Here is a 70,943-nt window from a genome sequence, read left to right as displayed (position 1 = left end):
GTGGAGACATAGGAATTCAGACACCTGGGGCAAATTTATTTGGGGGTAGGAGGTTCTAAAGTATGAGAAATCTTGATCATTGTTGAGGTAGGCTGGAGACAGATCATGAGAGTTAAAGACATTGATGAAGTAGGAGGGCAGGGTATTCCAGTGTGGTAGGGATGAAGAAGACTGTGAGCCAGTTACTGAATGTACTGGAGAGAGGGAAGAGTGACCTGGAAGTGTATAGGTGCCAGCAACAAAGATGTCGCCCAGATGGAGTGAACGCTAAAGGAGGAGGGATGTGTACTGGATGATGGTGACCAAGGTCTGAAAGTGGTCATGGGAAGCAAGGAGTCACCTGACTCTTCCCCTGCACTATGCATCTGGAGCTGTGAGAGGAGCGGCCACCTTTGGAGAGGGTGCTGAAGAGATATGACGTCTTTAGGAGAGAGCTGGGTTCAGTGATCAGAAGAAGTGGGAAAGAATAGAAGAGGAAGAGACCAGATTGAGTGTTGGAAAGGACCTCAGAGATCATCTAGACCAAACCCCTCATTTTAAAGGTGAGGAAACTGAGTCCCAGAGAGGTAATGCCACTTGCCTAGGGTTACACAATTATCACAAATGGAGTCGAGATTCCAACTCAGGTCCTCTGACTGTGAAACCAGTGATCTTTTCATTATATCGTAAGTAGAGGGAAGAGTCAGAAGAGAGAAGTGGAAAGAGATGGTGGGGACCAGGGTGGTACAGGGCTGAATTGAACATGAGAGAGAAAAGAAGAGCATTGGAAGCAGCCAGAGAGGCCAGTTTGACTCTCTTAGACACAGATGGTGCAGTCAGATGATGCAGTAGGTAGAACGTCCGACCTGGAGTCAGAAAGACTCAACTTCCTGAGTTTGAATCTGACCTCAGACACTTGCTAGCCATGTGACCCTGGGCAAGTCACTTAAACTCTGTTTGCCTCAGTTTCTTCATCTGTAAAATGGGGATAATAAAAACACCCACCTTCCAGGATAGTTGTAAAGACCAAACGAGAGAATATTTGTACAGTTTCCAGAATGTTGTTGTTGTTGTTAATTAACAGGATATTGAGCCTGGAAGAGAGAAAACTTAGATGAGAATAGGATAATTATTTTCAAGTATCTGGAGTCAAAGGACCAGAGTTTGACTGCAGACACTGCCACTAACTTTTTGTGTGATTATGAGCAAATCTTTTGATCTCCCTGGGCCTCAGTTTACTCATCTGTAAAACAAAGGGCTGAACAAGATGATTTCTGGATTGGACCAGGTAACTTCAGAAGTCCTCCCCTCTTAGATTCTGTGGCTGTGAGAAAAGAAAATGGCCCAAGAAAGATGGAAGTGTTTCAAAAACAAGATGCTGATGATACAATTGCAAAGGAGGCCGGTGAAGGAAAAGACTGAGAGAGGCAGGAAAGTTAAACAGTTATGGCTAGAGATGAGCTCAAGTTTTAAAAAGCACACATACAAATAGTGGAAAGAGGGACTGAAGATCATGAATAAAAAATACAAGAGTGTGGGTAGAGAGGGTTTTCAGAGATAAAAGGTGGAGCTACTTGAATGCACTTTGACATTATCCTTAAGTTGCAATTACTTATGGTGTTTCTGGATCCAGTTCCCACGGAGAGTCAAGGGTTGAGTGTGCACATCTGAAAAATGGGCTTTGTTTCCTATATGATCCACTTTCCATTTTCATTTCCTTCCGGAATGAATAAGCCCATTGCACTTTGATTTGCCAAAACTGATACAAGTCAGCCCTTCACTTTTCCTCAGTTGTGACAGCTTCCCTGCCCTGCACATCAGGAGCTGATTACTCCAGACATTATTTCACCATCATCTCTGAGCCAACATCTGGACGTGATGAATTCTCAGATGAATTTTCATCTTTGGAATCTTTAGTTTTTCTAATTTTCTTCCTTGGCTGTGTGTAGGTCCTAGCCTAGGCAAGTAGGTGGCACAGAGGATAGAATGCTGGATTAAGAATCAAGAAGACCTGAGCTTAAATCCCATCTCTGACAGTGGGCAAGTCACTTAACTGCTCTCAGCCTCAGTTCTCTCATCTATAAAATGGGGGGAAATATAGCACCCACTTCACAGCACAAATAAGATTATGTATTAAAGTGCTTTGCAAATCGTAAAGCGTTATATAAACACTCGTTAATATTATAAAATAGAATGGGGAAAATGAACATTGATGTTATTATCTACATGAGAAACATGACACATCTCACTTTACAGAGGAGAAAAGAGAGGAGAAATGACCTGTCCAGTGGCAAAGCCAGGAGGCAAGCAGAACTCTCCCAGCGGCCAGCTCTTTTTCACAGGTGAGTGTCAGGAATAAAGGTGTTTCCAGATTGATCACAGGATCGAGGGTCAAGAACTAGAAGTGACCTGAGAGACCACCTAATTCACCCCCATTTATGGATGAAAAAACTGAGGCCCAGGGAAATGAAGGGACTTGCCCCAGGTCACACTGTTAGGAAGTGATAGAGTCACTCGTTTGAAAAAAAAAGTAAAGAAAGAGAGTCACTGAGCTGTTTTTAAAAGTGCAGAGAAGAGAACAGAACAACTGACAAGCAGGACAGCTTTGGAGATGATGTGCTGGATTTGTTATGCTTCTGAAGAGTAAAGGGAAGCTGTCTGTGATACAGATTCACGATGTTATGGACAGTCTTTTTTTCCTACTCTGCTTTGTGAATGGAAACGCTCTTCTTATTCGGTGTTAGCTAAGTTCAAAATAGAAAGAAAGACAGAGAGGAAGGAAGGAAGGAAGGAAGGAAGGAAGGAAGGAAGGAAGGACGGAAGGGAAGGAGGGAGGGAGGAAAGAAGGGAGGGAGGGAGAAAAGAAGGGAGGGAGGGAGGGAAGGAAGGGAGGGAGGAAGAAAGAAAAGAAAGAAAGGAGAGAGGAAAGAAGGGAAGGAGGGAGAGAGGGAGGGGGAGAGACAGAGAGAAAGAGAGAGAGAGAGAGAGAGAGAGAGAGAGAGAGAGAGAGAGAGAGAGAGAGAGAGAGAAGCCAGCTCAGTTCTCTTTATGACTTCAAGTGTAATTTTCTTCTTTTTCCATTTTATTTCGTTCTGCTTATCTTGATTTTCCCTCCCCACCCCTTCTTGGGGCCAGCCATTGCTTCCTTCATGTTCTACAATCTGAACTAAACCTGGCCTCACAGGCTGTTTCTTTTTCTCTCCATGGTCGCTTAGCTTTTGACATATTCTTCTGAAGACAAGCCTCAAATACTTTGAAATATGACGTTTATATTTTGGTTATGTTTTCACTACTCAGATGAGAATGGTGCAGATGTTCTCCCTGGCTCAGCTGTTGTTTAGAGATTGTTTTTACATATCCACAGCTCTCATGGGTTCAATTACCATCTCCACACCCATGGCTCTCAACTCCGCATATCCACACATAATCTCTTTTCTGAACACAAGCCCTCTGCCAACTGTTAGACGCTGACTGTTGGACAGCTCCTCCGAGGTGCCCCATCAGCATCTCAACCCCCTGATCCTATATTTCTATTGAGGGCACCACTATCCTCCTTCTTACTCACAGGTTCATAACCTGAGTCATCTTTAACTCTGCCTTCTCACCCTTTAGTTCTCATCACGAGATGAAAGAATTCTAGACTCAGAGTATTAAAAGAAAAAAAAAATAACGCCTCAGAGGCTATCTAATCCAATTACCTTATTTTACAGATAGGGGAACTGAAGCCCGGCGAAGTGATTAGTCCAAGCTCACATAAACAGGATGAAGCAGAGCTGGGATTTTTAAACCCAGACTCTCTAGCTCTCTTTCCACTGAACCAGTCAATGCTGGGTATTGATTTTATCACCAAGACCCCTCTCTGGTCTGGTTTCTCTCTACTCACGGAGCCGTCACAAGTTCAGGCCCTCCTCACTCATCTCCCTGATTCTGCTTTCTCCCCTTTTCAAAGTTTTCCACAACTTAGTTACAAACATGATCTCCTTAAGACACAAATCTAACCTCCTCACTCCTGTGCTCAAAGACCTTCAGGGATTCCCTATTATCTCCCAGATAAACTATGAAATCCTTCTTCTGGCATGTCAGACCTTTGCAGCCTGGCTACAACCCACCTTTCTAGGCCTGCTTCTGCTTATTACTCCTCTTCATAAAAAGCAGGATAGTATAGTGCATAGAGAGATAGCCTTGGAGCCAGATCGATCCAGGTTCAAGTCTCCCCTCTGACACATCCTGGTTGTGTGACCCTTGACAAGTCACTGAACTGCTCAGTGCTCTGAGAAACTTTCCACACCTACGGTGCTCCAGAGAATGTGCCAACTTGTTTGGTGTAGTGACTATCCTCACCAGAAGTTCTGTGACATGAAATCACAGGTCTAATACCCATGCCTTTCTCCCCCTCCCCCACCTCCTACACTCTATACTCCTACCAAAATGGCTTGCTTCTGTTCCCTGGAATGCCTTTCCTCCTCATCTTCACCTCCTAGAACCCTTGGCTTTCTTTAAGGTTCAACTCAGATGCTGCCTTCTAAGGAAAGCCTCTCCTGATCTCCAGGGGAACAGCGCAGGCTCCTCCCACAAACTCTCACCTCATAGATATCTTTGGACACATGGCATCCACCAGAAGATGGAACCTCCTGAAAGGAAGGGGCTATGTCATTTTTATCTTTGTATCACCAGCACCAAGTACATAGTATCTGCAGAATGGAACTGAATTACGAAACACCCCAGCTTTGAATTGTGTCCATATCATTTGCTTCTGACTTTATTGTAGTCCAATGCTTTGGCATGTCAATTTCTGCCTTTTTATGTACATAAAACCATTTATATATCATTTTAATATATTATGTATATATTGTTTTTATATAATATCTTTACATAAAAAATATTTATATATCATTTTATATATGTATGTAAATAATTTATATACCTTATAGAATATAATTCCATATAAATATTTCATATAATATATTTGTTGTAGTTTTACATACATTGTATAATATTCTATACATGTTTGTATACAAAATATTAATAGGATTTTATGTAATATAGTTATATATTAAATTCTGCATTATATTTTATATAATATGCCATACATAAAATGTATTTACATATTTATATAAAATGTCATGTTATATAAATATTTAATATATTGTACACTTTATATTATATATTAATATAATAAGTATTTATAGATAAATTGTATTTTATAAACTACTTTATATAGTATTTTTATGTAACATTTATATCTAAAATATTTATAGCATTTATATAAAATATTTATATGTTATATTTAGATGAACTATATTTTATAAATAATTTTCTACAATGCACTTGTATATAAAATTTGTATATAATGTATTTATATCTAAACTATTTTCCACTTTATTTTATATAATATATTTGCACATAAATATATTTTTATTATTCTGACTTTTTATATTTGCTGAAATCTTTCTTTACGTCCAGGCTAGGGAGAGTGATGAGTAATGTTTTGTTAATGCAAAGTTGATTAAACACCAAAAAAGGTTTTGTAACAAGTTAATTCAATTTAGATCTGGTGATGTTCATTTGGAAAAGATATAATACACCAGGGGATAAATGTACTGAGAAGGGAACTGGGTGGGAGAAGAGTGTCCATATAAAAGCAGGGGAAAGATAATGAGAAGCCCAGGAGTGAGGTATTAATGATGAGAAGGAAAATTCCAGCTGCCTTGGAGAAACTGAGTCAGAAAACATGGGTAGGCTTGGGGGGGGGAGGAAGGTTTCAATATAAACACCAAAGCCCAGGAACAGGAGCAGCTAGTGGAGCTGGAGGGAGGCTGTGGGCTCAGGGGAAGGGGGCTACGTCTGGAGGGCAAGCTGGGGAAGGCTTTTCAAAGCCTGGTTCTTGTTTCTATTGACGAGATCTGAGGGACAGGAGAGCTGGTCTGGGTGAGGTCCACACCTGCCTCTGAACCTGCCTCAAGGTTCCACATGTGGTGTTAGTGGGTAGGGCTGCTCCTTCCTCTGTTGTTCATAGACTGAAATCCCTCCGTGCCTCAATGCGTGCCTGCAATAATGTTGTGGAAAAGAAAAAAATCTATCGTCCCCTGGCCACTGGTAGTCCCTGCTCAGCATGACCAGGTCTGGGAAGACAGGTGTGCCATGGGGAAAAAACGTGGGGATTTAGAGTCAGAGGACCTGGTTTCAAGTCCTGACTCTGCTACTTATTCAGTAAGCCCGGGCAAGTAGACTAACATTTCTGGGCCTCAGTTTCCTCATCCATAAAATGAGCGGGTCAGAGTAGCTGGCCCCGGAGGTCCTTTTCAGCTAGCAGTCCTGTGACCCTTTAAGCCAGCTGGTCTAGAAGGTCTTTCCAGCACTTTCTGGGATGTGGCAGAGTTTGTGCTTGGTGTTAGAGAACTGAGAGTCTCTTGCATGCCTCCATGCCACCTAAGAGGAGGCCTGAGTGGAGGACAGAAGAACGTAGTGCAGTGATGTGACTGGCTTACCAAACTAGGGGACCCGCAGGCGATGCCATGAAGGGATCATTGCTTAGAGCCAGAAGCGCCCTGCATGTCATCAATCCAACCCTGGAGTTCTACCGAGGAAGAAACTGAGGCCCAGAGAAGTTAGAAGCTCTTAGGAGAGTCAGCCTGCTATAGCAGACAAACAGCGGGCCTCAGAGACAAGGAAGACCTGGGTTCAAGTCCAGACTCTGACACAGACTGGCTGTGTGGCCTCTCAATGCCCTAGGCAGCTCTTAAAGATGATTCATCACATAATAGTTACTGATTTGCATTAGGAAAGGATTTTCCTCACTGGACTGCAATCTACATCAATGAGATCACAGGTCCAGACCAAAAATAAATATGAATATACAAATATACATATGTTTTTACATCACTGTCATTTCCAAATCTATCTCTCTTCCCTCCCCTACCCAGTGAGCCAGTTCTAGTAACAGAAAGGAAGGAAGGAAGGAAGGAAGGAAGGAAGGAAGGAAGGAAGGAAGGAAAGGAAGGAAGGAAGGGAGTAAAGGAAACCAGTCAGCATATCCGGTGTGTCTGATAGAGCATGCAATATTCCACCCCACTTCTGTAAAGAAGGCAGCAAGGTGCATTTTTGGTGACTTTTCTGGGGGCCAATTTGATCATTCTCAGTTTGAAGGCTCAGTGGATAAAGACACAGGTCTTCAGAGTACAGGAGGGAGGGAAGGAGGGAGCTGACTTCAGAATCAGGAGAGGACTCTAGTTCAAAAACTAACCTCCAAGACTTATAATATCAGACATCTAGAGTTGGAAAGGGCCTCAGAGCCCATGCAATCCAAACTCTTTATTTTATAGATGAGGAAACTGAAACCAAGAGTGATTTAGTGACTTACCCAAAGTCCCGGAGTGGCCCAGATGTCAAAGACGGGATTTGAATCCAGGATATGTGACTCCAAATCCAGCACCCTTTCCAATGTACCACTCTGTCACCATCTCTGGGCCTCAGTTTCCTCATCTGTAAAATGGAAAGATGTTGTGGCAATCAAATGAAATGTCTGTAAAGCCCAGGGCTTATTTAAATGTTAGTTAGTATTATTGCTGCCCATCACCTGCTTTCCTCTCCAGGTGCCCCCAGATAATGCTCTGGAGGATTTTCAAAGGGAAAAGGGGAGGTCTATGTGTTAGAAGAATGGGGAATGGAGACAAGTCAGGCAGTTTGATTCCACAGTGCAAGAAGGAAACATACCCCATCTAGGAGAATCAGAAGGTTCCCAGCGGCAGGCAGGGCAACCTTGTCAACTTCCTCCCTGTTCTGCCTATTAAATCCAAATGAAAAGACACCCAGAGGGCATTAGATCAACCCACAGTTTGCCTCCCTAAGCCTGGATGAGCTGGGCAGCCCCTGAGATCTCCCCACTGTCCAGCAGTGCCCCCTGCTGTCCAGCTGAGGATTTGTACCTTCTGGCCCTATCCACCTGTGCCATCCTGAGTGCCCAGTATCATTCCAAGTTCTAGTTGCAGTGGGGAGGGGAGAAGCCTCCTCCAACTACCCCCTCCCCCAGGAATTTGCCCAAGTGACCTCCCTGGGCTTGTCCCCATGGCAACCAGGGCCCCAGAGCCCCAGGGGCCAGTCTGTCTGCCGCAGAACAAGCAGCCCGATTGTCCCAGCTCAGTCGGGCAGGTGAAACCCAGGCCCACGTGACCGATACTGGGACAGGTGCAAGATACTTGACACCGGCCTACTCCCAGCTCCCTCCCCTTACCCCCTTCATCCTCCTTCCCTGATCCCTAGCCAGCCAGTCACAGCATAGAGCCTGGTCCTAAGGCCACTGAGCATGCCCTCCAAGACACCTGTAGGGACAGCAGCAATAGCACTCAGTGTGCGTGTGTGTGTGTGTGTGTGTGTGTGTGTGTGTGTGTGTGTGTGCGCGCGCACGCGCGCGGTGTGTGTGTCCTGTAGGATTCCCCCCCTGGAAACCCTCTAAACCATGCCCCCATCCCCAAATCTTCATAATGATGCCTTCCACTGGTACCAAATAACTAAAGCCTGGAGTCATTTCCAGATCCATTTTAATACAAATTGAACAGAATGGCACTATGTGACCCTGGGCCAGTCACTTCCGCAAATGTGTAAAATGAGGCTAATAGTCCCTGGGGTTGGGACCTACCTCCCTAGATTATTATGAGGCTTAAAAGAGACCTGCCTACAAAACGCTTTCCAAACCTTCAAATATGTAGCTACAGAAATGGGGAGGGGCCGTATCATTATCTCATTTCATGTTCACAGTACCCTTGGGCTATTATTAATCTGCCTTTTACAGATGAAGAAACAGGCTGAAGCTCTTCACAACCTGGCTCCTTCTTAGTTGTCTGGTCTCCTTCACCTGCTCCCGGATCCAGACGCACCAGGTGGCCCGCTGGTCCTCAGAAACGATGCTCCTTTATACTCCCCAGACTTGGAATGTTCTGCCTCACCTCTGCCTTTTAGACTTCCTTCCTTCTAGTTCCATTTGTAAGACTCGGCTCACATCTTCCTACTGGTGCAGTGGATAGGGCCTGGAGACAGGAAGACCCGAGTTCAAATCAGTTCTCGGACACTTCCTAGTTGTGTGACCCTGGGTGAGTCACTTCACCCTGTTTGCCTCAGTTTCCTCATCTGTAAAATGGGCTAGAGAAGGAAATGGCAAACCACTCCAGCATCTCTGCTAAGAAAACCCCGAATGGGGTCACCAAGAATCAGCCACAACTGAAAAATGACTAAATACATTTTATTTATTTATTTTGTAAATACCATACATATACTTATTCGGCAGTTGTGGCGGCTTGGTGCCTGAGCAGTCAGACAGAACTGCCTGTCACTTTTACTCACCCTTATCTTTTTGTGGAGGCAGCTAGGTAGCTCAGTGGATGGAGCACTGGCCCATGGTAAGTCACTTAACACTGTTTGCCTCAGTTTCCTCATCTGTAAATTGAGTTAGAGAAGGAAATGGCAAACTACTCCAATATCTCTGCCAAGGAAACTCCCAAATGGGGTCCTGAAGAGTCAGACACAACTGAACATATCTTACTTTCTGCCAAAGCCCTTTCCTAGTCCCCAAAGCTGTTAGTTCCTTCCCTTTTGAGATTATCTTCTATTTACTCTGTACATATATATATACACATACACATATATATATATATTATATATATATATACACACACACATATACATATATATATATAGTTGTTTACATGTTGTCTCCATCATTAAAATGTTAGCTTCTTGAGGGCAGAGACCATGTTTTTGCCTTTGTGTCTGAAGCCTTAGTACAAGGTAAATAATGCTTATTGACTGACTGGCCAACCTTGCAGGGTCACACAGCTAGTAAGAACTTGAGGTGAGATTCAAACCCAGGTCTTCCAGACTCCACATGGAATATTCTATCCACTCTATGATGCTGCCTCTTCTCTTAATGTAAAGGAAGTGTTTTACAAGCCTTCTCTGATACTTCGAGGAACTGTCTTGTCTGGGTACTTCCCCTCTGCCTACACAGATCAGAGACCGGAGAGTGGGGGGAGAAAGTGACTCTGGAGTGAGAAGTCATAGGTTCAAATTCCATGGATAAATGGGGTTTTGCAGATAATCAGCAGAGAGAAGAGGCATTAACTCAGCCTCAGCACGATTCCTAGAAAACAGTAAGTTCTTAATAAATGCCTGCTCACTGACTGTTGAGATGTGGGCCACTGAGCTGACTTCCAACTCAGATTCTGTCATGGTGCACTGAGGTGAGCCACGGGGCCAGAAGAGCTGCAAAGGAGCCAGGATCGTGGAGGTGGTGGTTAGCAGGGAACACTTTGAAGGTAAGGACGCCCTCTAGTGGTGAAGATTGCCATCGCTCCTCCCCTTCTCATCCTGTCCCATTCTTGTGCCTTTCTCCCGAGGGTCCTTTAGCTTGAGGCATCTGCCTTCCTATACTCCGCTGTCCATCAAATATTCCATCTCCGTCCCTGCACTCACCTTTGCCCTTGTTGTCCGCCGCACCTGGAATACACTCCATCCTCAGGTCCACTTCTTAGGATCTCCAAGTCCCTTCAAAGCTCAGCTCAAGGGCAAAGCTCCTGCATGAAGCCTTTCCTGATGCCCACCCCCACCGCAAGGCTCGCAACTATCTATTCTGTATATAGTTAATGCGTGCAGTGGTATCTCCCCCTGTTGGAATAAAGCTCTTTGAAGGGAGGAATTGTGTTACTCTGGTGTTTCTATCCCCAACTTAGCAGAATGTCTGGTACTTAATTCTCATCAGTGATGATGAAATGATTGACCATGATTTTCATTTTCACTTTTATATAGGGATAGGGACTGAACCTTTGATTTCTCTTGCATAAATTTCCTCTCCCAATGCTAATCAGCATTTCTCTGTAATTTCTGCTCTTTAACTGGTAGGTTATTGGATTTGCTCATGGTTACACAGTCAAGTATGTCAGAAGTGGGACTGGAACACAGGCCCACTATATCATTCACATGAAAGAAAAAATGCTATACACTGTATTTTAGACAAGCATTCCTGCTGGGAGGCAAGGAGGGAAGAAGAGAGAGGGGGAGATAGACAAATAGACCAGGGAGGGAGAGAAGGATAGAGAGAGAAGAGGAGAGAAAGGAGAGAGAAAGAGAGAGATGGGAGAAGGGAGAGAGAAAGAGGAGAGGGGAAAGGGAGAAAGAGGGAGAGAAAGAAGTGGGGGGAGAGAGGGAGAAAATGAGGAGACAGAGACAGACAAAAATGGAGAGGGAGAGAGATAGAGAGATGGGGAGGGAAGAGAGAAAGAGGAAAGGGGAAAGAGAGGGAGAGAAAGAAGTTGGGGGAGAGAGGGAAAAAATGAGGAGATAGACAAAAATAGAGGAGAGAGACAGAGAGAGATGGAGAAGGAAAGAAGGAGAGAAAAAGAGAGATATGGGGAGGGACAGAGAGAAGAAAGAGGAGAGAGAGAAAGAGAGAGAGAAAGAAATAAAGGGAGAGGAGAGAGATAGAGGAGGAAAGAAGAGGAAGGGGGTAAGGGAGAGGGAAAGGAAAAGGGAGAAGGAGAGGGATGGGGGAGAGAGAGAGAGAGAGAGAGAGAGAGAGAGAGAGAGAGAGAGAGAGAGAGAGAGAGAGAGAGAGAGAGAGATCAGGAGAAACAGAAACAGAGAATTAAACAGGCAAAATTTCCCCTGACAACCAGAATTCTCTCTGACCCAAGCAGATGGCATACATTTTTTCCTCAGCAACATAAAACAGGCATATGGTTTTCATTTAGGGTTTTTTGTTTACCAAGCAGCACAAACAGAGCAATAGTAACGTTAATATTGGTGGCACGTGCTTGGAGGTGATCTGTCGTCTGGGAAACCCAAAGGCCCATCAATTTCCAGGGTAAACAAAAGCCTCCCCTCTCTTGAATGAGTCAGACAATAAACTTCAGTTAACCAAGGGATGTTCCCTATGTTTGACCACCCCTCTCTGGTCTCTTTGGTACTGGGTGAACTGGGTACATAAGACCTTTCTTGATAAGAAGCACACAGCCTGTCTTGGTGTGGGTCCTGATTCTAGGGAATTAGGAGAACTCCAGAGGCTGAGCGGCACTGTCTATGGAGGCTTTGGCACTATGATGCTTCCACTCCTCCTCACAGATGCCAGGCTAGCATAGGATGGATTGTTCAGTTCATCCCATTTCCCTTAAAAAAAAATTCAAGGGTTTGTTTTTGAACTCCCTGTGTTTGCTTCATAAATGCCTTTGAAATTCTTCCAGAGCCAAGGACCTCTTTTTTGAAAGTCGATGATGTAACTGGAGGCCCCCCAGGACAACACTAGGTCAGGGCAAACCCAGAAGCAGCCCTTGCCTCCGTTGTTTGCCGTGTGTGTGTGTGTGTGTGTGTGTGTGTGTGTGTGTGTGTGTGTGTGTGTGTAATGTGGCACCCTCCAGCTTGGGCTGTTCTGGGATCTTGCTATCATTGCCATCAGAGTCTTGTTATCAACTTTTGTTATAAGAACAGGTTGTTAATGCTTTGGTTTCTTTGTGTCTTCCTGTGTCTGATTTGGCTCCATTACCTACAGCGGGTACGATTCCCACTCCTACTCCCACCCTCAAACTCACAATATCTTTCTTTGGAAAAATAAAAATAAAGACCTGAGCATGGAGGTCTGACCCCAGCTGTTTTACAGAGACCCTGCTAAGGCAGGTCAACGCTGCAGCTGTTGGTGCATCAGACATCCTGAGGTACATTCAATAACTTACTCTAGACCCACTACCAGAGGCCACCTTGGACGAGGCCCTGGAGTCCCAGCTCATGCAGACATGGGAGAGCTAGAAGGGCCATGTGGCTCATCCTCTTCATCTTGCAGGTGGGGAAACTGAGGCTCAGGGCACTTAACAACTTGCCATCTCAAAACTCAAAAGGCTCAAAATGGAGCTTATTATCTTTCCCCCAAACCTTCCCTTCTTCCTAATTTTTTTTTAATTAATGTTAAGGGTCACAATTTTCTCAATCACTCTTCCTTTACCTAACATAACTGATCAGTTGCCAAATTTTGTCATCTTTTGCCCTGCTAGGTGAACAGAGCACTGAACTTGAACTTGGGAACACCTGAGCTCAAATCTCACTTCAGACACTAACTAGCCATAGGACTCTGGGCAAGTCACTTAACCTCTGTCTGCCTCAGTTTCCCCATCTTTAAACACCTCCCAGGGCTGTTATGAGGATAAAATGAGATGATATTGCAAAGCATTTTGATTGAGCTCCCAGGGTCACACAGAAGTATTATGGGGGGGTCTGACTCTCCCCCCAGTTGGAACCCACCAGGGCTCTTCAAGGTCAGAATCTATGTCAGCATAGATTCCATTCACCTGGGGAGGGGTGGAAGTAGAAGGTGGTGAGGATTTCCAAAAGACTGAGGGTGAGGAAGAAGAGAGTGCCCCCCCCACTACTGGGGATCATTCTGCCCATGTGACACCTCATTTTCCTTCACCTCCCAAGCTCCAATAAACCACCAAGCTTGACCTTTTCATTCCTAGTAGCACCCTTGCTTCCAGGGCCCTCAGGCCCTCATCATTTGGGCTCAGATGTGCAGGCCTGCTTCCCTAATGAGGATTCATTAAATTCATTAAAACACCACCTGGTGTGTTTAAAGAGAGTCCTTCTCCAAAGACCTCAAAGCCCTCCCAAGATTAAAAACAAAATTCCTGATGGCTCCTCCACGCAAGGCAAGCCAGAGGTGGGTTTTACAGGTGTGGAGACTGAGTCAGGAAGCGTTCTGCCCAAGATCAAAGGTGCTGCTTTGTAGAGTTCTGAGGCCTGCTGCTAACCAAGGTCTGGGGTTTGATCTTAAGGCTAACTGCTGGACTTCAGGGAGGGAATTCTGTTCCATTGAGGGCCAATGGCTATACCCCTAGCTCTGGACCACACACTGCATCCTTAGGGCCAGAGCTCAGACTATACCCCTAGCCTCAGGCCAGGACCCCATCCCTAACCCCAAATCACAGACCACATCCTGGGTCAAAGAAGAAACTAACTAAGGGTCAGAAAGTTAAAAACAACACCAATAGCAAGGCCATGCAGGGACATGCCAGGTTGTAAGTCACATCCTGGCTCTCTGCCTGACTTTTGGTATGACCCGGGGCCAGGCCCAGAACCTCCCTGAAATAATCTGAAAATGAAGGGACTGGCCCAGTTGGCCTCCAGCGTCTGCTCTGTCTCCCGATGCAGGGTCCTAATCTTACATACTTCTGGTTTAAGTAAATAGTGGTAATGGAGTGAGCAGGATTTGTGATAAAGGAAGCCCTACTTAACTCTGAGGCTCAAGAATCTTTCCCTCCAGCAAAGTTCTTCCAAACTAAAAGTCCTCTCCTGCATACTTGAGGAAGGATTTAATTAACCCTGAGTCCTCCAGGCTTCCCCAAAGCAGGAGGAAGGCCAAAATGCTTTTTATCTCTGCTAAAATCTCACTTTCTGCATTAAAAGCCTCTCTTGTATCCACAGCAGATAAAGCGCAGAGGCTGGAGTCAGAAGATCCCAGTTCAAATCTAGATTTAGACATCTCCTAGCTGTGTGACTCTGGGCAAGTCACTTACTCTCTGTTCGCCTCAGTTTCCTCAACTGTAAAATGGAGATAATAATAGCACCTTCCTCCCAAGGGTTGTTGTGAGAATCAAATAAGATAACATCTGTAGCACAGAGCCTGGCACACAGTAGGTGCTATATAAATGCTTAACCTCTTCCCTTCCTGATCCTTTCAATCCTAATGCCTTTACCCTGAGGCTGCCTTCTATTCGGCTTTGTTGTTGTTCAATGTCTGACCCTTCCTGACCCCATTTGGGGTTTTCTTGGCAGATACTGGAGCGGTTTGCCATTTTCTTCTCCAGCTCATTTGACAGATGAGGAAACTGAAGCAAACAGGGTGAAGTGACTTGCCCAGGGTCACCCTGCTAGGAAGTGTTTGAGGCTGCATTTGAACTCAGATCTTCCTGACTCCAGCCTAAGCACTCTCTATATAAAAACTAGATACTATTAAAATTAGATGCTTATTATTTTAATTAGCTATTATGATGATCAGAAACTGGATTAGAGCAGACCCTGCATGGCAGAGGTCTGCCCATCGCACCACCCTGCCTCTGACGATCTCTGAGGTCGGGAGTGCTAACTTGGCAGCAGGGGCCGGCTCTGGGTGCAGAGGCCCCGCCCACTGCCCCTCCCCTGGGAAAGCCAGGGAGACCCGGTGGGAGGAGGAGGGAGGGAGCCGGGTGAAGCGCGCCCGGGCTGCAGCCAATGGGTAGAGGAGGAGGAGAGGAAAAGCGGGGGGAGGGGTGGGCCTAGAGCGGCAGGGAACCGCGGGTGGGACGAGTGAGGAACAGCGAGGGAGGGGGCGGGGCTTTCCGCTGAAGTAGGGCGTGGTTTGGAGGGGGAGGAGCAAGAAAGAGACTAGGGACTGGCCCGACCAGCGGCAGCGGAGGGAGACGGTGTAGAAGGATTAGGGGGCGGGGCAGGGAGCTGTTCCTTAGAGAGGTGGCGCGGGGGTGGGGGGGGCAGTCCGCAGAGAAGAAGGCGGGGGGGGGGGCCACCGGCTGCTGAGCGCATGCGTGGTATCATGTGGGCGGTGCGCGGAGGCGGAGCGACGGCTGGGGGGCGGAGGTCGCCTCTGCCGGGGTCATCGTGGGGATCGCTCTTACACCGGCTGGGCCGGGGGCGGCATCGAACATGTGGCGCTGCAGCCGGGCCTGGAGGGGTCTCTCGGGGGTGGCCTTGAAGCCCCCACTGCCTTCCCGGGGGCCTGGTCTCCCTGGGGCCTCGGCCGCGCACGTGAGCAGCGGCCCCAGGTCAGCCGAGGCTACGGAGGGGGGAGGGGCGTCCTTCGTGGTGACCCCCCCACCCTCGGTGACGGGCCCCACCCCCAACTGCTCGGCCTTTTCCCTCTAGGCTCCATCGTCCTACTGGCCTCTTCCCCTTTCGTGTCTCCCCGTGCCCCTCCCCCTCTGCCCTCCCCTTCCCCCCTCTCCCCCTTCCCTTCCCCTCTCTCCGTCTCCCTCCCTCAGCCCTTTCCCATCCTTCTCCCCGTGTCCTTTCCCCGCCCTCCCTTCTTCCCCCTCCCCCCTGCCCTGCAGTCCCTCACTCTCCTGCCCTTCCCCCCCTCTCTCTTCCCCTCCCGGGTTCTCATGCACCCCTTTCACTGCATCTCCTCGCTGGCTCTGTCCCCAGGCTCCCTCTGCATTTTCCTCCTCCTCCATCACTACGTCTTACACGCACCCCACCCTGGGTGGGGCCGATGAGACTCTGCCCTTCGCCCCCCCACCCCCATGCCTCCCTGTCCCTTAATCTGGGCCATCTTTTCTCTCTTGTCTCCCTTGCCCCCCAGGCCAGTGCCCCTGTCTTACCGGCTGCTGGACTCCGAGGACACCCACCCTCCCCTGGTCTTCCTGCATGGGCTGTTTGGCAGCAAAACTAACTTCCAGACCATCGGCAAGACCCTTCAGCAGCAAACGGGCAGGAAGGTAAAGCGGACCCCAAGTGATGGGTGATGGCCAGTAGGGCAGGACGGAGACACAGCGGGAAAGGGGGAGTTGAAGTGAGCAGCCGTGCCTGGGCACTTGGGACCCATGATCACACGCCATGATTTGGGGGGCACCCAGAAACAGCTCCCCCAGGATACCTGGGGCTCCCTTTTGAATGGAGGGGTGGCTGTGCCTTTTCCCTTGCTGTTGAAAATCTGAGGTGCTCCTCAGAACGGGCACCTGCTGTCTCCCTGAAGACTTATTTTCTTTCCTCCTTGGTGACTGTTGGGCTGAAAGTCAGAGAAAGGTGAAGCCAAGCCAGTTCGCTGAGGGATAGGCCTGGGAACATTATGATGGGGGACATGGGGAAAAGGGCCCTAGAATTGGAGACAGGGCACCTCTGTGTTCAAAGCCCACCTTGGAGCTGTTAGCATCGGGAAGTCACTGAGTTTCAACTAATCTGTTGCTGAAGGCAGGTGAAGGGTTTTATAAAGAGGAAAGCTCTATTTAAATGTCAGCTGTTATTAACATGTGTGTATCTGTTACTCTTGGTTTGGGCCTGGATTCAAATCCTGACTTTCCTTCTTGCTACCCACTTGAAAGTAATTTGTCCTCTTAGGGATCAGTTTCCTCCTCTGTAAAAGGGACTAACTAGCTGGCCTTAGAGGCCCCTTCTAGTTCTGTCTAGGATCCTGCAGTCCCTCCCAGGGCCCTTGCTTCTTCCTGTCTCAACCTCCACCCCCACCTCTTGTCAGAGTCTGCTCCTTTCACTGGCCTCTGCACCCAGGCCAGCACCCCCAGGTGGGGCAGAGGGCTGGTGTGGGTAGGGGGAAAGACTGGGAGACTGACAGCCACTAGTCTCTGTTCCCTAGGTACTGATAGTGGATGCCCGGAACCATGGAGAGAGCCCACACAGTCCTGATTCCAGCTACGAGGCCATGAGTGCCGATGTGGAGGCTCTCCTGCCCCAGCTTGGCTTGGCCCCCTGCGTCCTCATTGGACACAGCATGGGGGGCAAGACAGCCATGATACTGGCATTGCAGAGGGTAGGAGTGCCCCCCTGAGAGCTGGGGGCATGGGCATAGGGAGGGGGAGGAAGGGAAGTGGGAAGAGGAAAGGAGAGAGGAAGGAGAGACAGAGGGAGGGAGGGGGGAAGGAGCTATTAAACTATTAAATGCTTACTCTGCCCTCGAATTTCGAGGGCGATGGAGTGAGATAGCACATGTAGGGGAGCGGTGTCCAGGGAGGGACATTTTGGTACAGAAAGTTACAGGGATGATGATGGTGAGTTGGGACCAAGATAGGATGTGAGTAGTAGAGTTTAGGCCCCCGAGGTCCGTCTTCATCATAGTTCCAAACCTGGAGGGCTGAGGAGGAAGAGACGGGGTCCACTCAAGGCAGCCAGGGAGTCAGGAATGAGACACAGTGCCTGGTATACAATAGGTACTTAATCAGTGCTTGTTGCCTGACTGACAGAAGTATGGCTGGGGCAGCCACCAGCAGGACTGGAAGGGCCTAGGGCAGGTATCCAGAGGTGGAGGGATTAAAGCTCAGAGGTCTGGTCTGGTGCCTGAGCTAAGGAGGCTGTTGGGAAGAAGATGAAGGTGAAAGGAGTAGTAGGATTAGCACCAGAGTGTAGAGAGTGGTTTCCTTTGTGCATCTTTCCCTGCTGAATCCTAGTGGATGAGAGGATGCTTCCAGTGCCCGACCTCTGGGGGTTTCAGAGTTCAGGTCCAAATTCTAAGAATTGCCCTCCCTTCCCTTGCTGTGATGGGGATGGAAGGGGTGCCATCAGTAACTCCCAGGAAGTCTCAAGGTGGCTCCAGTCTTCCACCTTTGGCTTGTAGTGCCCCCTTCCTTCTCCTTTCAGAACCCTGCTCCCACCTGCCCTGCCTCAGTGACACCCATGAGGGCACCGCAGGTCATCCTGGGGGGTCGTTTTTCCCTGTAGCCAGAGCTGGTGGAACGCTTGATCTCAGTGGATGTCAGCCCATTGCCAACCACAGCCATCTCAGACTTCTCTTCCCACTTGGTAGCCATGAAGTCTGTGCAAATACCCAAGGAGCTGTCCCTCTCTCAGGCACGCAAAGTAGCAGATGAGCAGCTCAGTCCTGTCGTCAAGGTAATCCTGCTTCCCTACTGGGGAGACAGCTACTGAAGCTGTCTTAAAACAAGTTGGGAGGTTGCCGTACTCTGGGGAATTCAGGAGGATAATTCCTAGGACCCTTGTGAGAGGCGTTGTGCTACAGTGGAAACGCCAGAGGACCTAGCTTCAAATCCTGCCCCTGCTGCTTCCTGCACAGTGAGGGAGTTGGATGAGATCATCTCTGAAGTCCCTTTCGCCTCTAGAGCAGTGACCCTTCTCATGGGGGGTAGGAGGGCAGGTGGCTGCTGAGTCAGGATGGAGGACACCCGTTAGGGATTGAGCTGGGGATAGAGGTGGACCTGGCATGAGAGGGGAGGAAAGAAAGGAACTGGGAGTCCAGGGGAGTGTGCCAGCTAAGTTCGCCTGCCCCCCAGGACCCTTCTGTACGGCAGTTCCTCCTCACCAATCTGATGGAAGCCAGCAACGGGCAGTTCATGTGGAGGGTCAACGTTGAAGCCCTGCTCCAGCAGATGGACAAGATCCTGGACTTCCCCGTGCTCCAGAAATCCTACCCTGGCCCCACACTCTTCCTCAGTGGTGCTAAGTCCAAATTCATCCAGTAAGACTGGGCCAAGGGGTGGACGGATGCTTGACTCCCTCTATACCACTCTTTTGGTCTCTCATCCTCTTATCTCTCCTCTATCTCCACAGGCCTAGTCACTTCTCTGAGATCAAGCGGCTGTTCCCTCAAGCTCAGATCCTGTCCGTCCCAGAGGCCGGCCACTGGATCCATGCCGACAAACCCCAGGACTTCATGAGCAGTGTTAAACGCTTCCTGGCCTAGCAATTGCTAGGTTGTCCTCCCTCTTCCCTTCTACACCAGCTCTCAAGCACTCCGAGGACCAGGGAGCTCCTCCCACTAGTGAAGAAGGAAGTTCAGCACCCTAACTCCATCCACTTCAGAGTGGGCACCACAACCAGTGTTTCAGACTTTAACTAATAAAGCTATTCCTAGCCTTATCATCTGTGTTATCCCAACACTACTAGGACAAATGGGTGGTTGGGCCAGACTGAGGATTAGAAAGGTCATGGGCTTCCCCCAGAGACCCTTCTTCTCTCTCTGCATCTGGCTTTGGGTCTTGCATTGGGCTTTGGTGACTAAGTGTGACCCTATTTCTAGGGCCTGTGGGAGATTTCCCACTTTGTGTGTGAAAGATGACTAGCCCCAGCATTCGACTTGAGTAAGTGATTACTATAAAATAAAATTAGTGGTTCCCAAAGCACTTCCAGGAGAGAAGCTGGTCTTGCCAGAGGGGATGGCTGAGAGTCCAGGCTTTTGATTAACCTCATGACTGGGGTCCTCAACAGTAATTGGGAAATGATTAAGGTTTGGGGGAAAATAATTCTTTTTTGGACATGTTGAGTTTGAAATGTTTGCAGGCTATCTGGTTTGAGATGTCCAAAAAAACGGTTGGTGATGGGAGGTGATAGAGGTCATTAGAGAGGTTGAAACTGGAATGTCTCTATGGAGATGGCAACTAAGCCCATGGGAACTGCTGAGATCATCGCACAAGATAGAGCCAGGGAAGAGAAGAGGCCCCAGGACAGAGCCTTGGGAGATGCCCACAACTGTGGAGGAAGAACTGAGAGCACAGCAGCCCCCAAACCTAGAACTAAGAGTCTGCGGGAGGCAGAGATGATCAGTGTTCCCAGTGCTACCCAGACCAAGAAGGAAGAGCACTGAGAGAATCTGCCAGACACGGTGTTCAAGAGGGCGTGGTGACTGAAAAGGGCTGAGGTTGGAAGCTGGAAGAATGAAGACCTCTGGGACATGATGCAAGTCCAGCCTGTCTGAAGAAAGGAGGCAGGAGTTTATTTGTAGCACCTGGTAGATAGGGAGAGATTGAAGATCGGTGAGTGTGTGGATGACAGTGGGAGCACTCTGCCAGAGGTGTCAGGAGGAAATGGCTCACAGGCGTTTTGGAGACTAACCTTAGCAAGGAACAGGGCCACCCCTACTGGGGGCGGAGGAGTAGTGAGTGGGGAAAGATACAAGAATGATGTGAAGGAGGAGCACTTAGCTAATAATGACTTTTTTTTCTAAGTCTGCAACTGACAACCTTGGAGGGGAACCAAGGAGAGAAGGGAAGGAGTAGCCTCAGAGAGTGGGATGAGCAGCTGTTTAGGGAGGAGGAGAAGGACTGCCTGAGGTTAGATAACAGGATTTTAGCGGACCCAGCTAAAGGTGGTGGGAATATGCCAGGGTTCGAGGCTAGCAAGTGTGGCCCATGGGGGGTTCTGGGAATCCCTACCCCAACTCCCTCTCCCACTGAAGAGCTGGGTCCTCGGCAGCAATAAGACAAGAGGGCAAAGGATTTCAGATAGGCTGTTGATCTCCAGAGAACAGTGTAAAGCAGGGTGATCCATGGGGGTGAAGATCAGTGAACTGGAAGATGGACCCTATCCCGCCCTCACTATGGCTCAGATGTACCCTGTGACCTGCTTCAGCCACTGTCATCCACCCCTGTCCCACTCCATCAGTTCACTGAACTTGGTGTCCCCTGCTAAAAGGTTATACTGGCTAACAAGCGACTCCCTTGGGGAACCCCCCCTCCCCAACCAGTTTGTGCATACCTATCTCCCTAGCACCTCACTGACTGCATCCAGGGCAGAGTGAGAACCTAGCCCTTCTGGGTTTCATTTTGGGTGAGAGTGTGTTGCCCACAACCAGATAGTACACCAAACAGAAAGGCGCAAAATAAACGTGAGATGTGGGCCAGGCAAAGCAGTAGAGACTGACTCCGTTTATTCATCTAAGGGTATGTTTAAAAAGAATAATTTTAATACCCTTGTTTTTAAGAATGTTTGTGATCGGAGAAATGTTATAAAAAGCATAAAAGGAAAAAATGTTTTGCTGATGGAAGCTCCTCAGGAGCATTATCTGTTTTAATTCGTTTAAGTACACTTATAACTGTGAAGGCTTGTAAAATATGATTGATCACATGTTTAATTGTTCCACTTGTTTGTAAAGTGGTAAAAATGAAAGAAGGAAAAAATATTAATTATAACCTGGATATAAGAAAACTTTTCAAAAGAAGGCATATAAGTTACATCCAATTGTCAAATATGTTTGGGAGAAAAGCCTCTCGATACATTGGAAACAGGCTGTTAATTAAAAAATAATCATTATTCTTTATACTATGTTTCTAATACTGTAGAAGTTTACTTATTGAAAAATAGTCACAAAATGTTTTCTTCTCTACAGTTAAGGTTGTTGTATTGGCAGAATATAGTTAATAAAAGGCTCAGTAAAAGCTTCATAAAAGTTAAGTGGCAGCATTGTAGTTAAGAATCAATAACAGCACTGCTTTCAGTATATAATTGTGTATTAGTAATATATTTTAACTTTGCAATCTCTATATTTTGAGAGATGTAAACAGATTACTTGTTATCAGAAACAACATTAATAGGCTCATAATATCCTGCTATACCTGTACTTAACCCATCGGTGAATGTCATGGGTGCTGAAGGAATGGGGTTAAATCTAACAATCTTTTTGAAATACCTATGAATAATTAGTAAAAAAAGGTTAATATCTTAAGAAATGGTAAGTAATTATCAATATCAATATAACCAGAAAAAATAGTAATAGCAATTTGCCAATCCTCTAAGAGGAAACAAGAGTGTCTATTTGCCTTTTGTTATAAGGTTGATTAATAACAGAAAGTAAATTTCCTGTAAGTTAAAAATTGTAGGGGACACTGGAGTACTAAGAATAGCACCTGGTACCTCTTCATTTAAAAAAATATGGGTGAGTTGAGCTTCAGGAATTTTTCTGTTTGACTAAATAAAGCTCCTGTTTTGCTTCAGGAGTTAATGTCCTAGGGGAATTTAGATTAGGATCTCCTCTAAATGTAAAAAAGAAATTAGCCAGTTGCTCTGTAGTAATTTGGAATGACAGTCAAAACTAGTTAGTATCTTCTAAAAGTTTTTGAAAATTATTAAGTGCTTCACTGTTGTTTCGGTGACAATATGACCTAGGTAGGAAAATGGAGATTTTTTAAAAACTTTTTCTTGGGCTATAATAAGCCCATATTCTCGTAAAGCTAATTGAGTCTGAGGAAATAAATGTGTGAGTTTTCAGTGGAACAGCTACAAAGTATGTCACTATATAGTGTATTATTTTTGCATTGAGAAATTTTTTCCTAATTGGTTGTATAGCTTTATTAACAAAATTTTGACACATTGTAGGGCTGTTTTTCATGCCTTGAGGAAGGACTTTCTATTGAAACCCAGTTGCAGGGTATTCTGCATTAACACTGGGTCATGTAAAAGCAAAACATTTGTCAGCTTCTTGCAGTGGAATAGTAAAAAAGCAGTCTTTTAAATCAATAACTATCAAAGGCTAGGAAACAGAATTCATAATGGGTGAAGGGAGACTTCATTAATAGCTCAGAGGTCATGAAGCATCCTCCATTTCACTGACTTCATTTTAATAACAAAAACAGGTGAATTCCAAGGATTTGTAAAGAATTCTATATGTCCTTTTAAAAGTCTTGTTCAACTAATTGCTTTACTGTAAAAAGCTTCCTTTTTGTCAAAAGCCACTGTTCCACCCAAACTAAATAACAGCTCCCCTTAGATGTAAACTATCTGGCCCCCACAAATTAAAGGGAATTAATTGAGTTTCAGCTATCTATTATTCTACTTAGTTTAAATTCATCTTAAAATAATTGATTAGTGGTGATCTACTAGGCAGGCTAAAGCTAATTAATATCTTTAAGAGTTTTTAAAGAATCTTGCCTATTTTGTAATATTTTGGGGGTCTAATTGTAGACTGTGAAACAATATGTCTAAAGTAAGCAAAGGGTGATTTCTTTTGTGCCTTATCAGGAGTAATTATAAATCTTTGAGACTGAAGAGCTTGTTAAAGCTCACACATTAATAAGGAAAGTTCGCTAATTTATCATCCATATAATTATTATTTTGTCTGGGAATATTTTTGCCTAACAAGTTTAATAGTGTTATGAACAAAATTTTTGCACATGGTAGAAAACATTCCTTCTTAAAGGAACATAATAGGAAAACTTCAAATACTAATTTAATAGAGATGACTATACCCAAATTAAAACTCAAAACAAAATTAGTTATAGTCCTAAGAGTCTTTTACCTTAAGCAGTAAGTTTCACTAATCATGGCTTAAAGCCAGATACAGTTAATTTTACTCCCATGAGTTGTAATAAGTAACAAAGATTTAGTAGGACTCACATATATAAGAGATTTCACTTAACATCTTTCTCAAATTTAAACTTGTCCTGTTCAAAAGCCAATTATTAGAAATCATTTCATATAGTTGCAGCTTCTCAGCAAGCTAAATTAATTGTTTAGGAACTGCATAATCCTAACAAGTTCTCTCTCTCTTTTTTTTATTCAGGGCAGATGACCTTGCCTACAACAGATAGTTTCCAGGAGCCCTGGCAAATTTACAAAGTAGAGGGAATTGCCTTGGGCCCCTCCTTTTCACTCATAAGTAATTAAAAATTCTAGGTTTTAACATTAAAACAGTAACTTCAAATAACTTAATTAACAATCTTGTAATTTTCATAAGTGATAGCCAAATTGTTTTAACTATAAGCTGTTCTTTAATTACAGGCAAAGATGGAAATACCTGACTTACTAATTGACAGTTATAAAACATTACAAAGGAAGATTAACCGGACTTGATAAAATAATTTAGCTGGTTTTTACACAGCTTTCCCACTATCTTTCAGTCTTTAATTCACATTTTAATAACATCTAAATTATTAAAAATTGTTTGACATAACACAAAACAATACAAAAGTTTATCAATTTGTAACAATACTAGATTTTTAAAACTTGAAACAAACATATTACTAATTTGAATGAGCTAAATTATCTTTTGATTGCATTCCAAATACATAAAAAACTATTCTCATTCTTTCAGCCACACCCCAACTTGGCCAAGGTTGGAATGCGAGAGAAAGGAAGAGAATATTTTCCAACAACTTATCTTTGATAATCTCTCAATTTTACACCCAAAGCTTTGGCCAGGGCTTTAGAATGCAAAAAAGAAAGAGAATTTGTTCCTAACAATTCTCAAAAGTTTCAAAACCTTTTACTTTCAAAACCTCTAATCACACTGTGCAAATAAATTATACCTTCCTTAAGCTTGCTACACATACTCCTCTCTCCTACATGCTTAAACTTACTTGCCTTTTGGAATAGCTAATTTTAAGTCCATGGGCACTTCTTCCCCTCTGCTTTCTGCCTTTTGTATCGCCTCTTCTAACCAGTCCTTCCATTTTAACTTTCTCCCGGGCTGTTGTTTAACTGAAGGTAGATACACATTTTTCTGTTGTTTAGGAGAATGCACATCTTTCTGTTGCACAGGGGAATGCACATCTCTCACATCTTCCTCATCCTCCTCAACAATGCTCAGCTGTTCCTCAAAGGCCTTATGCATTTGTTCTTCCTCATCTGTTCCTGCCCCCTTATCTACCCAAATCACTTTCTCAGCTACTAGTACTTTCTCCGGGGGCATAAGACATATTTTTAACACATTCCACATTAAAAAGGTAGCAATGGAGAATGCACCAGGGCCCTCTTCTCTGTACTATTCACTTAGTTGTTTGCCTACAATCTCCCATTTCTGTAAATCAATTGTTCCTTCTTGTGGAAACCATGGGCAGCATTTTTCTACACATTCTAAAAATTCCTGTAGCTGACTGTTTGGAATAACTAAACCTCTTTCTTTCACTATTTTCTTTAGTAATCTTAGGTAATAATCTCTATCTCTTTTTCCACTTTGTACCTGACCCATACTTTTGATCTTAAGGGCGCCTCTTAAGACTGAAAGCATGTATGTGGGCCTTTCCAAAGCGACACTATTTCTTATGCTCAAGCTCTTTTTCCTTATTTTTTCTTCTGCTCTAATTACTGAGCCTGTTTTTAAACTTTTCTTCTAATCTTTTTCTTCTAATTTCTAATCTCCCACTTAAGCCTGGTGATTCCCCCTTTTAGCCCTAAAACTGCTAAGGGATAATTTGTAATGACCGTCACTCCCTTTACCTTGATTCCGCAGCGTCCAGCCACCAAGGACCTTGTTCCACAGCGTAATACCCACCAAGGGTTTTCTATTTCCTCCGGAGTACACAAGGGAACTGCCTTTCTTGGACTTTTCCAATGTTGTCATCACTGTTCAGAGCGCCAAAATGTTGCCTGCAACCAGATAGCACACCGAACGGAAAGGCGCAAAATAAACATGAGACGTGGGCCAGGCAAAGCAGTAGAGACTGACTCAGTTTATTCATCTGAGGGTAGAGGTTATATAGAGAAAATCTAGCCTAACCTCAAAGAGTCCTCCCCGTGAGACACTCCCCGAAACATCTTCTAAGGATGTGACAACGTACATTTCCTCATTATCAGAGTTCCTAGATAGGGTTGTAAATTCCAAGGCTTTTTCCCAGTGCCTGTATAGAGGAGTGAATATGTAAATCTAAGGTTCAAAGAGTGAGAAGGAATGTCTCAGGAGCCTCCTAGCAGGGGGAAATTTGGAGAGCCCTGCTTCTTAACTGATTGAGTCCTTTGGGTTTAAGCCTGGGCAAAAGTCAAACTCTGTCCTGGATCTTAAACCCAGATCAGACTCTTAAGAGCAGCCCTCAACAAGAGTGTTTTTTAAAACTGAAATTCACCTGCTTGGCTAGCTACGTTGGTCAACTAATTGCTGAGTTGCTAGTGATTATCATTTATAAGCCCTCCTTATCTCCCAGGAAATGCACAAGGATTTTTTAAAAAGTTAACTCACTCTAGCTTGTAGGCACCATTGCAATCCCCTGTTTGTCAACCTGCTAAGTATAGTTTTTTAACTCTTTAAAATTTTATTTTATTACCTTGGGGGAAGGGGGAATACTTATAACTTGTTGCAAGATGTCACTTCAAATAGTAGTTTTATTTATTTATTGTTGGTGAGGCAATCGAGGTTAAGTGACTTGCCCAGGGTCACACAGCTAGTATCGTGACAGGCTGGATTTAAACTCAGGTCCTCCTGACTCCAGGACCAGTGCTCTATCCACTGTGCCATCTAGCTGCCCTAAATAGTAGTTTTAGCACAGAGATTTTGCTGATGCAAGATACAATGAAAAGAAATAAGAGCATCTGGATCTGTTCGTGCTTTTTTTATCTGTGCAATAAACCTTCATGTTTTCCTTCCATGGAAGGTGCACCATCTGTACATATACTCACCAAATTTACCAAATTCAGTCCAACTTCATGACATTTATCTTGAAAGTTGTTGACGATATCTATTTCCCATGTTCTGTTAGCAGCAGTGCCCAAAGCTGGTAACTCTTCATAGCAAAGAAAATCTTCTGTTATGACCCAAACAAAGTATAAAACCTGTGCCGAGTCAATAGTATCAATTGATCCCTCCAAAGCTATTCAATAATATATATTTTCCTTTTGAAGTGTTTCATAAAGTTCTGTTAAGTTGGAGGTTAATTCATGTTCTGATCAGTTATGATTCTCCTTCAAAAAAGCAATTGACGTTACTTTGAAATGTTATTAGGTGGGGGGGGGACAGTTAGGTGATGCAGTGGATAGAGCACTGGCCTTAAAGACAGGAGGACTTGAGTTCAAATCTAGCCTCCAACACTTGACACTAGCTGTATGACTTTGAACAAGTCACCTAACCCCTAGTGCCTCACTTCCCCCCGACTCAAAAAAAAATGTTATTGGTATTTAAGCATTCTACAACTTTGACAATGCATTCTTTTTCAATTTCTACATCACTCAATGGCTTCCCTTCCCCACCCCCATATATAAGCAACTTTATAAGTTGCTCCAGTGACATTATTTCCAGATCTTATTGGTGCTTGAAAGAATTGTCTTTGCTTTTGCTTTTCATCTTTTAATTTCTGTTACACAACCTTTCATGCCTCTCCCTCTAATTTAAACTATTTGTGGTCCTTATGAGTGTTATAATGCTGATGAGCATTGAATTTCTTTAATGTTGATATTGTAGTATCAAAAAGCAAGCAAATCATCTTATCTTAAGCAGAAACAAGATAATATTGCAATTCCCAATCCTCATTAAAAAACCTGTTTTCTTCCTTCAGTGTTCTCTTGGTCTTCTTTGCCATGATGAGCTGTTAAAGCAGAAAGAATTAAGAAACACTGTTGAACTGTGTGACTATTTACAAATTCCACTTCAGACAGAAACAGTGCACCATTGTCAAAAGCTGATAACAAACTGGCATACTCAGCCCTTGTAATATTGCCAACCAGCCTCATGGGGTAGTGGCAAAAGTCAGGTGGGTGAAGCTAGAAACCAATAATGAACGTAACACCTAGCAATTTAGCCCTTATGGCTACTAATGTTCTAATTGTGCTGGTCAGTCTGGGAGGATTATTTCATTGAAATTTATTTTATTATTTGGTATTTCAAATACCTTCATTTTAAAAATAAAAATACAAAAGATGAACAAGGGTCAGCTAGGTGTCACAGTGGATAAAGTACTGGCCCTGCAGTCAGGAGGACCTAAGTTCAAATCCAGCCTCAGACCAAACACTTGACACTTACTAGCTGTGTGACCCTGGGCAAGTCACTTAACCCAAATTGCCCCCCCCAAAAAAAAAGGTGAACAAAAAAGTATTAATACAAATAAGAGGATTGGGATTCAGTCAAAAGGCTACACTTAATGACTTGGAAGGCCAGTGTGGCCTGAAACCCTCAGGTTCCCCACCTCTTACTTGGGGTATTCCACCAGGGGCAGAAGAAGGGGGTGGTCCCAACTTGTGGTTCTCTTTAGGGCCAGCCATCTAGAATACAAAATCTGACTCTAGGTGGGGTAGAGGAAAGAAGGGTCCTTTTCTTCTACAGAATTTTCCTTTTTATTACAACTGAAATATTAAAAAATAAATCTCCAATCTAAAGTCCTTTCTAGTCTTACCAGAATCGAGGAATCATTGTCAGTATTGAATTAAACTTCTCAAGAAACAACCACCCTCCACTAATCCTTTTCCTCTAACTCAAGATGTAACTCTTTCTTTTAGAAAAGAGTACAATTGGACAGGAACAAATCTAAGGTATAGGAAAGAGATTAAGGCAGCTAGGTGGCACATTGAATAGAGGCAGGCTTGGAGTCAGGAAGATTCATCTTCCTGAGTTCAAATCTGACCTCAGACACTTCCTAGCTGTGCGACCCTGGGCATGTCACATAAGCCTGTTTGCCTCAGTTTCCCCAACAGTAAAATGAGCTGGAGACAGAAATGGGAAATCAAGAAAACTTCAAATGAGATCAGGAAGAGTCAGATAGGACTGAAAGGAATGAACAACCACAGCAACAACCAGACTCAGAGAAGAAAATACCTGAATGTTGTTCATGCCATTGGTTCATTCCCATGCCCTGAAGATATTTGGGTAATGATCAGAGCAAGAGAAGGGAAAAGTCTTGCTTTACTTCAGCCAATGGAAGCATTTCTTGAGTTCACAGCTTGACCAGCTGAAGAGTCCTTAAAAAGAATTGGTTGAAGGGGCATTGACTCATTGTAGGAAAATGATTTTCCAAGTTTGTGCCAAAACTTAGGTGACTATTTTTCTGTTTAATGAAGCAAACCATTAACTGAACTCTTACCTAAACTCTGAAGCCTTCCTCACCCTTGTCCAAAAAATTATTCTTTGCTCAAGGATCCTATGCAGTTATCCCTTTCACGTCTCCTAAGAGATAAGGCCATGACCCCAAAATCTGTAAAATCTGCCTAAAGTTTTCTGGCCCTCCCTTCATATCAGAGAAGAAGTCTGAATTATTATGGTATTAAAAGATAAAATATGTTGATGTTATACAATACTCTACATATATTTTATGCATTTCTGAATTCCTAAACTTTTTCGCTATTGTTGGCTGGCCTTCACCTGTTGTCTTCGGCTTCCATAAAACTCCCCAAAATATTCCCATTTAATTTATTATGTGGAGCCCCAATATATTGAAACTCTGATGGGGTAAGTCTCAATGTGGAAGGGATAACTGTTAATTGTGACTTCAAATAAATTTTATTAAGAGAAGGTATGTTCAGGGATATGAGGAGGGTGTCAGCTTGGACAATTCTCTTTCTAAGCAGAAAAAAAATGCTTAGATTAGAAAAATTTTAATTCATAAAATTGTTTCTGCCAGGCTTGTACCCAAAACTCAGAGAATGGTATTTTCTTACCTTGCTACTACCCTGTCAAGGCTGGTACCTGCTCTCCTACTCCCACCCTCACTTGCCCCAGCACCAGGTTCCACACTTATAAATGGACTCAACTAGCTGGGCTTGTCCAGGAAGCCTAGGCTGTCTTACCTCTCCTTTCAAGTTTCCTTTCCTCCAGCATTGGTCTTGTCAATCTGGAACACTTGTGAATGCTGGGAAGAAGCAGCAGAGACTACAAGAGTAGTTACAAGTTTGGCAGCAGTAGGAGTAGTGGAGCAGGAAGAATAGAGTGGTCATCAGAAACAAAGCCAGAGAGAGATAGAGACACAAAGACATAGAGAGAGACAGAGGGGGTGGGGAGGAGGGAGAGAAACCAGGCTGCTTTGATTGGACTATGATCAGCAGAGGTAAAATTAAAGACAGCTGATTAGCAGTCTTGAAAAGAAAACTATGTCCCAACATGGCCTGAATTATACTAGTTCCATGCTGGAGGCATTGATGGATTTCTTATGATGTTAAGGATATGGTGAAACACCTGGCTATACATCTCGTTCTTGCCACATGACTGTCCCCATTTTTTTTTTTTGCAAGGCAATCAGGGTTTAAGTGACTTGCCCAGGGTCACATAGCTAGTGAGTATCATGTTTCTGAGGCTGGATTTGAACTCAGGTCCTCTTCACTTCAGAACCAGTGCTCTATCCACTGTGCCACCTAGCTGCCCTGAGTGTCCCCCTCATCCCCCATTCTTTTCCAGTCACACATCTGTGCATGTGTGGATTTTTTTTTTACCAGTGATGTAATGCTTACATGGAGCTTGGATAAGCTGTCATATGAGTTAAAATCCAACCAATGGGATTGAATTCACTCAGAATTCAAGATCACGCTGCTTCAGTTACCAGCCCAGATGTCTTAGAGTTATGCATCAATAAATAACAAGAAGAAACAGACACTAACTGGTCATGAGCTAAGCACTTTTTAGCCCTAAGTAACCTTGCTATTGGCCACTAGAGGGCACTCAAGACTGCAAATGTTTGAACTGTGTCCTCCTGCGGATGCTCCTTTGTTCCAACTTCTGAAGCATCAAAGGGCAATGAAATTTCCCAAAGGCTAAGATACGCACATATATATTTGCACAATAACTATATATATATATATATATATATATATATATATATATATATATATATATACACATATATATATGTATATATATATATATGTATATATACATATATGTATGTATGTATGTATGTATATATGGATATATGGATATGCATACACATTGCCCATCTAACTGCATATCATGATCTGGACAGTAGGCATTCTTCATTCTTCATTCATTCTTCACTCATTTTTCATCTACTTGGTTTTTCCTATCAATAAAGCAATCAATAAACATTTATGAAGTGCCTATTATAAGCCAGACATTGCTAAATGCTCAGGATACAAAAAGAGCTAAAAGAGTTCCTACCCTCAAGATGCTTACAATCTAATCAGGCAATAACATGTAAATAATTCTACACAAAGCAAGCTATACACAGGATAAATAGGAAATAATTGACAGAGGAAAGGCACTACAGCTAAGAGGGTCAAGGAAAGGCTTCTTATACAATATGGGATTTTAGGTGAGACTCAGAGCCAGGGAAATCAGTAGGCAGAGTTGAGGAGGGAGAGCACTGGAGTGCATGGGAAAGAGAAAATGTCAAACCCAAAGATGGCCAGTCTTGTCTGTGGGACAGCCAGGAAGCCAGTATCACTAGATCAAAGAGTACACATTAGAGAGTAAGTTGTAAGAAGACTGGAAAGGTAAGAGGGGGCTAGGTTATGAAGGTCTTTGAAGGCCAAACAGAGCATTTTATATTTGATCCCGGAAGCAATTGGGAGCTACTGGAGTTTATTTTGAGGGGGAGTGACATGGTTGGGCCTGAGATTTAGGAAAATCACATTAGTGGATAAATGGAGGATGGAATGAAATGGGTAGAGACTTGAGGCAGGTAGACCTCACCCCTCAGCAGCTATTGCACTAGTCCAGGCATGAGGTGATGGGGGCCTAGACCAGAGTGGGAGGAGCATCAGAGGAAGGGATGTATTGTAGAAGTGTTACAAAGGTGAAATTGACAGGCCTTGGTAACATATTGGATATAGGGAGTGGGTGAGGCAAGAAATACTGAGGAGTTGATGTTAACTCCTAAACTTTGGACCTGAGGAACTAGAAGGATGGTGTTGCCCTCCATAGCAACAGGGAAGGAAGTGTGGAAGACAGGTTAGAGGGAAAGAGAATGAGTTCCATTTTGTATATATTGAGTTTAAGATGTCTGCCAGACATCCAGTTCAAGATGTCTGAAAGATAGTTGGAGATGCAAGATTAAGAGACTGAGGTAGGACAGGTAGTTTTGAGAATCATCAGCATAGAGATGGTAATTAAATCCATGGAAGGTGATGAGATCACCAAGTGAAGTACTATAGAGGGAGAAGAGTAGAGGACCCAGGACAAAGCCCTGAGGGAGGGTATGATCTGGAGGAGCATTCAACAAAAGAGACAGAGAAGGAATGGTCAGAGAGGTAGCAGGAGAACCAAGAAAGGGGGGAGGGGTGTCCTGAAAACCTAGAGAGAAGAGAGTATCAAGGATGAGAGAGTAATCAAGGGTATCCAAGGCTGCAGAGAAGTCAAGGAGGATGAGGATTGAAAAAAGGCCATTGGATTTGGCAACTAAAAGATCATTAGTAATTTTAAAGAGAAGAGTTTCATTGGAGTGATAAGGTCAGAAGCCAGATTTTAAGGGTTAAGAAAGGAGTGAGAGGAGAGAAAGTGGAGGCACCTGTTGTAGGTGGCCTTTTTGAGGAGCTTAGCTACAAAGGAAAGAAGAGATATAAGATGATAGTTAGAGGGGACAGAAGGATCAAGTGAGGACTTTTTCAGGATGGGGGAAACGTGGGCACGTTTGTAGGCAGAAGGGCATGAGCCAGTAGAGAGGGAGAGATTGAAAACAAGTGAAAGAGTGAGGATGAAAGAGGGGACAATCTGTGGGAGGAGATGGGAAGGAATGGGATCACTTGTGCAAGTAGAGCCTTAGTGGGGAGTTAGGTCAATTCATCAGATGAGACAGAGGGGAAGGAGAGAGAATGGCAGAAGGACCTGAGTGACAGGAGATGAGGAAGAGGGGAGCAGAAAGGGCTCATGGTGACTGGCCTCTATGTTTTCTGTCAAATGTGAGGCAAGGTTCTCAGCACAGGCTATAGGAGGTTTGGGGAGAGGTGAGAAGGGTTTGGAAGAGTCACTGTGGAGAATGGGATAATAAGTTGATGAGAGAGTTACAATAGCATTGCCTGCCATCAGGAAGGGCCCAGTTGAGGTTGTGTCACAAAAATATGTAATGGATCCAATCAGAACTGCTGTGTCATTTTTCCACTATGTGTGTAGGAATGAAGTGACAGGTGGTGGTAGTGATCCAAAGCATAGACTTGGGTGTAATTAGTGATATGATAAGGGAGCCAGAGATTCAAGAGAAGATAATGTAGAGTTGAATTCTCTTGGTTTCTCTTAGTTCACCAGGAGGTAAGAGAGTGGTTAGTTCAGAGCAGATAGTCTGGGAGATAACTGAGGGGTGGAGCGATTGCAGGTCACGGTGTAGGTCAGGTGAGGAGTAGTTTTGTAAGGCAAAGCAGAGGGTGAGATGAAAAACCTATAACTTATGGTTAGATAGGGGGACTTTGGAATTCTTGAATAAGGAGGTAACACATCTGTGGGTGAGGACAAGATCAAGGGTATGATTCTATAAAGATTGGCCAAAGTCTTGAGTGCTTATGGATCTCATTCAGGAGACCCTGAAACAATCAAGGATTTGACTTGCTTAGCACAATACAAACTTCAAAAAGGACTTTACCAGCTATCTGGCTCAGTGGATAGAGGACTGGACATGAAATCAGGAAAGTGAGTTCAAATCATCCTGAGACACTAAGCTACGTCACCCTGAGAAAGTCATTTAACTTCTGTATGCCTCAGTTTTCTCATCAATAGAATGGGGATAAGAATGCCCCGGGTATTCCCTCCCCAGGTTGTTTATGAGGAGAAAAAAAAGATGATATTTGTAAAGTGCTTTGACAACCTTAAAGCACTATACAAATGCTATCTCTTATGGTAATGATGACCTATTGGGAATCCCTCTCCAAACTGGACTCTACTTTGGGTCTTCTACATGATAGTGACAAGTACCTTTAGTGACTGTGTCACCCTATTTTATCCTTTACCTGATATTGATAATCATATGACAGGAGGACAGGGTAATCTCTGTCGTTTGACCTAGCACAGAGTGTCAAGTAATTTAGATGTATGCATGGGACATGCATGGAAGAGAGCCAAAAGGTGGTATTTTCATCCTACCAAATCAAATGTTTTTAAAGAGAGTCAAAAACCATAAGCAAGGTGAAACCTTGACGTCTGCATAATTCAGTCAACTGTGTAATGGTAAAGATATGATCTAATGTTGAAATATTATTTGGGAAAGACTGTCTGTTCTCTACTAAAGTCTTCATCAAGGATGTCTTTAAAACCAAACATATTTCCACATTAGTCATGTTGTGAAAGAAGAATCAGAACAAAAGGGAAAATCCATGAGAAAGGGAAAAAAAGAGAAAGAGAAAATAGTGTGCTTTGATCTGCATTCAGACTCCATAGTTCTTTCTCTGGATGTGGATAGCATTTTCCATCGTGAGTCTTTTGGAATTGTCTTAGATCATTGTATTGCTGCAAAAGCTAAGGCTATCAAAGTTGGTCATCACACAATGTTGCTGATGTCCCAGCAGAATTGCTGTATGATTTTTCCACTATGTGTGAAAGAGTGAAATGACAGGTGGTGGGAATGATGCAAGGCTTAGGCTTAGGCATATTTGGTGGTATGATAAGGGAGCCAGAGATTCAAGAGAGGACAATGTAGAATTGAATTCTCTTGGTTTCTCTAAGTGCACCAAGGGGTCAAGATGGGCAGAAGATGAGAGAGTGGCTAGTTCAGGGGGCATAGCCTGGGAGATATTTGAGGGGTCAAGGGATTCCCCTTTCTTTATGTCTAAATCATGTACCCATTTTGACCTTATCTTGGTACTCAGTGTGAGATGTTGGTCTATACCATACCTACTTTCTGCCATACTATTTTCCAGTTTTCCTAGCAGTTTTTGTCAGATAGTAAGTCCTATCCCAGAAGCTGGAGTCTTTTAGCAAACAGTACATTACTCTGGTCATTTACTGCTGTGTCTTGTGTACCGAAACCATCCCACTGATCCACACTCTAAGCCAATGTCAAAGAGTTTCGTTGACTTCCACCTTATAATATAGTTAAAGATCTGGTATGGCTATGCCATATGATAGAACTTGTGCACAGCCTTGTTCTCTGCTAAGGTATCCCAGGAAGACTTTATGGACTTTGGATTCAGCAGATCTCCGCCCACACCCACCCACACCCACAATCTCCCCCTTTCCCCCTCTCCTCACCCCCCTACCCCAACCTTGGGCAGCTTTTCATAGATTCTTCAAACTCTCTCAAACTTCCTCCACAACAAAGAAATCCTAACTGCTAACATTATCTTGCCTCATTCAGTCTAGGATTCTCTAGAGCAGGACACAAGACAGGCTGAGAGGTCCTGCCCTGTGCCTTTGGGCTGCGAGGGGAATGAGGCAGATCTGAATTTGAATTCCATTTCCACCAGGCACTTGCATAAAGACCAAGAACAGGTTATCTCCTCCTCTCTTGCTTTCAGTCTCCCTCCTTGTAAAATGTAGGGTTAGGGCTAGGCTCATGCAACGTTTATACCTAGGGGGAATTTCCTCCCTTCAAGGATGGAGGAAAACAAAAAACAAGCTTTTGTTAAGCACCTACTATGTGCCAGGCAGTGTGCTAAGCATTTTACAAATATCTCATTTGATCCTCGCAACAACCCTGAGAGGTAGGTGCTATTAAAATAGGGCTTCTCATTTTATAGAGGAGGAAACATAGACAGAGGTCACACAGCTACTAAGTGTCTGAGGCCAGATTGGAAGTCAAGTTTTCTTGACTCCTGGCCCAGCGCTCTATCCATTGCACCACCAAGCTGGGAGGGGAGTCCAGGACCTCACAGGCTCTCATCATGTCCCTCCATCGAGGTGCCCTAATGAAGAAATAAGAGGATCCCTGTGCATGAAGATTAGCAGGGATAAAGCTACCAGAGTGGTACAGAGTGAAGGTGAGAGGGTGGGGATGTGAAGGGGGGAGAGGGGTGAGGAGTGAAGAGCAAGCACTAGAAAGGAGGTGCCATCAGTGAACTGAGGAAGGGGAAAAGAGGACAGATAGACAGAGACAGAGAGAGAAAGGCATCTCTGAAAACATCTAGTCTAACCTCCTCAGATTTTCTTCCAAATCTTTTCTTTTTGTTGAGGAAGTGGAGGTTGGTGGGAGGAGCATCGTGGTGGATTGGAGACCACCCCACAGAGCATACTTGGGGATGGGCTGCAGGGGAGGGGGTGAGACATCCCATAGATCATGTGTAGCTCTGAACCTGGACCCTGGACACTTCTGGAAAGATACGTGCTCTGGACGCTTGTGGAACCACTGGTTGGTACCCAAGTGCCAACTCCCCACCATCACCTGTGATTTGGAAGGGACACTTTGTCAAAGAGAATTGGCCACAGAGCAGAAAGAGTGGCCACTCATTAGACTTTGAGGGAAGAGACAACTTTTGTTCTCATCCTCTCATGCCTCTTTTCCAAATGTTTGACCTTGTTTGACCTTTTAATTCATAAAATGGTTTCTGCCAGGCTTGTACCCAAAACTCAGAGAATGGTATATTCTTACTTTGCCACTACCCTGTCATGGCTGGTGCTCTCTGCCCTTCCCCCAGCACCTTGCTCCAATCCTGCTTGAAACCAATTTGTCTTGGACTTTCTATGGGGAGGAAAGGAGCTGCCCCTTTCCTCTCTTCAGCAGCTCATGGCAGCTGCAGCATGTGGTCATCTGGGTGAGCCTGAGGCAGGAGCTCAAAGCTTTCACTGCCTCTCCTGCTTTGGGTTCTTTCTTTGAGCACAGGTATGTTCAGCCTGGAGAGGAATAGACTCAGGGGAGACATGAACACTGTGTTCAAGTGTAATGCTATTATGTAGAGAAGGGATTACATCTGCTCTATTTGGACCAGAGGTTAGGATGATATATGTAGAAATCACACACACATAAAAAAACCACGGGGTTCATTTATGTTTGTTCTTAAAAAAAAAACCTACTAACAGATCTGTCCAGGGTAGAATGAGCTTCCTGGAGAGGTGTTGGGATGCCCCTCCTTAAAGACTTCAAGCTGGATGACCACTTGTCAGGGATGTTGCAGTGGGGATTCCTTCACTGGATGGGATACATTAGGTGGCCCTGCAGGCCCCATTCACTTCTCCAACATGGTGGTTCTGATTCTGTCACTAACCTTTGTTAACAGAATTTTAAATGTAGTCTGGACAGAACTCATCTCTAACCTGTGAATATCAGGAGTCACAGGAAGCAGGCCAGAGACAGGAGCGCCAGGAAACAAGTAGCTATTTAATAAATTGATTTCAGAATAAGGAATGCTCTCTAAACTGGAGCAAAGGCACAGATTATATACGGCAATCACAAGCTGGAAAGGCAGGGTAGGGGAGATGGATTACAAACAATCATTTCCAGGCCCTGAGTGGTTTCCCACGATAAGCCCACAAGTGAGGGATGATGGGGGTGTTCTGGAGTCCTTTGGGAACAGTATTTTTTCCAATTCTTTGGGAGCCATTACTTGGTGGGGCATAGGACCAGAGTTTTGTGATTGAAACAGGTTCCATAGTCTTCGATTGGCTTCACTTAACATACACAGGCATAGGAATACAGTAATTGTGAGAGCATTGTCGAGGGTCTGAATGATCATTTCAGCTTGCATTGTAAGTCTCTGACTCCCAAGCCAGAATCTCCTGAGAAATCAGAACTATCAGCATATTCATTACATCTATCATATCAATAAATATGAAAATCCTAATTTTCTTCACAATCCCTTCTTTGTGTCAAAAGTTGGAACATCGTGTGGTTTCTCCTTCATTCTCAAAGAGGCCCATGACATTAGGAGAGGATGCCATGGATTGCAAGTGAATTGATTTGAGGTGAATTTTATTTGAGGGAGGGCTGTGCAAAGTCACCAGCTTCACTTTCTCCTCCAGAGTCATCTGGATCCAGTGGCCAGACATAGATAGGACAACGGGGGATGGCCGAGGATCTAGTGGGAGAGTTTGGTTTTTTTTAAGCTAAGGTCTCTCCAAGTTTTCACTTTGACTAAGATAATGCCCACTCAGGGATTATGTCTGTTTAAGAAGTGAGCAGTTGGAGCACTGAACCACAGTTCAATGGAAAGAAGTGTGAATTAGATGTCAGGAATTTGAGAAGAGGAAGAAGGCTGGAGGAGGGAGAGGGTCAAGGCTGCCCTGAGCAGTGGAGGGATGGGACAAGCCATGCGTAGGGCTCTGGCAGGGACAAGTTGTGGAGCACCAGGTGTGGAAGCACCAGATGAGGCAGGTGTGCTCCCTCAGCATGGGGCAATGGGCTAGAAACCTCTGGAGATCCTCACGTCCCAGGCTATCACCCATTCAAGGTATTGGTCTATCCATGGCCTCTCTCGGGAGCAGAAGACCCAGGTCAGTCCAGAGCACACAGGGCCACCTTTGCTCTTTCCTGGCCTTGACCTCTCCTTCTGCTCCCCCAACTTTCTCCTGCCTTCTTTATCTCTCCTCCAGTTCCCCTCTCCCATCTCTTTCCCTACACTAATGCCCTTCCTTTACTGACCCCCTCTCTCCTTCCTCCAAGCTTTCCCTTCTCCATGTGTCCTCCCCTCACTTCCTTTCCTCTTACCCTTCATCTTTATTTTCTCTCCCTTTTACCCTGCTTTTCTTCCACCCCCAGATCCTTCTCTCCCTCCTTCCTCCCCTCTCTCCCTCCCTCCTTTTCTTCCTTCCTGCATTCCTTCAGTTCACTTCTCTTCCCTTTACACTTCCTTATCTTCCCTTGGTCTGCCCTCCCCTCTTTCCCTTCCTCTCTTCCTACATAGACTATACCAGCTCTCCTCTTTCTCTCCCTTTTTCTGTGTTTGCTTCTTCCAAACTTCACCTCTTTCCTCCCAGCCTCCTTATAACCATCCTTGACTTCCTCCCTCCTCCCTAGCTTTGCTCTGACATTCACTTGCCCTGGGGCTGCTTCTGACTCTCCCTCCTCTACCAGATCTTCCACTCCACACTCCACCTCTCCATCAGAGGCACCTGCATGGGGTAGATGAGAACCCAAGAAACCCTGTACTCCCCTACTATCGCATGTTCCTACACATCTCCTGATGAGATCCATCCCTCCTCCTCTGCCCTTCTCTCTCTTCGCCCTGGCCAGGCCAGTGCCCCTTTCCTACAGGCTCCTGGATGGTCAGGACACCCTCCCACCTGTCGTCTTCCTGCACGGACTGTTGAGCAACAAAGACATCTTCAAGGCTGAGGCTGAGGCCCTGGCAAAGCAGACAGGCAGGAAGGTAAAGATTCCCAAAAGTGGATGAAGTGGAAGAGGGGACAGTAATCGAGGAGGGACAAAGTCAGAGGAAGCGGGGAAAGAGAGGATGTCGGCCAACGGGGGAAGTTGAAATGAGAGGCAGGAGCTGTGAACGTGGGATAGACCTTCACTCACAAGAGAGGACTTGTAGGGGAAGTCTACCTACAAACTACCACTGGATGTAGGGGGTTCCTTTTCACAGGAGACTTTCATGCAAAGGCCAGATGATCACTTGGTGGGGGAATTTTTGTTCAGCCAAGGGTTGGACCAGAGGTCCTTCCAGCCTGGAGATTCAGCAAAGGTCCCCTATCACCTAAATATCTCCACTACTGACACCTAGAATTCTGCTAATCTTGGAGGTGTCACCATGGCTCAATTGAACCTTTTTTAAAAATTTGTTTTAGATGGCACACATTCCTAGTAATGAACAGTAATTGTAATGCCTTTATGGTTAATGAAGTTAACAGTTACTTTCTTTCCTAACATCACAGAGCAAAAGGAAATGGAAGAAAGCTGAAAGTCAGAGAAAGAGGGAAATCAGTGACCCAAGAACCAGAGTGCAGAAGGACCAGCACTGGCCACAGTCATGGGTGGGGGGATGGGAGAGGGAGCAGAATATTTTCCTTTCTAATGCCATTGTCCTACCGTGGTCCCATCTTCCCCACTTCCTCCTATTGCCAGAGATTACTCAGTACCCCGCTGGCTTCCTGGACAGTTTGAGAGTCCTCAGCAAGCCTATTCCAGCTGCTGGCAGTGGGTCAGCACCCCCAGGTGGAGCGGGAAGGGGGAGGAGTCAGGGAGACTGATAATCCAAGTCTGAGCCCTACAGGTATTGACAGTGGATGCTAGGAACCATGGAGACAGCCCTCATAGCCCTGACTGCAGCTATGAGGCAATGAGTGCTGATCTGCAGGCTCTGCTGTCAAAGCTAGGACTCAGCCCCTGTGTCCTCATCGGGCACAGCATGGGAGGCAAGACAGCCATGGCGTTGGCACTGCAAAAGGTGAGGGAGCCCCACTAGGACTGAAGGGGTAGAATGTCATACTTGTCCACAGACAACAGCAGCCTGTAACCCCGTAAGCAACACCAAAGATTCATCATACTTAGTCAGCTGCTTGGGGGGGTTGGGAGTATACTGAGTCTGGGAGTGAACACGGGACTGGAAGCAGAGAGTTCCTGGGGGAATAACCTGACCTTGACAGTACACACCTCATCTTTCTAAATCCGAAGAGAAGTTGTAGATGCCTGCCCCGGCCGTGGGGCATTTCAGGGTTCAGAGTCAAGGTCTAAGAACTTTTCCTCATAAATGTCACCACCTCTCCAAGGCTGACCCAGAGCATGCAAATGGGAAGACTGGCATCAGGACCACTTACAAGCTATGGAATGGGCACCTATAGTCCCCCATCCCTCCCCTTTGGGGACCATGGTTCCCACTTTCTGTGCCCTAGTACCATCACCAGGTGCACGGAAGAGGAGGGAGGGCATTGTCCATTGTTCATTGTGTGATGGACCTTCTCCTTCAGCCAGAGCTGGTGGACCACCTGGTCTCAGTGGATATCAGCTTTTTGGTGACCACCGACATCCCAAAGATCTTTAAAATTCTACCTGCTATGAAGGCTATAAACATCCTTGGGAATCTTTCCCACTCCCAAGCCTTTGGAGTAATTGATCAGTATCTATTTGTGGAGGTGATCCTTCAGGACCCCCAGGGCTGCGGGTGTGGAGATGGCTTGCTGAAGCCACAAGCCAATCATTTGAGTTTGGAGTCTTCAGGAGAGTGGGGGTGGGGTGGAGTAGAATGCAGCCCAGATGGAGAAAATCTCTGGGGGGAGGGGGACAGGTGAAGGAGAACAGAGAGGGCTTCAATTATAAACTCCTCCAAGGAGAGCCCTATCTTCTACTTTTCTTTGTATGCCCAGCACTTTGTATACTAACAGGAGGCATTTACTAAATGTTAACAATGAAGTGATAGGGTGTATAGAAATGAGCTGGAGTCTGGTCTGAGTAGGACTGAGAAAGGGATAGTGCTGGGGAGAAGACAGGGGCTCAGGTGGGTGTGCCAGCTAAGCCCTTGTACCCTCCAGGATTCAAATAGTCCACAGTATCTGTTCAACAGTCTAGTGTGGGTCAAAGGGCAGTATGTGTGGGCAGTCAATGCTGAAAACCTGTGGCAGCAACAGCACCTGTTTCTGGATAATCTTCAAATCTAGGGAGTCTATCATGGCCCCACACTCTTTCTCAGGATCACCATTTCATCCTTCATCCCGTAAGGCAGGGCCAGAAGGTGGAGGGGCATGCCTAGCCCCAAAGACTTCTCCCTTTCTTGGGTCCCAGTTTGGTTTTCCATCGCCCAGCATGAGGGCACCTGGGGGCTTCAGCTATGCTTGGATTGAGGAAGGGAGATTTCCTCCAACACTGGAAGAAAACATGTGTATTATCTCTCCTCAGCTCTTCTGTCTGCCTAGCCTGTTTTTCCTCCTGTCACCTCCCATACCCACTGCTCATCCTCCTCTACTTTTGTAACTACCTGTTTCTCACTCTCTGACTCATTTTTTCCCTTCTCTCTGTCTCTCTTTGCCTCCTTCTCTGTCTCTGTCTCTCTCTCTCTGTCTGTTTCCTGTTGCTGTCTCTCTCCTCTCTCTTTTCTTTCTTTCCTTCTCTCTCTCATCCTATTCCCTTCTCCCTCTTTCTCTTTCCCCCTCTCTTCCACCCTCTCCTTTCCTCTCTTCTCTTCACCTCTTTCATTCTCTCTCTTTCTCTCTTCACAAGCCAAGTCACCACCCCGAGATCAAGCTCCTATTCCCTGAAGCCCAGTTCCAGACCATCCAGAACGCTGGCCACATTCTCCATATCCAGAAGCCACAAGAGTTCATGAACAATATCCTCAGTTTCCTCTCCTAGAAGATGTTCCCTCTTCCCACATTCCATTTGCCAACTTTCAAACCCTCAGAGAACCCTAGGCTGTTCCTTCAGTTGGAATATTTCATTTTTTAAAAAATCATCTTTTTCTAAGTCAGAACTGAGCAAACACCAATCAATATGAACATTCCCATAGGAAAAAGACTAAGAGAAAAAGAGAATTGTCGACATTACGAATCTCTGTTATGAACAGTTCAGGCTTATTTTCAGTCATTTCATAAGTTCAACATGTTAATTTCCAAGTTGTCTTCTTGTCTTTGGCTCCCACCAAACTTACTTCGGTTCTCTGCTCTGCAATTTTTACATGTTTCAATGACCCACTTTCTTCTCTATTTTAGAATAATAAATACTTTTCTTGTGACCTGGGTAGATAGCAACAGAAATAAACATTTTCATATACAAAGATGGAAAAAAAAAAGGATTCTATATGAAACCATGACTCTACCATATACAGTTTGTTTTTGTGTTTTTTTGGTTTTTTTGAGTTAGGTCAGTTTTACTTGAGGCCTTCACCATCCCAGGTGCTGTGGACACTCTCTGGCTCACCAATGTCTTTTCTAAAATGTGGTGCCTTGAACTGAACACTCTCAACATGAGCAGAATGGAACACATCAGGGCTCTCCCTTCCCGCATTAATAATAAAAACAATATCAACAATAGTCATAATAAGGCTGCTAGAAAGTTCAGTAGAGAGAACACTGGGCCTGGACTCAGGAAGACCTGAGTTCAAATCTGGCCTCCAGCTGGTCAACTTTGGGGAAGTCACTTAGCCTCCATTTCCCCAGCTGTAAAATGGGACTCATAATAACCTCTCCCTCCCAGGGCCATTGTGAAGATCAGATGACATAATATGTGTAAAGCATCTGGCATACAGCAAGCATTGTATAAATGCTAGCTATGGTTATTTTAAGATGATCATTTTTTTTCCCAAATGCGGAGCCAAAGCATTTATCAGCAGACTGTCTATGTCCCCCTGTGAACATACTTCTGTTCTCCTCTGGGTGCTTCTATGTGTTTTACTGATGCTTGGATCTTTCTTTTCTTCTTTTTCCCCATCACTATCATTGTACTCAACTCCAATAAAAGCTCTCCCTTATAACAAATTAGCACGGTCAGTTAAGAGGTATATAATTGTTTAACAGACAGCGGGTGTCACAGGACAGAGACTTGGAGTCAGGAAGGTGTGAGTTAAATCCAGTCTCAGATATTTGCTAGTTGCGTGACCCTGGGCAAGTCACTTAACCTTGTCTTCCTCAGTTTCCTCACCTGTGAAATGGGGACAAGAGCTCCTAGGTCCCAGGGCTACGAAGACCATATGAGATAATATTTGTGAAGCACTTTGCAACTCTTAAATCACTATTTACATGCTAGCTAGAATTATTATAGTCTAGCCAAACGATCAGGAGCTGGCCGAAGGCTCACTCTGCTCCTCTAGCCCATCCCAGATGCAGGAATCAGACCTCAGCAGCATCCCCGGAGGCATAATTATCATTGAACTTATTTCTGAAGTCTGGTTTATCATTTGAATTAGTTTTTAATGAACAAAAATCTATTCTCTTTTCTTCCTGCCTGACCCTCCGATAAAATGAAAGAAAAAAACCTTTGCAATGTGCATTATGAATACTTAAGCAAAATACGTATGTTTAAGAAAAACAAATTCCCATGTGTCCAAAAGTCTATGTGTGTATGTGAGTATATATTTATATGTGCATATATTTGTGTGTATATATTCATACATATATGTGTGTGTGTGTGTGTGTGTGTGTACTTGTGTATGTACACACAGACACACATCTTTTTGTTGGCACCCTGAGCCCATCACTTCTCTGTCTAGAGAGGAGTAGCTTCCTTCAACACTGATCCTCTAAAATCATGATTGGTCATCGCACTGCCTGGAGATGTTTAAGTCTTTCAAAGGTGTTTGCCTTAATGAAGTTGTTGTTGTATAAATTGTTCTCTGGTTCTGCTCTCTTCACTCTGCATGAATTTAGACAAATCCTCCCAGGCTTCTCTGAAACCCAGGATCTTCCCAACACAAGGACAGAACAGCTTCCCCTCTGGGCTAAGGGGACCAGTGTCCTGTAGTCCTCCAGCAGTGAGGTAGGGGGGACAGCCCCTCAGTGGTCAAGGGGGGGATTCAGACACTCCCCATTGTTCCCTTTGGGGCAGGGCTGGGGGAGAGGCACAAACTGTTTCAAACTTTAATGAGAAAAGGCTGATCTCATACACCTTCCCTCTTCTAGCTGAATAAAAATAATAAGCATTTAAATAGCTCTTTAATGTTGGCAAAATACTTTTCCTTCTTGCCCTTGATCCACATAACAACCCTACCATGAATTATTATTACTCTCTTTTTACAAATGAGGAAACTAAAGGTTTCCTCAGACACAAGCCAAAGGTCCCATGGCTTGGAAGTGTCTAAGGTGGGATTTGAGCTCAGGGCTTCTGACACCAAGTCCAGGGATCTCTCCACTGTGCCACCTAGCTGCCAAGCTGAGGTCTTTCACCTTGGCTGTCTCCAGTGCCACAAGGCTTCTCCTGATGCCAATTGGGGAACCACACTGAGGCCCTGAGGGTGGCTTTGCAGAAGGGCCACTGCCCTCCCCCTGCATGTGGCTTTGGATCCGCCAGCTGACCAGCTGCCTCACTTCTCCTAAGAGAAAGGGACAAGAGGGAGGGTGCAAGCTCTGCCAGGGAGAGTGACAGCAAGTCTAAGCCTATAGGGAACCTGGCATAAAGGTGACAGACTTCTCTTGATGTCACATAGGCACATTCACAGAGCATCCCTCCCACACACATACTCCCTCACCCTCCTGCCCTCTACTTGCCAAGCTCTGCCTCAGTTTCTCTTTCTTTGTCTCCAGCAGCTCAGCCTCTTCTGCCAGTTTTTATCTGGCTCCTCTTGTAAGCCCTCAATCCATTGGGAGCTCCTGGAGGGCAGTCTTGCTTTTCCTTTTGTTCATGCATTGCCCACACCTAGTATGGTACTGGCATGCAGTAGGTAGGTGCTTAATAAATGTTTATGGAATTAAATTGTATTGAACAGAAGTCTCAAAAGCTTTTGACCCTGTCAACCATGCCCTCTTCTTGGCCTCTTTCCAAGAATACTGGGAGCTTATGTTCTAATGGGTGAAGACAGTACATAAAAGGAAACTGGAAAGGGGTGGGGTCAGAACCCCGGCTCTAAGGCCAATTCAACTTCATCTAAAGTGTCAAACATTTCAGACAGGTCAAAAAGGATTAGGTGGATTGTGGGAGGTCTCTGTCATTCCCTCCTGCCAGCTGGTGTGGGACCCAGGGAAGGGGTCACCAGGGAGGAAGTAGGACCCTGTCATGGGGAGATTAAGTTCAGAGATACAAAGGGGTGAACATAGGGGCAGGTGAGACTCTTTCCTCAGCACTTCTTCCATGGAAAGCTTTCTCTAAATGAGGACAGACTTGAGGGAGCTGGAATGGTCCCCTAAATAGAACACAGGCTAGGTTGGGATGAGACTTTCCTGAAACTCAAGTTTCTGCTTCGGGGGGGGGGGAGGCAGAAGCACCTGATGTCCCCTGGCAGAGACACTGGGGCCCCATTCCTGCCCTGTTCCTGGCTCTGCCCCACCTCCGACCAGAGCCATTTCTGAGGCCATTCCTGGGGAAAGTCCCTGGGCTCCAGCCCCCCTGCCTGACCCTTCCTGGAGCCCCTCTCCTTGTACCTGATGCATATACATTGACCATTTGTCCCCATGAGTCAGCTCTTTGCTGACATTTCCTCTCTAGGCCCAGCTGGTTTTCAAAAGAAGACTCTTGGAGACTAAAAGCTGCCTGCCTTTAATGGTGAAGAGGCTGCACAAGACCACAACATCCAGGGAGATAATTGTAGGTCAGGAGTCTACACTGCCCATCACATCACAAGGCAGCATTTACATGGACCTTGGGGTAAGTTCCTTGTCTTAACCCTGGCAGATGAAGCTTCTCCAATCTATGGTCATTCCTGTCCCCCTGTACTGAGACCCATCAGACTTTGGCTTCTGCAATACTTCGAGCATTGTCCATAGTTATAGAAACCTGTCCATAATATATGTGAGGGTGAGCTGCAATTGCCCCTACCCCATTTTAGCCTTAACAATCTTAACTATGTGAGGGGAGTCTCAATCAATCCCAGGCTTCAGACTAAATGCAAAAAGGCCATTTTTGCAAAAACAGGAATAATATTGCCTGCAAAGAAATTTGGCCACACTCAGAGTCATCTATAAATCATCAAGAGAAATGGAGAGGGGAGGAAAGATGCTTTATGCCCATTTTTCATTATTACTGATGGGAAGCTTGGGTGCTTGTACTTGGACCCCACTTCCAAGATCATATTTCTCCCTAGCCTCTAAGCACCCATCCCTGATATTTTTTTCCCCAGCTCAAAGGCCCTATCTCTGGCTATAACTCATGAGTGAGCCCAGTGAGGTAAAACATCTCACTACCTCTCCCCATAACAAGAACAAGCTGACCTCTGTAGAATTTCCCTCATATGAACAGGACAATCTTGTATCAACAAAATAATCATCTACTGATTCCCACAGCTGTCATATAGGATCCAAATGTCAAGTTATAGACATCAACTCCCCAAGCTATCTTGCCACAGATATAACAGACCAAAAATATACCCCTATTTCCCTTAGGAAGCCTCTTTCAACCCCACCCCAGGTTTCCAGTAGTGAATGAAGCCTGTGACTAAGGTTGTATGTTATCACCTAATTACTATACTTGGCACACAATCCACTATTTTTCCTAAAGAAGTTTTAGCAGCATTCCTGTTAGGCTTCGAGTTCCCTAAGGGAGCTCTACCAGGCCTCATCAGCATTATAATAAAATTTGTAATATATATAATAAAATTATAATAAATAATAAATAAATTTTACAAGGAGGTACTATAAACACCCCATAAAAGAAAAAATTTAATCTTCTCTGGTATGGATCAAGGGCAAAAAATTTAAAACAGATTCTGCATATGGAGGGAAGACACCCCTAATTCCAATGATGTTGAAAGGATAACTGTAATATACAGTTGAAAAAACTGAAGCTCATTTTTTTCCTTGTTATCAGAGGGGAGACGATTTACCCAAGGTCATAGCTGTAGAACTAGAGCTGGGAGTTCTTTCAAGGGCCATCTTGTCCTACTTCTTCTATAGGTGATGAAACTAGGCCCAGGGAGATTGTGGCTTACCCAACATAGGTCATTGGCTTTGTTTTGTTTTTTTCAGAGATTTGAGACTGTATTGTTCTATGGGCCCTTCCAAAAGCAGGCAAGAATACAGCTGTGACGAAATACACACAGTGTCTGCCTTCCCTTCTCCAGAGGCAGTGGGGGCTCTTGGGGCAGGAGATCCCCCTTCACACTTCTCAGTTCTGGGGGAAAGAACCCAGGCCTGTTCATTAATTAAGGATCCAGACTATGAAACCACCAGGGAAAGCAAGCAAAGAGGTGCTTTCTGTCTGTCACTCTCTCCATGGAAAAGGAGGGAAGGGCAGAATTCCTAAAAGCAAGGAGGAGGCAGCGTTTAAATTTACCAGGTGCTTTCTGCATTTTCTCACAGAGATCACAGAGGTAGTAAACATTGGAATCAAGATTTGAACCCAGAACCAGTGTTCTTGCCATTATACCAAGTAACGTTTACTAGTAGCAAGAATTCCAACCCAATCCCTTGGACTCCAAATTCAACATCCACGCCTTTGTTGAGTGGGACACACTTCACAGACCAAAGTTTTCCACTATCATCTGTATTCAGACAAAAGCCTTGGACAGTAGAACATTAGTCCAAGGAGCCAAACTGCTATTTTCTTTCAGTGAAACAATCCAGAGAAGATGCTGGGCTGGTAGCCGCCTATTTACCCCAATATCACTGAGACTTGGTAGAAAGATCTTCCAGGGCAGATCTGGGGAAGGAAATTTTCCACCTAATGGAAAGGTTTTATTACTCTAGTGGCAAAGGAGGAATATGTATGTGTTGAGGGAAGGGGTCTTTTTTTCTTCCCCTGAATTTTGCTTGAGTAAGAAGGGAAGTGAGATGAGAGGAGTGGAGTGGATGTAGGGCAAGAAACCCTAATTACAAAACAAAAAAAAGAAATAGAGGGACTAAGAATAGGGAAAAAACCCATAAAATTATCACTTTTTGCAGATGATATTGATGCAGTCTAGTGGTGCTAGGAATCTCAAAACGCAAGGGTATTGGGTGGGGGTCTGCTCCAAAAGAATTGACTATTCAAATCTTTGCATCAGAGACAAGGTTTATTGTGTTGCCAATAGAAAGGGCAGGATTCTAAGAATCTGCCCATTTGATGAGCGTGGACTGATATTTTTCTACAGAAAAAGACTGTGGGAAGATCTGGATGGGATCAAGGAATGGAAAGTAGTTTGGGGTGGTCCTGACATAACTGAGAAAGGGGCCTGGATAAGATTAAGGAGTGTCAAGTATCCTAATTAAGTAATCAAGGTAGGCTGGAGTGGGCTAGATCTCTAAGGCAAACGCCAGGAACTTTGTTGCTGAAATTTGTGGGAAAGTTCAGGACCTTTTCGGGTTCCATCATTAGCATCCCATCAATAGGATATCTTACCTAAAGAACCCCAGAGAGTTAACTTAAAATTAATTGAAACAAATCGACAATTTTAGCAAAATTGCAAGTTATAAAATGTAATCGCACACAGAGTAAGGCTGGCCATCAAGGTGCTGTGGAACTGGAACTGGTCCAGCCATTCTGGAAAGCATTCCCCCAAGGTTACTAAACTCTGCATACCCTTTGACCTAGAGATACCACTATAATATGGCTTATGCCCCAAAGAAAGTTGGAAGGGATCCAAATGTACAAAAATATTTATAGCAGCTCTTTTCTGTGGTGGCAAAGAACTGAAAACTAAAGGGATGCCCTTCAATTGGGAATAGCTGAACAAATGATGGCATATGAATGCCATGGACCACCGTTGTGCTATAAGACATGATGAAGGAGATGGTTTCAGAGAAACCTGGAAAGACTTACATGAATTGATACAGAGTGAAATGAGCAGAAGCAGGAAAAGCAATGTATACAATAACAACTTGTAAAGACAATTTTGAAACACATTTGAAATGATTAATCATGATTCCAAAGGACCAGTGGTGAAAAATGCTACCCACCTCCTGACAGAAAGGTGATGGATTTAAGAGGCAGAAACTTTCATTTCCTCATCAGAAACATGATCAATGCAGGAATTTGTTTTTTGCCTGACTGCTGCTAGGTGGTGCAGTGGATAGAGTGCTAGGCCTGGAATTAGGAAGACCTCTCTTCAAATCTGGCCTCGGGTACTTACTAGCTGTGTGACCCTTGAAAAGTCACTTAACCCCATTTACCTCAGTTTTCTCATCTGTCATGTGAGCTGGAGAATGGAAAACCACTCCATTATCTTTGCTAAGAAAACCCCAAAAGGGGTCTCAGGAATTGACATGACTGAAAAGTGACTAAACTAAATGTGTCTTTGTTAAAGGGCTGTTTTCTTTTTCCAATATTGAGAGAGAGAAGAAAAAAGGCTCATTAATTGAAAAAAATTCAATTATTTAAAAATACAGAGCAAGGCTAGAGAAGAGAAGTGAAGCACAGGTAGGGTGGTTTAGTGCAGAGAAGTCAAAACCTAGAATCAAGAGAGGCTTGCGTACCAGTCCTGACTCCAGTACTTAGAGCTGTGTGGCCTTGAGCAAGACACATAGACTTCAGTTTCCTCATCTGTTAAGTGTCTGTCCAACCAAACCTCAGGTTTTTTGCAGCTCCTACAATGTGCCAGGCACTGTACTAAGCAAGGAGGATACAAAGAAAGGCAAAAATGTAGAAACAGTCCCTGCTTTCAAGCAGCTTACATTCTAATGTGGGAAACATGATGGAAAAAATTGGTATATAAAAAAGATATAGAAAGAGTCAAAAGAAGATAACCTTGGTGAAAGAAGACCCTCCCAACTGGAGATGACTAGGAAAGGCCTCTTTGAGAAGACTGATTTGAGCTGAGTCTTACAGGAAGCCAGGGATGTCAAGAGGTAGAAAGGAAGAGGAAGAGCATTGCTGGCATTGGGGATGGCAAGTGCAAAGGTGTAGAGATGGGAGATGAAGTTTCATGTGTAAGGAACAGCAAGTAGACTTTTTTTGCCTGCCTCTTGAGGATGGGGTAGAAACAATGTGCAGATATACTTTCCCTGATTTAGGCTCCTTTCTCAATTCTCTCCAGCTAACTGCTGAGCTGAAAAAGCTGATGCCTTGCTTGGGACAGGAGTGGGGAACCTTTTCATGTTGGAAGGCTGCATTAATGTCTAGCTGTAATCAAATAAGGCCATATTCAAGAAACTTCAATTAGATATACTTAATAATGTACATTATTTTGTAAAAATCTAACTACCATGTACTTCATAATTTCAAAACATGAAAACCGTTTGTTCATTTTTAAGGTAGCTGATCTTTTAATGACTTTGTTGTGTCTGCTTTTTGTTGGAAAGCATTTGAATATTTGGGGGTTTTTTTTATGAATTTATTTATTTTTAGCTTTCAACATTCACTCCCACAAGTTTTTGAATTCCAAATTGATACCCCATCTCCCCCCTTCTCCCACCCCAAGATGGCATGCATTCTGAATATCCCTTCCCCTAGTCTGTCCTCTCTTCTATCTCTCTCCCCTTCTCTTATCCCCTTCCCCTTCTATTTTCCTGTAGGGCAGGATAGACTTCTGTACCCCATTTCCTGTATTTCTTATTTCCCAGTAGCGTGTGAAAACATTTTTTTAAACATATGCTTATAAAACTTTAGGTTTCAAATTTTCTCTCTTCCTCCCTCCCCACCCACCCTCATTGAAAAGGCAAACAACTCAATATAGGTTGTATATGTGCAGTTATGCAAAACACTCCATAGTAGACATGTTGTGAAAAACTAACTCTATTTCCCTTAATCCTATCCTGCCCTCCCATTTATTCTATTCTTTCTTTTGACCCTGTCCCTCCTCAGAAGTATTTACTTCTGATTACCCTTTCCCAATCTGCCCTCCTCTCTATCATCCCCTGCTCTCTTGTCCCCTTCTCCCCCTATTTTCCTGTAGGGTAAGACAGATTTCCATACCCAATTGAATGTGTATGTTATTCCCTCCTTAAGCCAAATCCTATGAGAATAAGATTCACTCATTCCTCTCACCTTCCCCTTTCCCCTCCACTGTAAGAGACTTTTCTTTTCTGTTTTTTTTTGTGAGATAATTTACCCCATTCTACCTCTCCCTTTCTTCTTCTCGAGTATAATCCTCTCTCATCCCTTAATTTTATTCTCCAGATATGACCCCTTAATCTTCAACTCACCCTGTGCCCTCTATCTATCTATCTACATATCATACATATAATTTTTTTCCTCCAACTACCCTAATACTGACAAAGGTCTCATGAGTTATAAATATCATCTTTCCATGCAGGAATGTAAACAGTTCAATCTTAATAAGTCTCTTATGATTTCTCTTTCCTGTTTACCTCTTCATGTTCCACTTGAGTCCTGTATTTGAAAGTCAAATGCTATATTCAGTTCTGGTCTTTTCAGCAAGAATGCTTGGAAGTCCTGTATTTCACAGAATGACCATTTTTTTCCCCTGAAGGATTGTACTCAGTTTTGCTGGGTAGGTGATTCTTGGTTGTAATCCTATCTCCTTTGCCCTCCGGAATATTATATTCCATGCCCTGTGGTCCTTTAATGTAGAAGCTGCTAAATCTTGTGTTATCCTGATTGTGTTTCCACAGTACTTGAATGTTTCCTTCTGGCAGCTTGTAATATTTTCTCCTTGACCTGGGAACTCTGGAATTTGGCTACAATATTCCTAGGAGTTTTCCTTTGGGTATCTCTTTCAGGAGGAGATCTGTGGATTCTTTCAATTTCTATTTTGCCCTCTGGTTCTAATATATCAGGGCAGTTTTCCTTGATAATTTCTTGAAAGATGATGTCTAGGCTCTTTTTTTGATCATGGCTTTCAGATAGTCCAATAATTTTTAAATTCTCTCTCCTGGATCTATTTTCCAGGTCAGTTGTTTTTCCACTGAGATATTTCACATTGTTTTCTAATTTTTCATTCTTTTGGATTTGTTCTTGTGTCTTGATTTCTCATAAAGTCACTATCTTCCAATTGCTCTATTCTAATTTTTAAGGAAGTATTTTCTTCAGTGGTCTTTTGGACTTCCTTTTCCATTTGGCCAATTTTGCTTTTTAGGGCATTTTTCTCCTCATTGGCTTTTTGGACCTCTTTTGCCATTTGGGTTAGGCTATTTTTTAAGGTGTTATTTTCTTCAGTATTTTTTTGGGTCTCCTTTAGCAAGCTGTTGACTTGTTTTTCATGATTTTCTTGCATCACTCTTAGTTTTTCCTCTACTTCCCTTACTTGCTTCTCAAAATCCCTTTTGAGCTCTTCCAAGGCCTGGGACTGATTCATATTTTTCTTGGAGGCTTTGGATGTAGGAGCTTTGACTTTGTTGTCTTCTTCTGGTTGTATATTTTGATCTTCTTTTTCACCAAAGTAAGATAATATAGTCTGACTCTTTTTGCGCTGCTTGCTCATGATCCCAGCCAATTACTTGAGTTTTAAACTCTTTGTTAAGGTAAGAGTCTGCTTCCAATGTGGAGAATGTACTGTCCCAAGCTTCAGGGGTTTGTATAGCTGTTTTCAGAGATACTTGTAGGGACCTGTAAATTTTCAGTTCTTCCAAGGTGGTATGATAAGGGGTGAGGTGTTTACTCCTTTCCTGGACTGTGACCACAAGTATTCCTTTCTGTACTAACTGTGAGGAAGGGTTCCTCTCCACAGCCACTCCAAGCTCTACCATGCCAGCGTTCCTTCTCACTCCAGCACTGCTGCCCAGAACTGTGACCCAGATCTAAACAGGGACAAAGCAAGAGATTCCTGCCTCAGCACTGGCAAAGAGATCCCTGCAGTCCCTCTCTGATCAGCCACTGGATTCCCCCTCAGTCTGTAGGCCGGAAGCTTGGGAAGCAGCTGCCCCCTCCCAGGGACACGCTCTTGGAGAATGGAGCTGAAACCCCACCTTCCTGTCTCAGCACCGACAGAAACAGACTTTTCCCACTGACCTTCTAAGTTGTCTTTAGCATTCGTGGATTGAGGAGTCTGGAAACCGCCACAGCTGTGCATTTGAATATTTGCTTGAAACATGGGGGTCCACAGTTTCACCTGATCCTGTAGATGGGTATCAGTCATTTGTGAGCTTGAGGGCATCTTGATTTGGACTAGGTAGGAGAATGCAGATGAGCAGCAAGAAGAGGCTGAAAAGCAAGAAAGCGTTTTGGGGGTGTGTTGCTGAAGGTGTGGCTATCCTGCTGCATTTTTCCATATTCCAACTGGATCTTCCTTAGCATCAAACAATGACTTTAAAATGTCATCTCCTGAGAGCTCAATCAATTCCATCTGTAATTCTTAAGGCTTTGGTGATATCAACCATGTGAGGCTGAAATGCTAATTTGAGTGTGATATCATGATTCTCAAGTCAGTGAACCTTTCATCGTATTCTCCAATTAATAGGTCTACAACAGCTGCATGTTCTTCAAATAATTTTCATTTTTCATCCTGCGTGTCAATAACCTTTGCTAAATGGCAAAAATGTTCATCTGAAATTTCCTTTAGAAGACATGATAGCACACAGAAATGTAGCATTCTTATAGAAATCTTATTTCAATAATTCACATTACTGATTCTGTTCTTCATAAAATTTACCTATCTGTTCTCCCAGAGATAAATTTCAGCTAACACCTGCCCCTGCAATAGCCAATGCACTTTAGAACGAGAAGGCAAATGCACACTGAATACCTCGTCCTTCAATGTTAGCATGTTACAGAACTGATGATGCCGCGTTGCACTTGCACAAATATAGTTAACGATAATTATAACTTGTTGCAAAGTGTCCCTTGAAATAGTAGCTTTAGCACAGAGACTTTGCTGATGCAAGATACAGCGAAAACAAATGAGAGTATCTGGGTGCTTTTTCTTAATCTGTGCAATAAACCCTTCATGTTTTCCTGTCATGGAAGGTGCACTATCTGTACATACACTCACTAAATTTACCAAATTCAGTCCAACTTCATGATATGTATCTTGAAAGTTGTTAGAGATATCTATTCCCCATCTTTTGTTCAGAATAATGTCCACAGCAAATAACTCTTAATAGCAAAGAAAATCTTCTGTTGTGACCCAAATGAAGTATAAAATCTACACCAAAGTCATTGAATAATATATGTTTTCCTTCTGAAGTATTGCATGAAGTTGTCCTCTGAAGTTGAAGGCTAATTCATGCTGCCACTCAGTTACGGTTCTCCCTGAAAGAAGCAATTATTTGTACTTTGAAATATTATTGGGGTCTAAGCACCCGTACAACTTCAACAATGCAATCTTTCACAATTTCTACATCACTGGATGGCTTCCCTTTATTCACTAGTATATAAGCTACTTTATTAGTTGCTTCAGGGGCGTTCTTTCCAGGTCTTATTGCTGCCTGAAAGAATGGTCTTTGCTTTTCCTCTTCTAATTTCTGCAATATAATATTTTGCACCTTTCCCTCTAATTTAAAATATGTGTGGCCCTTATGAGTGTAATAAAGCTGATGAATGTTGAATTTCTTTAATATTGATATTGTAGTATCTCAAAACAAGCAAATCATCTTATCTTTAGCAGAAACAAGATAATACTGCAATTCTAAATCTTCATTAAAAAGTCTGTTTTCTTCCTTCAGCATTCTCTTGATCTTTAACATGATTGGCTGTCAAGCAGACAGAATTAAAAAATGTGTTGGAACTGTGCAACTATTTGGAAATTCCACTTCAAATAGAAACACAGTGCACCATTGTCAAAAGCTGATAAGAGACTGGCATATTTGACCCCCATAATATCACCAACTAGCCTCATGGGGTAGTAGCACCAGTCAGGTAGGGGATGTTAGAACTAAATAATGAGTGTAGCACCAGGCAATTTAGCCTTATAGCTTACTGATGTTCTAATTGTGCCCATCAATTTGGGAGGATTGTTTCGTTGAAATTTATCTTATCCTTCAGAACTTTTAATACATTCATTTAAAAAAAATATAAAAGATGAACAAAAAAGTATTAATAAAAATAAAAGGATTTGTTCTATAAAATGTGGATTCAGTCAAAAGGCTGCACTTAAAGACCTAGAAGGCCACATGTGGCCTTAAGGCCTTGGGTTCTCCATCCATGCCTTGGGGTATTCTACCAGGAGCAGAAGAAGGGGGCAGTCCCAACTTACGGTTCTCTTGAGGGGCTGCCATTCAGAATTCAAAATCTGATTCCAGATGGGGTAGAGGAAAGAAGGTCCTTCCCTTCTACAGGTGTCTCCTTTTTATGATAACTGAAAATACTAAAAAATAAATCTTTCTCCAGTCCAAAATCCTTGCTAGTCTTACCAGAATAAATAATCATTGTCAGCACTGAATTAAACTTCTCAAGAAACAACCACCTTCCACTAATCCTTTCCCTCTGACTCAAGACATAACTTCCTTTTAGGAAAGAGTACAAATGGATAGGAACAAAGCTAAGGTCCATGAAGGAGATTAAGGCAGCTAGTGGCACAGTGTATAGCGTGAGACCTGGAGTCAGGAAGACTCATCTTCCTGAGTTCAAATCTGACCTCAGACACTTACTAACTGTGTGACCCTGGGCAAGTCACTTCACTCTGCTTCAATTTCCCCATCAGTAAAATGAGCTGGAGAAGGAAATGGCAAATCAAGAGAAACCCCAAATGAAGGCAGGAAGAATCCACTCAGAATCAAAAATGCCTTAATCTAATTAATGCCATTGGTTTATTCCCATGCCCTGAAGATATTTGGGTAATGAGCAGAGTAAGGGAAGGGTCATTGATTACTTCAGTCAATGTCAGCATCTCTTCAGTTCCCAGTTTGACCAACTGAAGAGTCCTTAAAAGGAATTGGTTGAAGGGGCATTGACTCATTGCAGGAAATTGATTCTCCAAGTTTGTGCCAAAACTTAGGTGACTATTTTTCTGTTTGATGAAGCAAACCATTTACTGAACTCTTACCTAAACTCTGAACGCTTGCTCATCCTTGACCATGAAATACTCTTTGTTCAAGGAAACAGTTTACAGTTACAAGGAAAAATACAACTATCTCTCACATCCCCTGAGGGTTAAGGCTGTGGAACATGTGGTGGAGAATGTTGCTTCTGCATGTCACGCAATCAGGGGTTGAGCCATACGTGACAGCATTGGAGTCAGTTTGGACTGGGAGGGAGTGTGGGAAATAGCTAGTTTTCATTTCCACAAAGGTGAATTCTAGGGGCTAGGTGGAAGTTGAATAAGGAAAGCCATAAATTAGAATAAGAAAACACTGTTGGTTGGTGAACAGACTAAAGGGCTAAGAACCAGTTCTGAGGTTAGGTATAGATGAACATCAACAGGGTGTTCCCAAGTGAGGGATGGGGCCCCAGAACTGTGGGGAGTGGGAGATGTAATTAGAGGGGAATCATGAGGGGAAATTAGGCACTTCAGATAGGCTGTCACCTTTATAATACCCAGACAATGGGGAAATAGAAGAAGGAGATTAGAATGGGGAATAGGGAATAAAAAGATGTACATCTGTTGGCACACACGCTCTCACCTGCATTCTCTCACACTTGTTGGCCCCTCCCAGGTCATCAATAAAGCTTCTGCCTGATTCAACAATGACTTTGTGCAATTCGTGATATAGATACCAAGGCCACACCCCTGAAATATGGAAAATTTGCCTGAAGTTTTCTGGCCCTCCCTTCATACCAGAGAAGAAGTCAGAATTATTATGATATTAAATGATACATATGTTATATTACACAATACTATACATATATCTTATCCATTTATGAATTCCTAAACATTTTTTATGTGATCTGCTAGCCTTTACATGTCATATGTGGCTTTCACAAAACTCCCCCAAAAATTCCCATTTAATTTCTTATGCCAACCCATGGTATATTGAAACTGTGATATGAAAGGGATAACTGTAAATTGTGACTTCAAATGACTTTCGTCAAGAGAGCATATGTCTAAGGATATGAGGAGGGTGTCAGCTTGGACAGTTCTCTTTCTAAGCAGAAAAAATACTTAGATTAGAATAATTTTAATTCATAAAATTATTTCTGCCAGGCTTGTACCCAAAACTCAGAGAATGGTATATTCTTACTTTGCTACCATCCTGTCATGGCTAGTGCCCTCCGCCCTTCTCCCAGAACCCTGCTCCAAAACTGCTTGAAACCAATTTGTCTTGGACTTTTTTTGGGGGGGGGGAGCTGCTCCTTTCCTGTCTTCAGCAGCTCATGGCAGCTGCAGCAGGTGGTCATCTAGGTGAGCCTGAGGCAGGAACTCAAAGCTTTCACTGCCTCTCCTGCTTTGGGTTCTTTCTTTGAGCAAAGGTATGTTTAGCCTGGAAAGGAATAGACTCAGGGGAGACATGAACACTGTGTTCAAGTGTTATGCTATTATGTAGAGAAGGGATTACATCTGCTCTATTTGGATCCAGAGGGAAGGATAATATATGAAGAAATCACACACACCAAAAAAAATACTGCGGGGTTCATTTATGTTCTTAAAGAAAAACCTTCTAACAGAGTTGTCCAAGGTAGAAAGAGCTTCCTGGAGAGGTGTTGGGATGCCTCTCCTTAAAGACTTCAAGCTGGATGACCACTTGTCAGGGATGTTGCAGTGGGGATTCCTTCACTGGATGGGATGCATTAGGTGGCCCTGCAGGCCCCTTTCACTTCTCCAATTCTGTGGTTCTGATTCTGCCATTAACCTTTATTAACAGAATTTTAAATGTAGTCTGGACAGGACTCTTCTCTAACCTGTGAATACCTGGAGTCACTTCAAGCAGGCCAGAGACAGGAGTACCAGGAAACAAGTAACAGTTTAATAAATTGATTTCAGAGTGAGAAATACTCTCTAAGCTAGAGTAAAGGCATATATTGAGAAGTAAGAACGATTATATTTCCATACGAGGAAAGTAGCTTTGAGTCAGGAGCTTTGAGAACCAGCTAAAATTGGGTGAAACTGGTTGTTTGATTAAAGAGGGTGGAAAGTTAAGCTTTAGTTAGAGTGTGCAAGCTTGAAACTTACCTAGGGGAACATGTGGTGGGCACTTGGGGAAGTCTGTGAACTGTGCTGACTTCTACCTATGAAAGTCAGCAAGGAGGGACTTGCCACCAGGAATAGAGATATAAGGTTTGTTCTCACTTCTGTCAGGTGGGTGTGCTTATCTCGAGTTCCACACCCGCTTCCTTTGGGAACCTATTAAAGGTTTCACTGCTTCACTCATCCTGAGTCTGTCTAATTTACTGTGCCTATTTGGGCACCGGAGGTCATTTCCAACACACATAAATCACAAGTGGAAAAGGAGGGGGTGGGGGAAGGTGGATTACAAACAATCATTTCCAGGGTCTAAGTGGTTTCCCACAATAAGCCCACAAGTGAGGGACAATGTGGGTGATCTGGAGTCCCGTGGGAACAGTATTTTTCCAATTCTTTGGGGGCCATTACTTGGTGGGGCAAAGGACCAGAGTTTTGTTATTGGAACAGGTTCTCTAGTCTTCAACTGGCTTCACTTAACATACACAGGCACAGGAATGTAGTGATTGTGAGAGCATTGTCAAGGGTTTGATTGCTTGCATTGTAAGTCTCTGACTCCCAAGCCAGCGTCTCTTGAGAAATCAAAATTAGCAGTATATTCATTACATGTATAATATCAATGAATATGAAAGTCATAATTCCCTTCACATTTCCTCCTTTAAGTCAAAAATCAGAACACCATGTGGTTTATTCTTCATTCTCAAAGTGGACCATGACATTAGGAAGATGATGCCATGAATTGCAAGTGAATTGGTTTGAACTGAGGGAGCATTGTGCAAAGTCACCAGCCTCATTTTCTCCTCCCAAGCCATCTGGGTCCAGTGGCCAGATACAGAACAGGGCAGCTGGAGAAGACTCAGGATCTAGTGGGAGACTGGCTTTTTTAAGCTAAACTCTTTTCCTTTTCTCACTTTGACTGAGATAGGGCCCACTTGGTGATTAGGTCTGTTTAAGAAGTGAGCCAAAGCATGGCCCCTTTAATAAAAAGTAAATAAAAGACCAAAACATGGAGGGAAAGGCCCTCAGGGTTTCTGGCCAAAAGAGAAACAATTTCCATTTACATTCCCTCCTAGATTAGGGGGCCCAAACAATAACCATTAAATGGTGCTTGGGTAGGGACCCATTGCTGGCCAATCAATGAGAGCCAGAGTGAATTGGTTTAAAACATGGGCTTTAAGAAAGAAATCTAGACAAGAAACCCCAAGATACCTAGGTAGGTTTCAGTTTTCAAACTGTGCCTTTCTTTGGGCAGAGCACCCTCAGGTAAGGGCATCATATCCTATGTGGGGAAGGAAGAGAACAGGAGGAGGAGAGGAGAAGAGGGAAGAGGAGAGGAGGAGTTGAGTTGCCTAACTGGAAGGGCCAATTGGGTCCTGTATACCTGAAAGTGGGTTAAACAGGCAACAAGCTGGGTGATAAGTAAATTCATATTATTTATTCTCTTGGTAGTAACATGTACATGGAGCCAAAGCTTTAACTCTGACTGAATGATGCTATTTTAGGAGGACATTTAAATCCTGACTCAGGATGTCTGTGTCACTCAGATTTATGATCTCTATACATGTCTAACCATAGCATGAGAAAGGAATTTTCTTAATTGAATAGGTTGTAAATACAATAAGATAGAAGAATGTCAAAGTGTTCATTGAAATTATAGATTCATGATATCTATGTTTCTCTTACCTTTAACATGACATAGCATAGTGTATTGCCATAAAATATCAAGATAAGAAAAGTTCCATTATTCAAGGTAATGTCCCGGTCTAAGGCACCTTAGTGGTCCTAAACAGAAGAATGCTGGTCAGCTTCATCTGGTCCAGTAACTGCTGACACAGGGGCATTTTGAGTTCACTCAGAACAAAGAAAAAGCATGTCTATTATGTTGGCATGCTTCTTCTGGTTGATTAGTTCAGGCTTTGGCCATTATTGGCTCAAATGACCTTCAATGATCACCAGTCCCCAGGGGCCAGATTAGACTATTCACAGGTAGTGGTTTATCCTTCCTTCTCAACGAGGACCATGACTTTAGGAAGGTGATGTCCTGGCTAGCAAGTGAATTGGCTTGAAGTGAGGGAGGGCTGTGCAAAGTCACTTTCTCCTTCAGAGCCATAAATTCCTTGGTTGCCGGCTGAGGAGCTCACTTGCACAACCATAAGAATACTGACAAAGATATCTCCATCTTGTTTTTTTGAATTTCATGGCCAAATCACAGATGGGTGGTGGAATGGAAAGGAAAGTTCTCTCTCATACATTCTTGGAGCTCATGTATAGTTCCTGTGGAACCTAAGGAGAAGCCCATCCATCTTGTGATCATCTGGGCAGTGGAAATATTTTTTGTTTTGCCCAACCTGTAACCCTGCTGATATATTGTTTGCTTATTTTAGCCTAGGAATCATATGTCCACCAATGGAATTATTCTGCATTTGGTATAGCTGCTCAAGAATGTCTATGTATCTACCCCTGTAGAAATTTGGCCCTAGAAGGAGGGAGTATCTCAGATCATGAGGAAGATCTAAGGTCCACTTCATTAGAGGGGACCGTGGGACCTTTAATGAAGTGCCATTGGCTCAGAGCTATGCCTCAGTCTCTCATTGTAGGTTAGATAACTTTTATTGACACACAACAAAAACAAGACTGAAAAAAAAAGCATGCAAAAATATTTGTCAATCCGTGCACCAAAAAACAGAAGAAAAAAAATAACACAGAGCAGAGTGCTTCCCAGTCCACCATCTCATGCACCAGATGCCCTCAAAGGGTCCTTCCATTTCTACCATCCTCTGATCCCACAGAGGAGAGGAGAGGTGAGTCTGGAGTAAGGTGTCAGCTAAGCCCTTCAGGCTCCATCACCTAGGGCAGTGCAATTAGGTGGAAAGAGCTATGAATTAGCTGTCAGAAATTTGGGAGGAAGAAGAAGGCTGGAGGAGGGAGGGGATCCCAGTGCTCCTGAGCAATGAAGGGGTGGGAAAAGCCATGGGCAGGGCTCTGGCAAGGACAAGTTGTGTAGCACACCAGGTGTAGGAAAACCAGAAGAGGCAGGTGTTCATCCTCAGCATGTGGCAATGGGCTCGAAACCTCTGGAGATCCTCACAACCTCGGCTATCACATATTCAAGGTGTTGGTCTATCCACGGCCACTCTCAGGAGCAATGCACCCAGGTCAGTCCAGAGCACACAGGGCCACCTCTGCTCTTTCCTGGCCCTGACCTCTCTTTCTGCTCCCCCAACTTTCTCCTGCCCTCTTCTCCTCTCCTCCAGTTCCCCTCTCCCATCCCTTTCTCTGTGCTTATTCTCTTCCTTTCCTGACCCCCACCCTCCTTCCTCCAAGCTTTCCCTTCTCCATGTGTCCTCCCCTCACTTCCTTTCCTCTTACCCACTCATTTTCATTCTCTCTCTCCCTCTATCCTTTTCTTTTCCCCAGACTCTTCTCTCCCTCCCTCCTCCTCTCTCTCCCTCCCTCCTTTTCTTCCTTCCTACATCCCTTCAGTTCACCTCTCTCCCCTTTACCCTTCCTTGCCTTCCCTTGGTCAGTCCTTCCCTTTTTCCCTTGCTCTCTTCCTACATGGATCACCACAGCTCTCCTCTTTCTCTCCCTTCTCCTGTTTTTGCTTCTTCCAAACCTCACCTCTTTCATCTCCCCTTCCTTATAGCCATCCCTGTCTTCCTCCATCCTCCCTCACTTCCCCCAGACATCCACTTGACCTGGGGCTGCTTCTGACTCCCCCTTCTGTACCAGACCTTCCACTCCACACTCCAACTGTTCCTCTTGTGGATGAACATTCATATCTCACCATCAGAGGCACCTGCATGGAGGAAATAAGAGCCCAAGAAACACTGTACTCCTCTACTATCTCATGTTCCTACACATCTCCTGATGAGATCCATCCCTCCTCCTCTGCCCTTCTCTCTCTTCGCCCTGGCCAGGCCAGTGCCCCTTTCCTACAGGCTCCTGGATGGTCAGGACACCCTCCCACCTGTCGTCTTCCTGCACGGACTGTTGAGCAACAAAGACATCTTCAAGGCTGAGGCTGAGGCCCTGGCAAAGCAGACAGGCAGGAAGGTAAAGATTCCCAAAAGTGGATGAAGTGGAAGAGGGGACAGTAATCGAGGAGGGACAAAGTCAGAGGAAGCGGGGAAAGAGAGGATGTCGGCCAACGGGGGGAAGTCGAAATGAGAGGCAGGAGCTGTGAACGTGGGATAGACCTTCACTCACAAGAGAGGACTTGTAGGGGAAGTCTACCTACAAACTACCACTGGATGTAGGGGTTCCTTTTCACAGGAGACTTTCATGCAAAGGCCAGATGATCACTTGGGGGAATTTTTGTTCAGCCAAGGGTTGGACCAGAGGTCCTTCCAGCCTGGAGATTCAGCAAAGGTCCCCTATCACCTAAATATCTCCACTACTGACACCTAGAATTCTGCTAATCTTGGAGGTGTCACCATGGCTCAATTGAACCTTTTTTAAAAATTTGTTTTAGATGGCACACATTCCTAGTAATGAACAGTAATTGTAATGCCTTTATGGTTAATGAAGTTAACAGTTACTTTCTTTCCTAACATCACAGAGCAAAAGGAAATGGAAGAAAGCTGAAAGTCAGAGAAAGAGGGAAATCAGTGACCCAAGAACCAGAGTGCAGAAGGACCAGCACTGGCCACAGTCATGGGTGGGGGATGGGAGAGGGAGCAGAATATTTTCCTTTCTAATGCCATTGTCCTACCGTGGTCCCATCTTCCCCACTTCCTCCTATTGCCAGAGATTACTCAGTACCCCGCTGGCTTCCTGGACAGTTTGAGAGTCCTCAGCAAGCCTATTCCAGCTGCTGGCAGTGGGTCAGCACCCCCAGGTGGAGCGGGAAGGGGGAGGAGTCAGGGAGACTGATAATCCAAGTCTGAGCCCTACAGGTATTGACAGTGGATGCTAGGAACCATGGAGACAGCCCTCATAGCCCTGACTGCAGCTATGAGGCAATGAGTGCTGATCTGCAGGCTCTGCTGTCAAAGCTAGGACTCAGCCCCTGTGTCCTCATCGGGCACAGCATGGGAGGCAAGACAGCCATGGCGTTGGCACTGCAAAAGGTGAGGGAGCCCCACTAGGACTGAAGGGGTAGAATGTCATACTTGTCCACAGACAACAGCAGCCTGTAACCCCGTAAGCAACACCAAAGATTCATCATACTTAGTCAGCTGCTTGGGGGGGTTGGGAGTATACTGAGTCTGGGAGTGAACACGGGACTGGAAGCAGAGAGTTCCTGGGGGAATAACCTGACCTTGACGGTACACACCTCATCTTTCTAAATCCGAAGAGAAGTTATGGATGCCTGCCCCGGCCGTGGGGCATTTCAGGGTTCAGAGTCAAGGTCTAAGAACTTTTCCTCATAAATGTCACCACCTCTCCAAGGCTGACCCAGAGCATGGCATCAGGACCACTTACAAGCTATGGAATGGGCACCTATAGTCCCCCATCCCTCCCCTTTGGGCACCATGGTTCCCGCTTTCTCTGCCCTAATACCATCACCAGGTGCATGGAAGAGGAGGGAGGACATTGTTCATTGTTCATTGTGTGATGGATCTTCTTCTTTAGCCAGAGCTGGTGGACAGCCTGGTCTCAGTGGATATCAGCCCCTTGGCCACCATGGGCAGTTCACTCATCTCCGAAGTCTTAGCTGGTATGAAGGCTATGCAACTCCCTGGAAATCTTCCTGACTCCCAAGCCTTTGAAGTAATTGACGAGCATCTGAAGCTATTTGTGGAGGTGATCCTTCAGGACCCCCAGGGCCGGGGGCATAGAGATGGGCTGCTGAAGCCACAAGCCAATCATTTGAGTTTGGAGTCTTCAGGAGAGTGGGGGTGGGGTGGAGTAGAATGCCACCCAGATGGGGAAAATCTCTAGGGGGAGGGGGACAGGTGAAGGAGAACAGAGAGGGCTTCAATTATGAACTCCTCCAAGGCCAGTCATATCTTCTCCTTTTCTTTGTACGCCCAGCACTTTGTATATCAACTGGAGGCATTTACTAAATGTTGACATGAAGGGAGAAGGGTGTATAGAAATGAGCTGGAGTCTGGTCTGAGTAGGACTGAGAAAGGGATAGTGCTGGGGAGAAGACAGGGGCTCAGGTGGGTGTGCCAGCTAAGCCCTTGTACCCTCCAGGATTCAAGTATTCGGCGGTACCTGCTCAACAGTCTGGTTGAGGTCAATGGGCAGTATGTGTGGAAAGTCAATGCTGAAAACCTGTGGCAGCAACAGCACCTGTTTCTGGATAATCTTCATATCCACGGCATCTATCGTGGCCGCACACTGTTCCTCAGAAGCAGCAATTCATCCTTCATCCCGTAAGGCAGGGCCAGAAGGTGGAGGGGCATGCCTAGCCCCAAAGACTTCTGCCTTTCTTGGGCCCCAGTTGGGTTCTGCATCACCAGGGATGAGGGGACCCGGGGGCTTCAGCTATGCTCAGGTTCAGGAGGGGAGGGTCCCTCCAACACTGGGAGAAAACGTATATTGTCTCACCTTATCCTTTCTGTTCACCTAGCTTGTTTTTTCTCCTGTCACCTACCACACCTACTGCTCACCTCCTACCCAGAGACTGCCTGTCTCTGACTCTCTGACTCATCTTTTATCTTCTCTCTGTTCCCCCTCCCCCCTCCTTTTCTGTCTCTGTTTCTATGTGTCTCTCCCTCATTTCTCCCTTCTCTTTTCCCTCTCATCTTATACCCTCTCCCTCTTACTCTTTCCCCCTCTCTTCCACCCTCTCCTTTCCTCTCTCCCTGTCTTCACCTCTTTCATTCTCTCTCTTTCTCTCTTGACAGGCCAAGTAACTACCGCAAGATAAAGCTCCTGTTCCCTGAAGCCCAGTTCCAGACCATCCCTGATGCTGGCCACATCATCCATATCAAGAAACCCCAAGAGTTCATGAACAGTATCCTTAGTTTCCTGTCCTAGAAGTTGTGCCCTCTCCCCACATTCCACTTTGTAACTTTCAAACACTCAGAGAGCCCTAGGCTCTTCCTTCACTTGGAAACTTTCTTTAAAAAAAAAAAGAATCTTTTTCTAATCCAGAATTGAACGAACACCAATCAATATGAACATTCCCATAGAAAAAGAATAAGAGAAAAAGACAATTGCAGATATTGTGAATTTCTGTTATGAACAGCTTGGGTTTTTTTAATCATATGATAAGTTCAACATGTTAATTTCCAACTTGTCTTCCTGTCTTCAGCTCCCACCAAACTTTCTTCTGTTCTGTGCTCTGCAATTTTTACATGTCTCAATGACCCACTTTCTTTTCTTTTTTAGAAAAAAATAAATTCTTTTCTTGTGACTTGATAGCAACAGAAATAAACATTTCTATATACAAAGACAGAAAAAAGCAGATTCCATATGAAACCATGAATCTACCATGTACAGTTTGTTTGCTTGGGTTTTTTTTAAGTTGGGTCAGTTTTATTTGAAGCCCTTCAGCATCCCAGGTGCTCTGGACACTCTCTGGCTTATCAAGGTTTTTCTAAAATGTGGTGCCTTGAACTGAACGCTCTCAACATGAGCAGAATGGAACACATCAGGGCTCTCCCTTCCCGCATTAATAATAAAAACAATATCAACAATAGTCATATTAAGGCTGCTAGAAAGTTCAGTAGAGAGAACACTGGGCCTGGTCTCAGGAAGACCTGAGTTCAAATCTGGCCTCCAGCTGGTCAACTTTGGGGAAGTCACTTAGCCTCCATTTCCCCAGCTGTAAAATGGGACTCATAATAACCTCTCCCTCCCAGGGCCATTGTGAAGATCAGATGACATAATATGTGTAAAGCATCTGGCATACAGCAAGCATTGTATAAATGCTAGCTATGGTTATTTTAAGATGATCATTTTTTTTCCCAAATGCGGAGCCGAAGCATTTATCAGCAGACTGTCTATGTCCCCCTGTGAACATACTTCTGTTCTCCTCTGGGTGCTTCTATGTGTTTTACTGATGCTTGGATCTTTCTTTTCTTCTTTTTCCCCATCACTATCATTGTACTCAACTCCAATAAAAGCTCTCCCTTATAACAAATTAGCACGGTCAGTTAAGAGGCATATAACTGTTTAACAGACAGCGGGTGTCACAGGACAGAGACTTGGAGTCAGGAAGGTGTGAGTTAAATCCAGTCTCAGATATTTGCTAGTTGCGTGACCTTGGGCAAGTCACTTAACCTTGCCTTCCTCAGTTTCCTCGTCTTTAAAATGGTCATAAAGATAGCACCTAGGTCCCAGGGCTACAAAGACCATGTGAGATAATATTTGTAAAGCACTTTGAAATTCTTAAATCACTATTTACATGCTAGCCAGTATTATTATAGACAAGCAAAATGATCATGTGGTGGCTGAAGGCTCCTCTGTTCCTCTAGCCCATCCCAGATGCAGGAATCAGGCCTCAGCAGCATCCCTGGAGACATGATTATCATTGAACCTATTTCTGAAGTCTGGTTTATTTATCATTTTAATTAATTTTTCAAAGAACAAAATATTTTTTCTTTTCTTCCTGCCTCAACCCCCATAAAATGAAACAAACCTTTGTAACATGCATTCTGACTATTCAAGCAAAATAAATACCCACATGTCCAAAAATATACATGCAGATGTGTGTCTATATTTATGTATATGTGTATTTGCATGTATACATCCATATATGTGTACATGTGTGTGTACACAGAAATACACATTTTTGTGACACCCTGAGATCATCACCTCTCTGTCAGGATAGGAGTAGCTTCCTTCAACACTGATCCTCTAAAATCATGATTGGTCATTGCACTGCCTGGAGATGTTTAAGTCTTTCAAAGGTATTTGCCTTAATGAAGTTGTATTTGTATAAATTGTTCTCTGGTTCTGCTCTCTTCACTCTGCATGAATTCAGACAAATCTTCCCAGGTTTCTCTGAAACCCAGGATCTTCCTAACACAAAGTACAGAACAGCTTCCCCTCTGGGCTAAGGGGACCAGTGTCCTGTAGTCCTGCAGGACTGAGGTAAGGGTTATAGGCTGTTGCTGGTGAAGAGGAGAATTCAGACCCTTCCCATCATTCCTTTTCAGAATGGGGGAGGAGAAGGGAAGGGGGCAGATAAAAACTGTTTCAATCTTTAATGAGAAAAGGCTGGTCTTCTAATCCTTCCCCTTTCTAGATGAATAAAAATAACAAGTATTTAAATATCCTGGTAACGTTGGCAAAATCCTTTGCCATCTTGCATTTGATCCATACAACAACCCTGCCGAGAATTATTATTACCCTCCTTTTACAAATGAGGAAACTAAGGACTTCCTCAGACAGAAGCCAAGTTCCCCAGAGCCTGGAAGTGTCTAAGGTGGCATTTGAACTCAGGTCTTCTGAAACCAAGTTCAGGGTTCTCTGTACTGTTCCACTTAGCTGCCAACCTGACGTACTCACCTTGGCTGTGGGCACCCTGGCATAAAAGCTGACAGACTTCTCTTGATGCAACACAGGCACACTCACAGAGCATCCCTCCCACACACATACTCCCTCACCTTCCTGCTCACTACCTTCCAGGCTCTGGCTCAGTTTCTCTTTCCTTGTCTCCAGCCGCTCAGCCTCTTCTGCCAGTTTCTCTGTGGTTCTTCTTGTAAGCCCTCAATCCATTGGGAGCTCCTGGAGGGCAAGTGTTGCTTTTCCTTTTGTTCATGCATTGCCCACACCTAGTATGGCATTTGGCATGCAGTAGGTAGGTGCTTAATAAGTGCTTATGGAATTAAATTGTATTGAACAGAAGTCTCAAAAGCTTTTGACCCTGTCAACCATGCCCTCTTCTTGGCCTCTTTCCAAGAATACTGGGAGCTTATGTTCTAATGGGTGAAGACAGTACATAAAAGGAAACTGGAAAGGGGTGGGGTCAAAACCCCAGCTCTAAGGTCAATTCAACTTCATCTAAAGTGTCAAATGCTTCAGACAGGTCAAAAAGGATTAGGTGGACTGTGAGAAGTCTCTGTCATCCCCTCCTGCAAGCTGGCGTGGGACCCAGGGAAGGCGTCACCAGGGACAAGTAGGACCCTGTCATGGGGGGATTAAGTTCAGAGATACAAAGGGGTGAACCTAGGGGTAGGTGGCACTCTCTCCTGAGCCCTTCTTCCATGGAAAGTCTTCTCTAAATGAGGACAGACTTGAGGGAGTTGGAATTGACTCTCAAATAGAGCACAGGCTAGATTGGGATGAGACTTCTCTGAAACTGAGATTTCTGCTTTGGGGGTGAGACAGGAGGACTTGATCCTTCCTAGTAGAGTCCCTGGGGCCCCATCTCTGCCCTATTCCTGGCTCTGCCCCACCTCAAACTAGATCCAGCCTTAAGAATTCATTATTCAACAAAAACTGCTGGGAAAACTGCAAAATAGTAAGGTAGAAACTAGGCATAAACCCACATCGTTCACCCTGCACCAAGATAAAGTCAAAATGGGTCCATGATTAGTTATAAAGGCTGATACTATAAACAAATAAGGAGAGCATGGAATAGTTTACTTGTCAGATCTATGGGGAAGGGAAGAATTTATGACCAAACAAGAGATAGAGAACATTACAAAATGCAAAATGGATGATTTTAATTCCATTAAATTGAAAATTTTTTGCACAAACAAAGCCCATGCAACCAAGACTGGAAGGGAAGTAGAAAGTGGGGAAACAATTTTTCCAGCCAGTGTCTCTGATGAATGCCTCATTTCTCAAATATATAGAGAACTGAGTCAAATGTATAAGAATACAAGTCATTCTCCAACTGATAAGTGGTCAAAAGATATGAACAGGCAGTTTTCAGATGAAGAAATTAAAACTATCTATAGTCATATGAAAAAATGCTCTAAATCACTATTGATTAGAGAAACACACATCAAAACAACTCTGAGGTACCACGTCATGCCTATCAGATAGGCTCATGTGACAAAATAAGAAAATGAGAAATGTTGGAATTGTGGGGAAAATAGAACACTAATGCATTGTTAGTGCAGTTGTAAACCGATCCAACCATTCTGGAGAGCAGTTTCGAACTATGTCCAAAGGGCTATAAAAATGTGCATACCCTTTGATCCAGCACTAGCACTTCTAGGCCTGTACCCCAAAGAGATCATACAAATGGGAAAAGAACACACATGCACAAAAATATTTATAGGAGCTCTTTTTGTGTTAGCCAAGAATTGGAAACTGGGGGGATGTCCATCAATTGGGAAATGGTTAAACAAGCTGTGGGATATGAATGTAATGGAATACTATTGTGCTATAAGTATGATGAGCAGAATGGTTTCAGAAAAAACCTAGGAAGACTTATGTGAACTGATGCAAAGTGAAGTGAGTAGAACCAGGAGAACATTGTACATAGTAAAAGCCACATTGTGTGATGACTAACTTTCATAGACTTATCTCTTCTCAGCAATGCAAGGATCTAAGACAACTCTAAATGACTCATGATGGAAAATGCTATCCACATCCAGAGAAAGAACTATAGAGTTTGAATGCAGATCGAAGCAGACTATTTGCTCTTCTTTTTTTGTTGTTTTGTTTCTTCTTTCTCATAGTTCCTCCCATTAGTCCTAAGTTTTCTTTACAACATGACTAATGTGAAAATATGTTTAATACAAATGCATTTGTAGAGTCTATATTAGATTGCACACAGTCTTGGAGAGGCTGGAGGGGGAAGAAGGGGGAGAAAATTCGAAACTCAAAAGCTTATGGAAGTGAATATTGAGAACCAAAAAATAAATTAATTAAATTTTTTTTTAAAAACCTCCCAGAGACCAGTCTTCTCCATTTTGTCCACAATCAGGATATGGCTTCAAGAAGTTTACAGTCAGATCTGGACCTGGATCCACAGGAATAATGGCTATGATGGCTGCCTTCTTGGCTCCATTTCAATTTCAGAACTTGGCTGGAAAGTGAGAGGGAGCTATTTACTGTGAATGTGTTGAAAAATGGGACTAATAAAGAGAAACTCCATTTAAAATCACTGTAGACAATATAAAATACTTGGGAGTCTACCCGCCAAAACAAACCCAGAAACTGCATGAACTCAATTACAAAACACTTTTCACACAGATAAAGTCAGATCCAAACAACTGGAAAAATATCAACTGTTCATAGCTAAGCCAACCTAACATAATAAAAATGACAATTCTACCTAAATTGATTTACTCATTCAGTGCCATACCAATCAAACTACCAAAAAGTTGTTTTATGAAGCTAGAAAAAAATAATAACAATATTCATCTGGAAAAACAAAGGTCAAGAATATCAAGGGAAGTAATGGGGAAAAACTGTGAAGAAAGGTGGCTAAGCCATGCCAGATCTCAAAACATATTATAAAACAGCAATCATAAAAACTATCTGGTACTGGCTAAGAAGTTGAGTGGTGGACCAGTGGAATAGATTAGGTACACAAAACACAGTAGTAAATGACCATAGTAATCAAACATTTGATAAACCCAAAGAACCAACCTTTTGGGACAAGAACTCACTATTTGACAAAAACTACTGGGAAAACCAGGAAACAGTATAGCAAAAACAAGGTATAGACTAGCATCTGACACCAAATATGAAGATAAGGTCAAAATTGGTACATAATTTTAGACATAAAGTGTGACACCATA

The 70,943-nt window shown here is 44.0% G+C and overlaps 3 protein-coding genes and 1 long non-coding RNA gene across 5 annotated transcripts in view; 3 read left to right on the top strand and 1 right to left on the bottom strand.

The window, feature by feature from the left end:
- Window positions 1–7,899, bottom strand: part of LOC110221162 (uncharacterized) — a 10,587-nt gene extending 2,688 nt beyond the window's left edge. The window contains exons 1-3 of one of the 2 annotated variants that reach the window (XR_002328044.2): window positions 7,693–7,899; window positions 7,340–7,461; window positions 985–1,073 (exon numbers count right to left, since the gene is read on the bottom strand). This is a non-coding gene — a long non-coding RNA (uncharacterized LOC110221162). The other variant, XR_002328043.2, reaches the window with a different exon arrangement.
- A 7,652-nt stretch (window positions 7,900–15,551) lies between these two features.
- Window positions 15,552–19,545, top strand: ABHD11 (abhydrolase domain containing 11). The gene is made up of 6 exons (XM_021005799.2): window positions 15,552–15,767; window positions 16,304–16,439; window positions 17,312–17,485; window positions 18,391–18,561; window positions 18,960–19,144; window positions 19,237–19,545. The coding sequence occupies exons 1-6, from the start codon at window positions 15,649–15,651 to the stop codon at window positions 19,367–19,369; spliced, it is 918 nt and encodes a 305-aa protein (XP_020861458.1). The 5' UTR covers window positions 15,552–15,648; the 3' UTR covers window positions 19,370–19,545.
- A 1,405-nt stretch (window positions 19,546–20,950) lies between these two features.
- LOC110221193 (sn-1-specific diacylglycerol lipase ABHD11-like) lies at window positions 20,951–42,182 on the top strand. Its single transcript, XM_078155441.1, is given in 6 exon segments — window positions 20,951–21,096; window positions 39,129–39,264; window positions 40,111–40,284; window positions 40,805–40,969; window positions 41,366–41,546; window positions 42,049–42,182. Coding segments are annotated over 6 exon segments (936 nt in total).
- A 14,446-nt stretch (window positions 42,183–56,628) lies between these two features.
- Window positions 56,629–65,758, top strand: LOC110221192 (sn-1-specific diacylglycerol lipase ABHD11-like). The gene is made up of 7 exons (XM_078155440.1): window positions 56,629–56,653; window positions 57,507–57,561; window positions 62,259–62,394; window positions 63,237–63,410; window positions 63,916–64,086; window positions 64,483–64,664; window positions 65,139–65,758. The coding sequence occupies exons 1-7, from the start codon at window positions 56,629–56,631 to the stop codon at window positions 65,269–65,271; spliced, it is 876 nt and encodes a 291-aa protein (XP_078011566.1). The 3' UTR covers window positions 65,272–65,758.
- The last annotated feature ends 5,185 nt before the right edge of the window (window positions 65,759–70,943 follow it).

This window comes from Phascolarctos cinereus, unplaced genomic scaffold, assembly GCF_003287225.1.
Source record: "Phascolarctos cinereus isolate Bilbo 61053 unplaced genomic scaffold, phaCin_HiC Scaffold_5;HRSCAF=322, whole genome shotgun sequence".
Taxonomy (NCBI): Eukaryota; Metazoa; Chordata; class Mammalia; order Diprotodontia; family Phascolarctidae; genus Phascolarctos; species Phascolarctos cinereus.
This window is presented reverse-complemented; position numbering and strand designations above follow the sequence as displayed.

Excerpts from the sequence above, each read along its gene's own strand:
- LOC110221192 (XM_078155440.1), top strand. The coding sequence starts at position 56,629 with ATGAACATCAACAGGGTGTTCCCAA. Across the intron at positions 56,654-57,506 it reads CATCAACAGGGTGTTCCCAA|CTGCTCCTTTCCTGTCTTCA; the intron begins GTGAGGGATGGG and ends GGGGGGGGGGAG. Across the intron at positions 64,665-65,138 it reads AGCAATTCATCCTTCATCCC|GCCAAGTAACTACCGCAAGA; the intron begins GTAAGGCAGGGC and ends CTCTCTTGACAG.
- ABHD11 (XM_021005799.2), top strand. The coding sequence starts at position 15,649 with ATGTGGCGCTGCAGCCGGGCCTGGAGGGGTCTCTCGGGGGTGGCCTTG. Across the intron at positions 16,440-17,311 it reads AGCAGCAAACGGGCAGGAAG|GTACTGATAGTGGATGCCCG; the intron begins GTAAAGCGGACC and ends TCTGTTCCCTAG. Across the intron at positions 19,145-19,236 it reads GCTAAGTCCAAATTCATCCA|GCCTAGTCACTTCTCTGAGA; the intron begins GTAAGACTGGGC and ends CTATCTCCACAG.